The 72,089-nt window shown below is 34.8% G+C and overlaps 2 protein-coding genes across 2 annotated transcripts in view; one reads left to right on the top strand and one right to left on the bottom strand.

Moving 5' to 3' along the window:
* The window catches only part of PARPBP (PARP1 binding protein), a 77,966-nt gene extending 68,619 nt beyond the window's left edge, over positions 1–9,347 (bottom strand). Inside the window, exon 1 of the mRNA XM_012650271.1 lies at positions 9,191–9,347. Within this exon, the coding sequence (XP_012505725.1) occupies positions 9,191–9,343 (153 nt within the window). The 5' untranslated portion in view covers positions 9,344–9,347. The remainder of the gene's footprint in view (positions 1–9,190) is intronic.
* Positions 9,348–13,340: 3,993 nt separating this feature from the next.
* Positions 13,341–60,525, top strand: NUP37 (nucleoporin 37kDa). Its single transcript, XM_012650270.1, has 10 exons — positions 13,341–13,417; positions 14,618–14,838; positions 22,827–22,951; positions 33,301–33,373; positions 35,232–35,326; positions 50,137–50,227; positions 57,564–57,745; positions 58,256–58,306; positions 59,678–59,771; positions 60,268–60,525. Exons 2-10 carry the CDS (start codon positions 14,683–14,685, stop codon positions 60,379–60,381), a joined length of 981 nt encoding a protein of 326 aa, XP_012505724.1. The 5' UTR covers positions 13,341–13,417; positions 14,618–14,682; the 3' UTR covers positions 60,382–60,525.
* The last annotated feature ends 11,564 nt before the right edge of the window (positions 60,526–72,089 follow it).

The following is a 72,089-nucleotide window of genomic DNA, read 5'->3' as shown; positions in this document are numbered from 1 at the left end:
GAAAAATAATTCTAAAATTCATAGGGAACCACAAAAGACTCCCAATAGGCAAAGCAATTTTGAGCAAAAAGGACAAAGCTGGAGGTATTATACTACCAGACTTCAAAATATATTACAAAACTACAGTAACCAAAATAGCATGGTACTGCCATAAAAACAGATACATAGACCAATGGAACAGAATAGAGTGACCAGAAATAAATTCACACCATTTATGGCCAACTGAATTTGACGAAGATGCCACATAATGGGGAAAGAACAGTCTCTTCAATAAATGGTACTGGGACAACTGGATATCCACATGCAAAAGAATGAAATAAGACCCTTATCTCATTCGCTATACAAAAATCAACTCAAAATGGATTAAAGACTTAAATTGAAGACCTGAAACTGTAAAAGTAATGGAAGAAAACATAAAAGAAAAGCTCTATGACATTGGTCTGGACAATGATTTTTTGGATATAAACCCAAAAGCACAAACAACAAAAGCAAATACAAATAGGATTACATCAAATTAAAAAGCTTCCGCACAGCCAAAAAAATAATCAACAGAGTGAAGAGACAACCTATGGAATTAGAGAAAATATTTACCAAGGATACATCTCATAAAGGGTTAACATGCAAAATATACAAGGAACTCAAACAACTCAACAGTAACAAAACAAATAACCCCATTAAAAAATAGGCAAAGGAGCCAGGAGTAGTGGTGCACACCTATAGTCCCAGCTACTTGGGAGGCTGAGGTAGGAGGGTCACTTGAGCCTAGGAGTTCAAGTCCAGCCTGGGGAAAAAAAAATAAAATAAATTTTAAAATGTAACAAATTTTTTTTAAAAAAAGGAGCAAAGGGTCTGAATAGACATTTCCCAAAAGATGTACAAATTGCTTAGAGGTATATGAAAAAATGCTCAACATCACTAATCATCAGAGAAATGCAAACTAAAACCACAATGAGTAATCACCTCACAGATCTTACAATGGCTGTTATCAAAAGGAGGAAAGATAACAAGTGTTTAAGAAGATGTGGAGAAAAGAGAACCCTTGCATACTGTTGGCAGAAATGTAAACTAGTATAGCCATTATGGAAAACACTATGAAGGTTTCTCAAAAAATTAAAAATAGAACTACCATATGATCCAGCAATCTCAATACTGGATACATATCCACATGAAATGAAATCAGTATGTGAAAGAGATACCTGCATTTCCATGTTCATTGCAATATTATTCACAACAGCCAAGATATGGAATCAACCTAAGTGTCCACAGCGGAAGAATGGATTAAGAAAATGTGGTATATATACATAATGGAAACGATGAAGCCTTAAAAAAGGAAATCCTGTCATTTGGAACAACATGGATAAACCTGGAGGACATATGTTAAGTGAAATAAGCCAGGCACTGAAAGAAAAATATCACATGATCTTATATGTGAGCATAAAAAAGTTGAACTTACAGAAGTAAAGAACAGAATGGTAGTTGCTGGGGGTTGGGGGGCAGACAGCAGAGACGGGGAGATGTTGGTCAAAGGATACAAAATTTCAGTTAAATAGGAGGAATATAATTTCAAGAGATCTATTGTACCACACAGTGACTTTAGTTATTAATAGTAACAATGGGTTGTATCCTTGAAAATTGCTAAGAGAATAGATTTTAAGCATTCTCACCACAAAAATGATAAGTACATGAGGTAATGCATGTTAATTAGTTCACGTTAGCCATTTCCCAATGTATACATATTTCAAAACATGTTGTACATGATGAAAACAATTTTTTATTTGTCAATTTAAAAAATTAAATTTTTAAAAAATTAAGTGATTTGTCTAAGGCCACTCAGAGAAAAGGTTGAACTGGGCTGTGAACCCAAGCAGACTGACTCTAGAATGACTATTTTTCCATGTCAATAAATGTACATATACCCAAACTTTTTAATGATTGCACATTATTCCACTGGTGGTTTACCATGCTACATTGACCCAACTTCCGGGTGATGTACATTTAGATTGTTTCTAGTTTATTTCATTATTAAAAATGATTCTACTATTAAAAAAAGAGGGTATCTAAATGGTCAAATAAGCATTTTTTAAAATGTTTAAATGCTGTAGTTATCAGAAAAATTAAAATGAAATACCATTTTTTCTCTTTTCCAATAAAGTTTGAGAACACCTAATATGGGGAGAGAGAAATAAGAAAATGATACTGTTGACTTAAACGTAAATTCGAACAGCCACATGTGACATAAAGATGTGTCTGTCTATCATGAAACCACTGAAATAAGGGGCCTAGGGAATCTCTTGCTCAGTACACAGACATTTCATTTCAAGGCAGAACTGTATGTAACACCAAAAAACTTCAAACAATCTAAAGATCCATTAATAAATAAAATGTAACAGTGATATAAAGGGACATGTACAATTGTTAAAATGAATAAATTAGATAAACTTTTCTATCAGCACCTGAAAATATCTTGGAAACAATGTTGGATGAGAAAAACAAGATACGGAAAGAACTTACACCATCTGTTATAATTTTAAAATAGACACACCAACAGGGCAACTTGGCTGCCTCAATATGCAGAGAAAGCACCACCTCCCTCCCCATCGCCACTCCCCCCATAAAGAATACCTGAAATTATAAGAGAAAATAGGAAAACTTTTTTAAGCATGACTAAATGGTCTATAAAGAGAAGTGGAACTACAAAAGGTCAAAATCAATGAGAAAGTGCCAATACAATACGGTAAGCAAAAGGTGGGGCTTGTGTTTCCTTAAAGGCAAACTCCACATCTTCTATCACTCTCTGGCTCTAGAACTTGTTTTTTATAAAAACTCTGAGCACAAAGTTTAGAAGCCAAGGCAAAGCCCAAAAAAGGTGGGAAACTGAATCAGAGACCTTCCTCACCCACCCTGCCATATAAAAACAAAGCCTTCTAAAGGCCAACCCTCTTAATATGTCCATTAGAAAAATGATGTGCTCAGCAGAAGGTGACGGTGGAGAGACCTGCCAGTGAAGTGATTCTTGAAGTCACTTTAGTATTATGCTTACTCCTCTGGGTAATCTTCACTTAGACTTTTGCCTAGTAATTTCTACTGAGGAAGGGTAAAGCAATCATCTATTTTGGCAGGAAATTGAAGTTTTATTCCCTGGAGAGAGTAAAACAGAATCTCTGAAGAGTACAGTTGAGAGCAGAAGTGCCATATGAAAACCATAAGAATCACATGACATTCACACCCAACACATTGGCAAGCTTGACTTTATACCATTCACGCAGGAGGAAAGACAACTCTTTTCTGAAGAATCTATCTATCCAAAAGGAACATCATCAACCTATCAACACCAAAGTTTCCCCAACAAATGGCCCAGCCAAGTAAGGTTGACAAGCCCCATCCCTGCATATCCAGTAGGCATTTAGTGATCCATTTAAATATAAGTGAATGACCAAGAATCATCATGAGGAAAGTCTTCAAACATTCTGTTAAATTAGTAGTATAGGGACAGCATTGTTTCCATTAATTTCTTATCACAAACATATACTATTTCATCTACATTATGGATTTAAAATAAATTTTGTAGGATTGTCTGGGAATCTAATTATCACTATGTCATTGTCTGCTGAGTAGACTAAATTCAAAATTTCAAATAACATAAAATTAACTTTTGTAATACAAATCATTTATACTCGGAACTAAGGAGTAACAATTTCATGACTTTGAGCTTAAAAACAACCTATCTTCTCTGAGTTCTCCATGTATTTCCTTTACTTCTTTTTTTTAGTTTTAGAGATAAGTGCTATTATTTTTTAGGTAATTCAGGATTTTCCCTAAATTCTCATGAGTAATCACATACATCTTACAAGTTCACCTATATTCTCACTGCTGATTTGGGAAACTGACATTAGGTGGAATAACAGAGGAAAAAAGGTAAAGATAAAATCCCTGCTTATAGCGACAGTCATATACTAGACTATGTTACCAAAGAATACTACAGTCTCTGGAGAAACATTTCTACTTGAATTCTACCATTGTTTCAAAGTAAATCCCCTCCCTGGTCCCCTTTCACCACCACTACTACAACCTAAAAAATCAGGTTCCCTTTCCTGATTTTATTTTTTTCAGTGGCAATGACAAAACTATTCTCCAGTCCACTCAAATGATCTAGAGCATCTTTTCTAATTCTTACATTTTTTATTCACTGTGTTTCATCAACCAGTCTTACCAACTTTTCCTTGGAATACTTCTCAGATCCCTCCTTTCCTGTTCATTCTGACTGCTTTAACAGTCAGAACATTATGAGCTCATGCCTGGATCTGCAACAGCCTCTTAACTGGTCTCCTGATCTCCTGACTCTTTTCCCTAAATTTACATACCTATAGATTTATATTCTTAATATATTATTTCATCATGCCATTTTCTGGGTAATAACTTCTATAGTCTTTTGCATTACTCATAGCATTAAAGCCCAAAAGTCATCCCTCAGAGAAATGCTGGTCCCTAATGAAGTTCCTTTCAACTGAATTCCTAACTGTTCTTTATTGGATGACAAACAACCCTGAGCAACATGGGTATGCCCTACATTCATCATCCTGCAATTTTTGCCAACTAGGGACTTGGCCTACTCTTCTCATTGAATGGAGTTTATTGTTCCTTTTTCCCCCCAACTTATCTAATATATTCTGAATTGGCTGAAAGAGCATTAAGTGAAATAGAACCAAAAACATATCTTCTATGAGAAAAAGGAAATACAACATTGCATAAAGGAAGATAAGAAAAATACTATCATGTTAGATTGAAATTAGAGGCATAAGTGTTAACTTGTGAAAAATGTAATTCCTAGTTCTGTCAGCCGAAAAAGCCTCGAAGCCGTAACACCCCAGTAACACTGAGTATGATTAGAGCACAGACATCTTATTTTCTAAATGCCATTCTCCACTAAAGAAACCAAGCCTCTTTGAAAAAATACCTGGTTCTAGGACCGGAACAGGAAAAAACAAGAAAAGCCTAGAACATCTTGTGCCATGAAGTAAAAAATACTCAAAAAGTAACAGATACATGTCAAAAGGACACAGAAGTGAGCCAAAGGTGCTCCCATCAGCCAATTCTGTGACAATTTAAGCAGCAAAATGAATGACTATCATGGGTTATAAACCATTAAATAAAAAAGAATTTTGTGTGGCCCATGCTGATGGTATTAATTAATCAGTTAAGGTAAAAGAAAAGCTATTTATAGTAGAAAGCCAGCTAACTATGGAGAAGGCATGGTACAGTTCAAAAATCACCATTTTGTAACTCACAGTAACAATGGATGCAGGCAAAAATCATCAACAGGTACTAAAACTGGTATGTATAAGTTTTTTAGGGAACAGAATACTTACAAAGTCACAAAATTTCTCCATGCGAATTACTTATTAACACATTAACTGCCACATGAGTTGTATTTATTATTCACGCTAGTTTTGACCCCAGGGCCTCGTAAAGCAAAACCCTGAAGTTGGTTTGTGAAAATCTTACTTGTTGATGTTCTTATTGTTACAAGTAATATTGACAATTTAATTCTAAAAACATGGATTGTGTTGCATATAACTCACGTACAGAAAACAATAAAAAATAACAAATTTTTCATTAAATCAGAAAGGATCATTTTGTTTTTGAAGTTTTTATTCTATTTTCATAATAAAACGCCATGGCCCCAAGGAAAAAAAATTTTTTCTAGCATGGCAGTCAATGTGTTAGTTACAAAAGGAATAAAGCACTTTTATATTGAAGAAATCTGGTGGACAAATCAACTGTCCTTAATCAAGGGAAAGCCAACATAACCCATAATGGGACAAAATTATATCATGTTCCTCCCAATGCAACACACTCAAAGGATGCAATATCATTTATGTTGTTTCTGTCAAAAATGCTTACTATGCACAAGGAATCAATGAAACAACCCATATTAAGGGACATTCTACAAAATAAGTGACTCCTGAAAATGTCAATCATGAAAGACAGAAAGGTTGATCCATATTAAAGGAGACTAAAGAGATGCCAACTAACTACAATTCATGATCTTGGATTAGAAAAAAATTATTATAAGGGACATAGTTAGACAACTGGTGAAACTTGACTATAGATAATATTTTAAATAGAATATCAATGTTAAATTGATCTTAACAATTGTACTATGATTATATAATAGAGTAGCATTGGATATAAGAGATATAAGCTGAGGTGTTTAGGAATAAAGCCTCAAGACGTCTGCTACTTACTATCAATGGTTCATACAGAATAATAATATGTATGTATGTGTACAATATTTATGTATATATTTATAATTGTATATATTTACATATGTGTATATATGCATGCATAAATATTAAAAAATGATATGAAAATGCGGCAAAATGTTAATAATTGGTGAATCTAAATGAAGGGCATATAGGAATTTTTTTTTTTTTTTTTTGAGACAGAGTCTCACTCTGTTGCCCAGGCTAGAGTGTTGTGGCATCAGCCTAGCTCACAGCAACCTCAAACTCCTGGGCTCAAGCGATCCTTCTGCCTCAGCCTCCCGAGAAGCTGGGACAACAGGCATGTGCCACCACGCCTGGCTAATTTTTTTTTTATATATATATATTTTTAGTTGTCCAGCTAATTTCTTGCTATTTTTAGTAGAGACGGGGGTCTCGCTCTTGCTCAGGCTGGTCTCGAACTCCTGAGGTCAAACAATCCGCCTGCCTCAGCCTCCCAGAGTGCTAGGATTACAGGCATGAGCCACCGCGCCTGGCCCATACAGGAATTTCATGTACTATTCTGGTAACTTTTCTGTAAGTTTAACATTTTTTCAAAATAAGTCAAAAAAGTGCTATTTCCATTTTTTCAACATACCTATGTAAAACTAATTTTTAACAATGACTATGGTTAAAAACAAGGGACAAATTAGACATGTAATCACCACCACCTCTCTTCAGCTACACTGGCCCTTTTGCATTTCTCAAACTCTGTGTGTACTCTCCTGCCACAGGATCTCTGCATATGTTGTACCTACCCTTATTCTTCCCCTCACTCCTTTGTCTAGTTAAAGCCTCTCCTTCCTTTAGGACTTGGCTTGATCTCTCTCACCGGGTCAACTACGTGGTCTCAGAGCATCATATATTTCTCACAGCTATTATTTTATCTTTATTCATATGTTTTGCTACTTAATAGTCTGCCTCATCTACTAGGTAATAAGCTTCACAAAGGCAGGAACTAAGTAGGGTTTTCCTCACCATTTTAACCCCAACACTTATCACAACACCTGGCACACAGTAGAAGCTCAAAAGAAGAAAAAAAGAAATCTGTGAAGGGGAAGAAACTCACATTTATTTATATAAACAGCTGTACTGGCCTCTTTGCTGTTGCTTAAACATGCCAGACATATTCCCACCTCAGGGCCCTTGCATCTGCTGTTCCCTTTGCCTGGTAATCCCTTCCCACAAAAATCCCCATGGCGAGTTCCTTCCCCTTTCAAATCTTTGCTCAAATGGCACTTTCTAGATGAGGCCTTCCCTGACCACCCTATTTCCAATTACAACAACCCTTCTACTCCAATCTCTGTACACTCCTTAGTTGTATCTGTTTTATTTTTCTCTATAACATTTATTATGACTTGAAACACTAAATATATTATTTATTACAGTACTGTCTCACTCCTCTAGAAGATTAACTCCCTAAGGGCAGGGACTTTCTTCATTTCTGTACTCCCAATATCTAGAATGATGTCTATCACACAGTAAAAACTCAATAAATATTTGTTAAAAGAATGACTACATAAAATTTTCTCAAATTTTGTCTACATTCCAAATTTATTAATAAGTATATATTGTCTTAAATATGCAAAACTGCCAACTATCCTTGCAAAGGAAAGATTATCCCTATTTTAAGATTATATACTTCCTAATTTTTAGGTATTAAAATATTCTTCCTTTTTCAAAATGATGGTCATAATACATAGTAACTATTCTTTTCTCAGTGGCCTTATTTGCCAAAATGAGAAATAGTCAAATCTATCAGTGTCTAATATTTTTTAGAAATTTTGCTGGTCTATGAAATTTAAAAGTCTTGAAACTACTCACATACAGGGCTAAAATATCGCCTTATTTGCCAAAACGAGAAATAGTCAAATCTATCAGTGTCTAATATTTTTTAGAAATTTTGCTGGTCTACGAAATTTAAAAGTCTTGAAACTACTCACATATAGGGCTAAAATATCGTGACCAGCCTGGACAACAGAATGAGATCTGTCTCTAAAAAGCAAAAAAAGAAAAGATTAAATAACTCATCAGATTGTCATTTCACTAACTAGCCCAACAGATCCACTGACACCAATTCTACCCTTCAAAAATGCCCTTCTCTGGTCAAGCCAGTATCTTTATCAACTTCAAACCATGATTTGAATCCCCCTGGACTCTCCTTCTGAACTGATTTTCCCCTTCCCTCATCCCTACTCTAAATCTTTCTCTTCCTTTATCTAAAATCCATCTAAAATCAAGAGATGTTCCGTTACCACTCTAGCCTACATTCATCATTCTCTAACCTGAAAACCTCTAGGCCTTCAGCTAAGGCTCATTCCAAACACTCGTTGGCCCAAGCTATCTACACTAGAGTCACTTTGGGAGATTTTTAAAAGGCAGTTTCCAGCATCTCAGTGGAGATTAGGAGAATCAGAATTTCTGGTATTGGGGCACAGGAGCCAATATTTTTAAAGAAGTCCTCCCAAATATTTCCGATGTACAGCCTAACTTAAGGAATAATTAATCCACACCATAGTCTGAAACTAGACATGAAATACTTTGTGGTTTTATTTAAATGACCATTCCTTATGTGTGCCTTCTACAACTTCTTTTAAGGAACAAAGGAAGTCTTATTACATAAAAATAACTTTAACCATAATAATAATAGATTCATGTTATCTTAAAACTTTCCATTAAACATCAAACGTGCATGTCCCATGTTCAATTATACATATGAAGACCTTAATTTTCAATAAATCATTTCAAATCCAATTGTAATATTTTGAACAGAAATGCAGAGACATTTGTGAAAATAGTATATTACCATAAGAGGGCATATATTGCAAAGAAATTAATGTGCTTAAGCTTAAGTTTATTCAAATAGGCAGTAACAAAAATCAATTAAAAAAAAAAAAACCAAGTTAACCTGAATATAGTTTACTAACCTGTTTGTTGTTCTCTGCCATGGAAAGCTGCAATGCCAAGAGCATGGAGTCTGCACCACATAGAGTAGTTCTCTCAGAGTTACAAAGAGCATGCCAATTCCTTCTAAACTCTTTAATCATATCCAGGACAGATTTCTGATTAAGCACAGCCATTCTGCTAAAGTAGGACAGAATATAGTGCTTAAAGTGCCTTATTTTAACTGGAAATTAACATTTAACATGTGTAAGCAAGTACAGTTAGAGAAAATTACATAGTGAACAAGAGGTCGTTTCATATTTACCAAGATTGCTTTTAATTAAATTTAGAAAAACAGAATAATATAATTTCTTCCCATATTTTCCTCTTTTAGTTTTTTTAAGCCAAATCTTTTGAAATATCATCCAAGTTTGAATTCTGAAAATTCACACAAAACAGACATGTAAATTCTGCAAACTTATAATTACAGACACAGACATAGCTAAATAAAGCTATATTTTAAAAATATTTGTTTAGAGATAGATAGTAATATCTGTGATAGACTACAAAAACAGAAAATGAAAAAAAAAGAAAAAAAATAGCCAATTTCCTCCTATCCCTACGTTATCCCCAAAGAGGTGATCTATTTTTCCACCCCTTCGAATCTGGGCCAATTATTGTGACTTGATTTGACTAACAGAATGCAGCAAGACTGACATTATGGGAATTCTAAGCCTAAGCCTTAAGAGGCCTGTGCAGAAGAGTTGATATAGCAGACCTGATTGCTATCCTTTGTGAAGCTGGAATCTGAGCACTTAGATTTCAAGAGGGTTTCCAATAAGAGTAGCTTACTGTGCTGAACTGTACATACAATATATTAATAGTTTATGCTGAACACTTGCTTTCCTTCCAAGTCTAGAATTTTGGTACATGCCAGACAGAGGATGCCTATGTGCTTAGCCCCCAGTTAAAATACTGGGCACTGAGTCTTTAACAAGCTTCCCTGGTAAACAACATTTCACGTGTTGTAACAACCTGCTACTGGAGGAATTAAGCATGTCCTGTGTGACTCTACTAGGAGAGGACCTTTGGAAACTTGTACCTGGTCTCCCCTGAACTTCACCCGATATGCCTTTTCCCTTTGCTGACTTTGCTTTGCAACCTTTTGCTAAAATAAGTTATAGCTATAACTACAACTATACGCTGAGTCCTCTGAATCCTCCTAGCAAATCATCCAATCTGATGGTGGTCTCAGGAGCCTCCCAACGAAAGGCCTGGCAGCCTCAGCTCTCACTTTATTGCTGCTCTGTGACTGCCGTATGAAGATGTCCAAACTAGTCTGCTTGGAAGGTACTCCATGTGACAACCAATACCCACTCACAGACATGTGAGTCTACCTTAGGATGTCTAGCCCCAGTCAACCTCCCAGCTGAAATGCAGCCACACAAGTGATCCCAGGCAAGACTAGCAGAATCACCTAGCCAATCCCAAACCAAATTGTTGGTTCACAGAATCATAAGCAAATAAAATGATTATTATTTTAAAGCCACTAAGTTTTAAGATGGTTTGTTATACAACAATAAACAATATAATAGCTAATATTTAGGAGCTTAATTGCTGCCAGATACTTTTCGAAAGCTTAATATTATCTCATTCAGTTATTTTAAGTGTCCTAAGAGATAGGTCTATTATTATCCTCATTTTACTTAAAGTAATGCTCCATGTCACTCAGATGAACAGACATAACCCCAACATGTCTAATTCCATAATCTGTGCTCTTAAATCACTATATCACATAACTTCTCCTGATGCAGACAAAAGCCTTTCAAAATAATTTGATGTGATGCCAATGTTTTACATACTCAAGCTTATATAAGGCAGCCAACTCCTTTGTGTGACTATACAGACACACCAGCTAAAAGTTTTTTTTTTTTTTTCCTATTTTAAGTACCCAAGTCTCCAACATATTCACATGCCCATCATCTTGCTTTAGGTATTTTTCTATACTAATCCCATTTACTGACTCCTTCTGTTATCCTTTTCTTCTATTTTTATGTGGCATAAACAGAATCCCAGATGTTTACTAGGCATCTTGAGTTTGTATGATCAAGAAAAAGGGCATATGCCATTTGCAAAATAACTTTAAATTATAGACATAATCTGTGTTGCAATTGAAAGATACAAGTAGAAGACTGTAGATTAAAATATCTACATAAATATAAAGCTTCATAAATAGCTAAGAGTTATATTTCTCTTTAAAATATCACCCTCATCTAAGAAAAAAAAGTGAAGAAGTGTCCACCTCAGTGATATGATCAGTTTGCCTGCAATAAATTTTTAACCACAAATTACTTACTGGTATTATTTAAATGGCAGTATTATGAGTTTAGATTGCTAGGAATGAAGACTCCTCTGGAATTAGACCATTCTGAAATCTGGCTCCACCACTTACTAGCTGTTAGATCTTAGTCAAGTTACATCATCTCTCCCTGCCTCAGCTTCCTCATACTGAAAATGAAAATAATAGTAGTTCCTATTTCACATGGTTTTGTGAAAATTAAATGACGTAAATACAAGTAAAGCTTTAGAACAGTGCCTGGCACATATAAAAGTACATTAGCTGTTATCATGCATTATGAGTTTCTAAGTGGTTTTGAGTTAAAATTGAAAGAGCATTACTATTGGAAACAGAAAACTAACAGTCTCTTCCTGGGGTCAGCAAACTTTTTGGAAAGTAAGTATTTGAGGCATGCAGACTACACAGTCTCTATCACAACTACTCACCGTGACCTTTTAGTATGAAAATAGCCACGGACAATACATAAACAAATGAGCACAGCTGTGCTCCAGTAACTTGATTTATGGACACTGAAATTTGAACTCCATATAATTTTCACACATCACAGAATATTATTGTTCCTTTCATTTTCTTCCAACCACTTAAACTTCTAAAATCCATTCTCAGCTCAGGAGATGGCTGCACAAAAACAGGCAGTGCAGATGGTTTGCCAAACCCTGGTCTAGTACCAGCTCTACCAGTAGCTAGCTGGCTGTGTGAGGCTGAGGAGGTGGTATCATCACACAGAAAACTAGAATAACACACACCTGCCCTTCTCACCTTCTAGCCAGCTGTGAGGAGTCAGTGAGATAATGAATATACAAGCACTCTGAATGGAAGGCTGCACTATACAAAAAACGGTGGCAAAAGGCAACAGCAATAATAAACACTTGTTTTAAAATATTTGGTTCCCAAAGTGCCCTGGAGCAAAAACTGTGAGACAGAAAATTGTCACTGGGGAGACAATGTGAGATGGTTGAAAGAACACTTCTGAGCAAGATACCACAGGGTTCACTTCCAGCCTCCCCCATTTATTAGCTGTTTGTCCTTCGGTATTTAAAAATCTCTGATAAGTTTCTTCACCTGTAAAACGGGAACGATAATTCCTACCTCACAGAATTATGAGATGTTAGTGAAACAAGTACATAACCCACCTAGCGCCGGACTCTTAGTAGATGCTCAATCTAAAAATGGCAGTCGATGCTGCTATCATTGTCAGAGTGCAGGTCCTAAAGGTTCCTTGGAAGGATTTATTATAATAATAGGGGGGTGGAAAGTTGAGGAACTTAAGTCCGCATTCGTCGTGGAACTAGAACCCTAGTTTCCTGCCCAACTAATGGACTTCAAGTAGGCATCTATGGGCCTCAAGCTTCCAATGTGCAGACAAAATCCCTCAGGACCTCCCAGCTACATCATTAGATACTGTGAACTCCATTCAACGACCCCAGACCCAACCAAGCTCCAGCGCGAAGCCACTGCACAAGTAACACCCCAGGAGGTCACATGGCACTTTGCAGTCTCCAAAACGCCCTCACAAGCCACAGCTTAAATCATCACTTGAAAGTGCGACAGGCGGGCGAGGTAGAGGTGAGACTCACCTGGCTCTGAGGTGATCTGCGAGATGCAAACACGACCGAAGGATACCCCTCCGAGTTGCTTTCTCAAAGCAGCCCTAGTCGCTGCGGGTTACTTTTCAAATCTCGCGGGAAGGGCCGAGAGCCAATCGCTGCGCTCGCCCTCTGACCCGGAAGCAGAGCGGGCGCGCGCTGCGGCAGCCTTCCGCGAAGATCAACTTCCCTCTGGTCGCCTCTCGGCGCTGTCTGGTTCGTATAGCGCGGGGAGCCCAAAGGGCCGCGTCGCTTTGCTCCGGGCCGCCCCACGCTCCCACCCTATCTCGGGGAATTCCTCCCTCTTCCTTTCGACCTTGGGCTCGGTGAGATGGGAACGGGGTCTCTCGGGACTCGCCTGGCCTGGGGAGAGGCTTTGGGGCTCACTGCAGTGACTTCTCTTTCCCTCCCTCCTCTGCTCTTCCAGTTTTAGAGGGGCAAGTCCTGCCTGCCTTTTACGGTGAGGTCCTGAAAATGTAGTGACACCGTGCACTGCTTTAATGAGCGGTAGGTGAGGAGCTGAGACCGAGTTTCCGAACCTCTAATCTCTTGCACTTCCCATGCCGCCTTGCCACCTGCTGGTCACCCACCCTTAGCAAGTGTCCAGTCCCAGATGCCCATTCCTAAGGTTACTAGTTTATAAGCTTGCTGAGGTGGGACTCATCTGATTCGCAGTAGATACTCACCAGGTGCTTGATGTGTTTCTGAGCCCAACTGTTTTTAAGAAAACACTTGAGTCTAGTTTAAATAAAAAAAAAAAAAAACCTCTTTAAAATCTATCATTCTCATGGGGGAATGATACTTCCAGAATGCACACTTGGCCCTGATAGGTTGAGGTTTTCTGTCTGGTTTTATGAATAGTGTCTTTATATCACAGGTTGGCACTCCTTCCTCAAGATACTATATTTTGTATCTACTTATATGGTACCACTTTTAACGCTGAATCATAACTGTCCCTCCTAGTTATGATCTCCTCCACGCCAGGAGGTTGTGTTTTTCTTTTCCAACACTGGTGCCCCGTATATAATGAAGTCTTTCAAATCCTGACACTGCTTATGAGGCAAGTTAGTTAACCTACTAAAGCCTCAAGTTCTTCATCTGTAAAATGAGGACCATATGTTGTACCTGCCTTTAGATTTGCACACATATTAGGTGTGATGATGTCAGTAAAATGCTTAACATGGCACTTCTACAGATAGTGCTCCATAAATGTTAACTGTCATTAATTTTTATGAATATATTTGCTGTTAAAGTGATTCCATCTTTAAGTACTCACTGTAGATAATATGACCAAAATTTTATCGTGTTATATTCTGCTGGTATCACTTACAAATGTGGAAAAGAGGAAAGCTGTGGAGCAAGAGTTCAACCATTAATAATTAGATTGAATTTTTTCCCTACAGTTTCTGCTTCTTGATAAGTACTTTAAATGTTTCTTTTGAAATGTCTGTGGCATTGCAATGCCACAACCTTATTTCGATGCATTTGCTGAATAACTAACACTCTATCTGTGCTGTAATCCACAGTTTCGTGACCTTGTCCAGTAGAAGGTTATTTTATTTTTACAACTGCTTGAGTTTTGACATACAAGATGAAGCAAGATGCCACAAGAAATGCTGCCTACACTGTGGATTGTGAAGATTATGTGCATGTCGTAGAATTTAATCCCTTTGAGAGTGGGGATTCAGGAAATCTGATTGCATATGGTGGCAATAATTATGTGGTGATTGGCACGTGTACATTTCAGGTTAGTCTACAACACTGCAGTGAATGACAATGAAGTTATTTCTCTGATAAGAAAACTTATATAAACCAAAGCTAAACTTTGAAAGTAAACTGAATTTGAATGTAAAGAAAAAAACAAAAACCAGAGGTAAGAAGAACCACACAGAAAGACATTCTCAATAATATATGCCGGAGATTCGTGCAGCTATTATATCAATGGTGAAAAAGGACAGTATGAGACTCCTCTTTTGCCTCATGATTAGTAGTGGAATATTCTGTTAATTGAAGGCCATGATTAACTGAACATTGCTATGTACAGGAGAAACCCCAATTAAATGAGATCCAATTAATTACAATTTTTCTACATTCTGTCTTGACACAGAAAACAAGCTAATACTGAGAGCCTAAAAAAACAATCCTTCAAGAGATTTTATAGCTTTCATGATATTCAGCTTCCCTAATATGCTCCCATACTTTTTATACATCCAGAGTTAGAGTGTATATATATATATACATATATATATAAAATTATATATATTATATATATAATTTATATATATATGTATGAAGTTTAGGATCATATTAATTGGGCAGGCAGTTCAGCATAGCCATTAAGAGCGTGAATTCTAACATCAAAATGCTTAGATATTTACTCCTCCCTGGCTTTACCTCTTACTAGCTATCTGACCTGGAGCAAGTACTTTGCCTCTCTTCTATAAAAATGAGGAAAATAATGCTTAATAGGGTTTTATGAGAATATCATGAGTTAGTATGTATAAAGTTTCTAGAAGGCATCTGGCACATTGTAATCTGCATGTATGTTTTAGTTGTCATTGTTAGGGGCAGTGACGACACTCCCAGATTTATATACCATATTTAATCATCAAAATAAAATTACTTTGTGGTAAACACCATGTTTTCTCATAGGAAAGCTAGTTCTACGTGTAAGAGACTTTGAACAATGAAAGTTCAGCCCTAGGAACTCTGGTTACTCCTTTGTTTACCAGGATATTATTAATAGAACTGTATTTCTCAATTTATAATTAGTAAATGAGGTAATCTGGCAGTCACCAATTCTGAAAAATTTATAATTATATTATTAAAGTGATATATAATTATAAACATTTCCTCTTTTACTCATGAGGCCATTCCACATTTTACATTGTTTTGACATAAAAATGCAGTTTAGCATTTTACAGCACAATAAATGTATAAAGTCATACAAAATTGAGATGTATTCATATTTATCCTAAGAGGGAGTATAAATTAAAAGTTTTAGTTTGTTGGTGTCTCAGTAGAAGATGAGAACTCCTAGGCTATCCCGCATTGTCTCTGAGTAGAGGTAGGAATTTCTAGCTTTTAGGCTAAATATGGCCCTCAGCCTGACTTCGGCTGTACTTCCACATTAGGACCATTAAAAGTCATATTAGATTAAGACAGTGTAACATACTCTTGAAAAGACAGAAGAAACCATTTCTCTATGCAGGCCATCAGCCTATAAAAGAATAAAACAGCCCCCTACAAGTGAAACTAACTTTGTACTTCATTACTTTTAAAATTAATAGTCGTGAATATAAAATTGCATTCAAAAACACTGAAAAAATATATTTATTTCTAGTTTATGATCAATTAAGAAATGTTGAGGGAGAAAGTCAAGAAGGGAGAACAAATTAGGAAAAGAGAAAGGCAAAGACGACAGGTGGTAGAGAAAATGGAAGACAGAAGGAAAATGACAAAATGAGAAAAAACTAGTAAAAACATTTGTATTTCCGTTATGATTTATGGTCACATGTATCATCTCAGTTGATTCTCAGACCTACGAGATTGGCAGTGTAGGTCTTATTCCCAAATTACCTAAGGAAATTAGTATTTATTATATATTCACAAGTAGTGACTATAAATCATTCTGTGCCAGGTGTTGGAAATATAGTTAAGACTGTTTCTGAATAAATTATTGCTTTCCTTTGAAGTTATTATTTAGGTAAATACTATTAAACATTATTCATATTCTCATACTAGAACCTTCAAGTTGCATAGCACCTAATTTCATGCCTCTAGTCTTCAGAGAAAACTAAGTAAAGGTGAATTAAATTGAAAGATTTCCACATTCATGTCCGAAAAGCAATCCTTATTTTAAGACCATTAAGAAAACACTGCAGATATAGCGAATTTGAATTTCAATAGCATTTTTCAGACTCTCATGCTTTCCTTTTGAATACGATGGAAATATGAACTGAATGATAATACTATTAATTGCGTCATGTATTTGTGAAATATTCATGAAGTGCATACCAGATGCCAGGAAGTTTAAAAAGCGAGGACCCTGCCCTCAAGGAAATATTTAAATGTAAAGCAGTGCAATAAGAAAACTGCTATAAAAGCCCTATGTTTAAAAAGCACAGGAGTGTGAACATTTGTAAGTCTACTCAGAGTCTTTATTAAATGAATTGAGGCCTCTGGTGGAACTTGGATGAGAACGTTGATTTAGGCAAGCACATTTGATTTATGTGGAACATGAAATTGAGAAGGATACCTTAGCACTTGGCAAACTTCACTTAACAAGTATTTATTGAGCACTTTTTATATGCCAGACTGTGTTCGGAAACAAACATTGTTTAATAGATTGGATTAATGGGCCAAGTTGAACAAGCTAAAATTTAATAAAGATAAAGTCTTAAAATGATAGACTGCTAGAGCTAGAAGGGAGAACTGTGACTTAAGGGATTTTAGTCACCTGAACATGCACCATGAGTCAGTGCAATGATTAAACTGCCAAAGGGAGCTAATTCAATGCTGCCAAATGGAAATATAATGTGAGCCACAAATAAAACATGTTGTAGTAGCCACCTTACAAAAAGTAAAAAACAGGTGAAATTAATTTTAATATCAGTTTTTTTTACCCAGTATATCCAAAATATTTTACATGCAGTCAATATAAATCATTGAGAAATTTTATATTCTTTTCATAATAAGTCTTTGAAATCTGGTATGTATTTTATGCTTTATAAAATATATACACATCAGATTGAACTAACCACATTTCAAGTGCTTAATGAAAGCCCTGTGTATCTAGTGGCTACTATATTAGCACAGTTCTCTCTGTATCTTCCTCTGTAAATTGCCAATCTTTATAATAATAATAATAATCTTTAGTTCTTAGCAGTATATTATAATTTATAGGAAATAATGTGTTTGAAGACAAAATTCAGAGTAGTATTGAAATGTTTAAAACTGTCAGAACGGTAAATGGATTTTATGTTGTCACCTCTATTTGATTAGAGTTGTTGCTTATAGTGCTTTAAGACTGATGCTAAATCTGCTTCTTAGAGTATGTTCACCTAGGGGAGCTCAGCTATGGCCAGATATTTGCCATCACTAAATAGACTCACTATGTATGGTTTCAGAGGTGGAACTTGGAGCAATGAGTGGACTTTACATGGAAACAGATTGTGGCTTAATGTTAAGGAAAACTCTTCTAATAATTACAGCTAGCCTCCACTGAATAAGCTCCCTGAAGAAGTAGCTATTCCCTCTCACCAGAAGTGTTCACAGACGGGTTACGTAAACTCTTTTCCAGATGTTCTACTAGAGATTCAAGCATTAGATGAAAACACTGAAATAGATAAACTTCAGTCTTTTCTAACTGAAATTCTGTGTTTGGACGTAAAATGGGTGTGGTGGGAGGACCTACCAGTTTCAAACCCTTAGAATAGCGCTTCCATCAACTTGGCTTTGCCCCAACCTCAAATATACCGAAGCCTTGTATAATCATTGTATTATAGCAAGTTTTCCAAAGTGCCTTAATTTCCTGACTATACAATACTGCCTACACCCCAAACTAAATCCGAAATAACATTCATCTCTGCCTGTGTACCACACGCACACCCTGGCCTTTTAGTTGGCTCAATGGTGGACAGTGCTGCCAGGAAAAAAGGTTTCACTGGTAATACAAAAAGCTCATGCTTATACAGTCCCTGGGATTTCTTTATCCTCTTGACCACCCAATAATTCTATATATAATTTGGTAACAAATGATAGGACCTAATTGTCAACAATATTGTTACAGTAGCAAAATAGTGTGTATATTCATGTAAAGCTTCATTTTTAGAGGATTGATTTGTCAAGTGTGGAAAAATAGATGTAACCCAAACTATGAAGTCAGCTATGATTAGGCTCCTAAACTTATTTTAAAATTGCTTAAAGGCTGCTGCCTTGGCATATCTGGCTGTTAGCTCTACAGTTATAATACACACAATTTATGAAGTGATACAATTTGATAGTATTTTTCTTTCCTTCTTCCATTTATGGAAAAAGTTTTTGCTCTTAATGCTAAGTTCACCTGAAATTTAAAGTTATTTTCAAAGGGTATCTGAATTATGTAGAGAAAGACATGTATAGCATATCTGTGAAATGACTTTACTAGGATCCTAAAGGCTATCCTGGAAAAATCAACATATCCACTTGGATTCCATTAAAGTATACATTATAAAACTTTGCATTTAGATTCAGGGTGAATGGAATCCTTAGAACAGGCATTCAGGTAATTCCTATCAATTTAGACGTATGTATTCCATCAAATATCAAGTTTTACCTGCTCTGTATTTTTTTCCCTGATGATATTTTATAATCCCATAAGCTTTTATAAAAGGTAGCTATAGTTACTTAATACAGAAGATTCCTTGGACAAATCTATCATGAAAAATTTTGCTTTAGTCTCTAGACCCAGTTCAGATATCTATTTAAATAACAGAACAATGATTTACTTATTTTTATAATTGCAATATTTTATGCTTATAATACATATTATCTGTGGTATTTTTAGTATTTATATACCACAGCTTACTTATCTGTTCTTGTATTGTTGGCTATTTGAGTTATTTTTAGTTTTTTAACTATTGAAAACATTGCCAATATGCATATTCTTATGTTTTCTGTTTGTATTTTTGTACTCCCTCCTTTCATTTTCTTCCTCCGTGTTAGTTTGGAAGCTTTATATGCTATTTCCCTTTTTTTAATGGTCACCAAAGACATTTGAACATGCATGCTTAGACAAAGTCAAAATTAATATTTTTGCCTTCTTCATGAAGAGTAGAATCTTAAATATTTGAACTTTTGTCTTTCCTCTAGACTTACTATTGTCCAAGATTTTAATTCTCTTTCTTTTCATTTTAACCCCCACTTAGATAGTTTTGTTTTATGTGACTAATATTTGTTTACATTTACCCACCTGTTTGCTTTTGATCTTTTTAACTCACTGTTTCTTAAACCTCAAGCCTCCATTTTCTTCACCCAAAAGCCCATCATTTACTATAGGAGTTGCCAAAGTTTTTTAAAGGGCCAGATAGTAAATATTTTAGGCTTTGCCAAGCACTTAAGGTCTCTTGCATATTATTCTTTGTTTTTTGTTGTTGTTTTGTTTTGTTTTTTTACAACTCCTTAAAAATGTAAAAATGATTCTTAGCTTGTGGACTATACAAAACCAGGCCATGGGCCAGATTGGGCCTCTGAGCCATGTTTTGCCAAGTATTACGGAGATGCTAACTCTTGTTTTTTTGTGTTTTTCTAAAGATATTTTTAATATACCCTCACTGTTGAAAATCAGTTTTGTGTGTCTGCAAGTCCACAGTTTTTTCTGTCAGCATTTTGAAAATATTATTCTACTGTCTTCCTGCTTTCGCTGGTTCTTCTGAGAAGTGAATTGTTGGACTAATTATTACCCTTGTGTAAGAAATCTTTTTTATACAAGACTAGTCTTTTCTGGCTGCAGTTGCTAAGATTTCTCTCTTTATGTGTGTGTGTGTGTTTGTTGTCTGTGTGTTTTCTGAAGTTTCACTACATAATATCTAGGTATAGATTTCTTTTGATTTAAGCTGCCTGTGATTTATTGTCCTTTCTAAATATGGCTGTTGATGCATGTCATCAGGTATGGAGAACCCTTTGCCATTATCTCTTCAAATACTGCCTCTTCCCCCATTCCCTCTATTCTCTCCTGATACAACCCAGATAAGATAGATGGTGGAACTTCTCAGTGAATTATACGTCTCTTAACCTCTCTTTTTTTCTTCTCTTTACTGCATTCTGAGTAATTTTTTCAAATCTGTCTTCCAGCTGCATCTAAGCATTGATTTTTTATTTCAGTTGTGGTATCTTCATCTCTAAAAGTTTTGTTTGTTTGTTTGTTCATGAGACAGGGTCTTGCTCTGCCACCTGGGCTAGAGTGCAGTATAGTGGTATCATTATAGCTCACTGCAGCCTCAGACTCCTGGCTCAAGCAATCCTCCTGCCTCAGCCTCCAGAGTAGCTGAGACTACAGGAGTGCACCACCATGCCCAGCTAATTTTTCTATTTTTTGTGGAGTCAGGGCCTCATTCTTGCTCAGGCTGGTCTCAAACTCCTGGCCTCAAGCAATCCTCCTGCCTCCGCCTCCCAGAGTGCCAGGATTATAAGCATGAACCACGAGACCCAGCCTCCTTTTTGATTATTAACTGACAAATAATAATTGTATGTATTTATGGGATACAGTGTGATATTTTGATGCATGTATACAATGTGGAATGGTTAAATCAAGCAAATTAACATGCCTATCACCTCACTTATCAATTTTGTGGTGAAACATTTGAAATTTACTCTTAGTAATTTTGAAATATAAATTATTGTTAACTGTAGTCACCATAGTTGTACAATAGATCTCAAAAACTTATTCTTCCTGTCTCACTGAAACTTTCTACCCTTTGATCAACGTCTCCCCTTTCCCCATCCTCCCCTCCCTCCTGCTGTAGCCACCATTCTAATCTATGCTTTTATGCATTCTGTGGGAACTTTTGGAAGCCTAGGTAGAGATATTATAGCTCATCCAGGGATACTTTGCCTTTTTCTTTTTCAGGTGCTTGAGGCCACTACCAACATAAGATCACTTTGAAATAAGTTCTTTGTCATTTTCTAGACCACATTGTTAATGTGAATTCAAGCCCCAAACTCATGCTAGGGCCAGCTAATGGTTGAGATTTCTCACAAGTTTCTTTTTCTCTTTCTTGGCCATTACCCATGGTAGATATTTTGCATGGCAGGGTTTTTTATTTTTGTTTTTTCCTATTTCCCACTTAAGGGCCCTGGATCTATACAGAGATCTCTCTCTGGACTCCTTCCTTGTATAGGTATAAGCTTTGTCTCCTGTCCCTTGTAAACTGGAACTTTAAGTCACTGGATGTGGGCAAATGCCCTTACAACAGCTGCATGCCTTATACTCACTTATTTCTCTGGATTTTCATTTTTCTAATATGTTTGTATTGAGAGAGCTTTTTGGGTTATTGTCCCCATTGTCAGAGATAGATGGCTTGACTTTTAAAATTCATTTTTTTCCTCACCTTCCTGTGAAACTGAAATCATTTTAGTAGGACTGAACCAGGTAAATAAGCTGACTTTATTAAGCATTATACCCAGAATCAAATGTCCAAGACTAAATTAACCAGATTATTTTTTACGTATTCACTATTCATAGACTGTAATAGTGCAGATGAATTATTTGTAGCATCTTACACATATATATTAATAGTACCACATATAATACTACTTGAAAACCATTGACACTGTTATAATTAATAACTTAGAGGCATCATAAGGTCCCAAAGTATCTTCCACATAATCAAAATTTTATGTTCAGTGTATTTATTTGTGTTTTCAGCTGATAATCCATGTATGGTAGTTCATTTACCTGGACTATTCTGATTCTTAGAGCATTTTTATTCTATCTCTTATGAAATGTCTTCTAAAATAAAGTATAATATGTTTATCATTTGGTTTTAGTTTTCTTAGAGTTATTTCATGAGGCTTAGACGTCTTCATATTTTTCTTTATTCAATGAACTAATTAAATGTCAACTTATATAATTTATTTTTGAACTTTTCAAAAGCATGTACATGACCTCTTGGTAAATTCTTCATTGTAGTGAAATATAGAGTATTGTATTGTTTGTTCTCATAGCTTATTGAAACATTTACTGTATCTGCTTAGGAGGAAGAAGCAGACATTGAAGGACTTCATTATAAAACACTACGAACATTTCACCATGGAGTCAGGGTTGATGGCATAGCTTGGAGTCCAGAGACTAGACTTGATTCGTTGCCTCCGGTAATCAAGTAAGTATAAAAGAATCAAATGCAGTATTTATTAATGTACATTGATTGTGTTAAATGATCTGAAGTTTTTGACAATAGGGACTTTTTGCTCCCATTTTCATGTTCCACAACCCCAGATATTAGATATTTTGACATTTGCAATTGAGGCTTATCATCTTGAATTTGTGGTTTAAATATGCAACCATGACAGTGATGCCATGACCGTGTGTTTGTGCCAAACTACAAAGCTCTTTACCTGAGATTCATCTGAATCAAAGTCTTTACAGGTTCTTTACTGCATTTACCACTTTGTGGAAAGTATAGCTCTGTTAAAATAACTAAATACGGTTGAGACATTAATGAGCCTCCCTGTCCCATACATAGGCCAAGATTACATTTTCATGTCTAACAGTACATAAATGTGTAGTTCCAGTCCTTGGGCTTCAGTTTTTATGAAGGCATTTAAAAAGATTGATGACATTTTGAAAAATATTATTTCTGTTTTCTTTTTTATGTGCTTTAATTATTCTTGCAAGCAAAAAATCCTAATAATACCTGCTGAGGTCTTCATTAGAAGGGCAAGAATGTGTCAGGTTATTTAAAGTATGATTACGCAACACTAATCTGGCTTCGTACAAATGTCAAATCTAAAAGATATATCTTCTTTTAGTAAACAGTACTTAGCAACCATAAATTGGCTATTATTTAGCCAACTTAATTTTTTTTTTTTTTTTTTTTTTTTTTTTTGACAGAGTCTCACTCTGTTGCCCTGGCTAGAGTGAGTGCCATGGCGTTAGCCTAGCTCACAGCAGCCTCAAACTCCCGGGCTCAAGTGATCCTACTGCCTCAGCCTCCCGAGTAGCTGGGACAACAGGCATGCGCCACCGTGCCCGGCTAATTATTTTTTCTATATATTTTTAGTTGTCCGATTAATTTCTTTCTATTTTTAGTAGAGACGGGGTCTCGCTCTTGCTCAGGCTGGTCTCGAACTCCTAAGCTCAAACAATCCGCCCGCCTCGGCCTCCCAGAGTGCTAGGATTACAGGCGTGAGCCACCGCGCCCGGCCGCCAACTTAATTTTTTTAATTAATAAATAATTTAGGTACAGTGAAATTCTCAGCTCTGAAGGGTATAGTTTTATGAGTTTTGACAAATGCATACACTTGTATAACCCACACCCTATTAATGCACAGTGTTTCTGTCACCTCAGAAAGTTTCTTCATATTCCTTCTCATTTAATCCCTGTACCCCACTCCCTGCTGAAGCAGCCAGTGATCTGATTTTTATTACCAGAAGTTAGTTTTGCCTATTCTAGAACTTCATATAAATGGGATCATACAAAATCTGTTTTTTGTGTCTGGCTTTATGGTTTTGAGATTTATCTATGTTGTCGTATTTCTTTTTATTTTTGAGTGATATTTCATTACCTGTGTATTACATCCATTCTCCATTAAGTAGATACCAAGACAGTTTCCAGTTTTTAGCTACTATGACTAAAACTGCTATGAGCATCACTGTGTACAGCTTTTGGTGGATATATGGTTTCATTTCTCTTAGGAATAGAATCGCTGAGTCACAGGGTAGATACATGTTTAACATTTTAAAAAAGTGCCAGTTTCTAAAGTGGCTCTACCATTTTGTGTTCCCACTAATAATCGAAGAGTGGTCTTCCTATTCCCCAACATTTATTATTATCAATCTTTTTGATTTTAGCTATTTTAGTTGATAACACAATGACATTTCCCTCTAAACTAATAATGTTGAGCACTTTTTTGTATATTTGTTTCCTCTGAAAGAAGTCTTTACCTACAACAAGGTTGTGAAGCTACTCTGTTTTTATCTTAGACGTATTTACAGGTTTTTAGCTAACTTAATTTTGAATCATCTGCATGACAACTCTTCTCAACATACATGTGTCATTGCCAACAAACTGGTGTGCTTTTCATTTCCATTTATGTTAAAAGAAAGTGTTCACAGTATCTGGCCCTAAACAAGAGCAAGTCTCTTTGCATTCATTCTTTAGCAGATTTTGAAAGCTGTGGAAATGGTCTTCTTCTCCAGTTTTGAGTTAACTTTTGTGATGCTTACTTTAACCTAAATATTCTGCTGCTGTATTCTTTACCCTCCTTATTGCTTGGTGCTTGTTTTCCTGTCCTCCTTTTAATGGATTTTTTATGTTTCATCATTTTTGGTTGTTTTCTGTTTGTTTTTTTACCTTGCTTTTTGGTAAACTGCCTCAAATCCTTTCTGGAACTATACAAATATAAATTCAGAAGATGTTAACCAGCCATTAATTTTAAAGAATATGTTTAGAGCAAACTGACTACATAATTTATTTTTTTCAAATAAATTATATATTTGTATTATAAAAATCATAATATTTAATATATAAAATTTAGAAAATAAAAAGGATAAGAATGCCATCTGTATACCCAAAACCCTTTCCACTTTTTTAATTCATAATTGTACCAATTGTGATAAAACTATATATGTAATTTTCTATACTTCTTTTTTTTTACTTTACATTTTTTATAGTATTCTAAAATAAAAAGTAATTTTTCATGACTACGTAGTGGTCTGTCAAGATGACTAAGGTATAACTTAGGATCTCTCTTACAATCATAAACTTTTACCCTACATTTAGAAAGAAATCCCTACTGATGGTTTATCATTAGCATGTAGCTGCCTTAAGTTCTGTTCTCTCCCTGCCTTCCTACTCTTTCCATCCCAACTTTTCTTTTAGAGGCTAGAGAATACATTCATTCCTCTGAGGTTTTCTGGTTTAATTAAAGGTTGACTTAAATACCCCTAAAGCATCAAGGAGTCAAAGAAAATAGGACAACACAAGACTGGCCATAGAGTTTTGTGTGTTTGATTTTCTTTTTATTTTAATCCTAGATTAAATTATTTCATTAATTTTCTTATTAAGTATTCTTTGATCACTAACTCCTCTGTTTGCTGACATTTTTACTGAACTTAGCCTTTTTCTGCTAGTAATATCTCTTTACAAACCCTTTTGCTTGAGATATTTCTTTTAAAAATATTGCAAAATAGCCCGTATCTTTTTTAGAGATGACATTTTGAACAGATATGTATGATTTATTATATAGCTTTGAGGAAATCTGTAGGAAGCCCTCAACATTAGTGTTGTTATTGTAGCAAATTTTTTCTAAAGTTTCTTATAAGTGGAGAAATAATGAATACCCCAAAAAACAATGGGACAAATACAAAGGAGGAGAATAAGGTAGAATAAGCTTTGTTTTTTTTAGTTTTTCTTATGCTTTATTTGCATGTGTAACATAGCATACATGCCCAAAAGTGCATAGAGTATATGTGTGCATTTTAACATGGTTTTAGAACAAGCACCCTTGTAATCATCACACAGGTCAAGATATAGAACATTGCCAACACTTGAGGTCCCCTGTGTGCCTCTCCCTAATTAACCTTCTTTCTTCGCCTTAAAGGTTTTCATTCTCATAATTATTCTGATAATCATTTCCTTGACTTTCTTTGTAGTTGTATTAGCTATTTATGCATCCCTGAGCAATATAGTTTAGTTTTGCCTACTTAGGAACTTTTTATGAATAGAATAATGCCATATATGTTCCTTTTTTGTCCTGCTTTGTTCGCTTCACATTATGTATATGAGATTCATCCTTGTTTCTACTTGTAGATCTAGTTAATCATTTCTGTTACTGTGTAGTATTTCATTGCACATATATCGTACATTTTCCATTCATTGTTTACAGTTTGGGGTTGATATGGGTAATACTGCTTTGAACATTCCTGTACATCTGTCCTAGTGTACACGTGTGCACATTTCTTTAAATATATACTCAGGAATTGATAATGCCAAACCGTTTTCCAAAGTGGTTATGACCTTAACATACCCAAAACATACTTATTCCATAACATACCAAAAACATACAGGTTCTATAATAGCTGACACATATTTCTTTAATCTTTCTTAGACCTTCTCTTTCCTTTCCCCCCTTCTTTTCTTGTCTCTTCTAGCTGCAAAACAAATATGAAGAAGGGATAGGGCCATGGACTGACAAGACAGTACCAAAAGGAAGTTGACTAGCCTAGACTGGGGATATTGGACTGAATTGGACAAGGCCTTGATATCAGAACTTGGGGTTTAGCAACCTGTGATACCATGTGTGTGCCAAGGCAGCACAGGAGATTTTTTTTTTTTTTTTTTTTTTTTTTATTTTTGATGAAACATGTTAGTTGCCATCAGGACCGTAAAGTGGACCTGGTAGGGTTTTGGCCCTCCCCTTTTTTTGGCCTGACCTATAATTTCCCAAATCAAAGTTCCTGTTTTCATAATTCATTGTTAATTAAATATGAGTAAATGAAAGTAAAGATAGTAATGTACATTTGCATTTTATTTTTTTCTTTTTCTGTACATTTTACTGTAAGAAGTAAAAATTTGCATTTTATAATGGGATTAATGGAGTACTTTCATTTATGAACTGAAAGGGCATTAGAAGTGAACTAATCCATTCCCTTTCACTTTATAGAAGAAACTGAGACCTAGAGCAGTCAAATGCCATCTTCAAGTTGCATAGATAGGAAGAGGTAGAGGTAAGACTAGGCTGAACTAGTTAATCAAATGAAAGTCTACTTGGTAAAATATGGCAGATTTTTAGGGGATAATTTGATACTCAACATTTATTAAGCTATTTAATGAAATATTCATGTATTCATATACGAAGTAGAATGGTATATTAGTTTCCTAGGGCTGTAATACAAGTTACCATAAATGTGGTGACTTAATACAACAGAAATTTATTCTCACAGTTCTGGAGGGCAAAAGTTTGAAATCATGGTTATCAGCTGGATTGGTTTCTTCCTGAGGCTCTGAGGGAGAATCCATTCCATGCCTTTCTTTTAGATTCTAATGATAGTTGGGAATCCTTGATGTTCTTTGCCTTGTCGATGCTTCACTTCAGTCTCTGCCTCTGTCTTCACATCTCCTTCTCCTCTGTTTCTCCTTTTTTGTGTCTTATATAGACATTCATCATTAAATTTAGGGCCCACTATAAATCCAGGATGATCATCTCAGGATCCTTAATTCAGTCACGTTTGAAAACCATTTTCAACTGAGATCATATTCATAGGTACCAGGAGTTAGGACTTAGACATGTCTCTTTGAGGCCGCTATTCAACCTACTACAGATGATACGGCATTCTTATGCACTGTGTAAATACTTAGAAATGCACAATAAACTATGCACTAATGTAATGCATAATATACCTTTCATATGAACGCTTTAAGAATCTCCCTAGACAACCGAGGAGGCAAAAGATTTACAAGCTGAGAACTACAAAACGTTACAGAAAGAAGTTAAGGAAGACACAAATAAATGGAAAGAAATCCTGTGTTCATGGATTAGAAGACTTAATATTATTAATAAAATGTCCATACTACCCAAAGCAATCTATAGATTCAAGGCAATCCCTATGAATCTCAGTGGCATTTTTTCAGAAATAGAAAAAAATTCCTAAAATTTATATAACATCTCAAAGAATGCCAAATAGCTAAAACAATCTTGAGGAGAAAGCTGGAGTCTTCATACTTCTTTATGTCAAAACATATTGCAATGCTAAAATAATGAAAACAGTATGGTACTGGCATAAAGACAGACATATAGACCAATGTAACAGCACAGAGAACCCAGAAATAAACCTTCATATACACGGTCAAATGATCTTTGACAAAGGTACCAAGGCTACACAATGGGGAAAGGATAATCACTTCAACAAATGAGGTTGAGAAAACTGAATATCTACATGCAAAAGAATAAAATTGTAACTTTCACCATATACGAAAATTAACTCAATAGAACCTAAACATAAGACCGAAAACTATAAAACTCCTAAAAGAAAACATCTGGGAAGAGCCTCATGACATTCCATTTGGCAATGATTTCTTAGATAATGACAACGAAAGCAAAGATAGACAAATGAGAATACATCAAACTTTAAACCTAGCGCACAGCAAAAGAAATCAACAGAGTCAAAAGGCAACCTACAGAATGGGAGAAATTCATTTGCAAACCATATGGCTGATAAGGGGTTAATATCCAGAATATATGAAGAACTCCTACAACTAACAGCAAACAATAAACAACCCAATTAAAAAATGATCAAAGGACTTTAATAACTGTTTCCACCAAGATATATAATTGGTCAATAGGCATATGAAAAGATGCTCAACATCACTAATCATTCAAGAAATGCAAATTAAAACCACAATGAGATATCACCTTATGCCCATTAGGATGGCCACTATCAAAAAAGCAACAAATAACAGGTGTTGGCCAGGATGTGGAGAAATTGGAACCCTTGTGTACTGTTGGGCATGTAAAATGGTACAGCTGCTATAGGAAAACACTATGAAGGTTCCTCAGAAAATTAAAAGTAGCATTACCTAATTGCTCTGGCTAGAACTTCAGTACTATATTGAATATAAGTGGCAAGAATGAGCATCCTTGTCTTGTTCCTGATCTTAGAGGAAAGGCTATCCACCATTGAGTGTGATGTTAGCTGTGCGTTTCTCAACATAGTATTAGAAGTCCTACTCAGAGCAATTGGATATGAAAAAGAAATAAAAGGTATACAATTAGGAAAGGAAGTGAAATTGTCTCTGTTTCCTGATGATTTGATCTTGTACAAAAAACCCTAAAAACTCCACCTAAAAAAGTGTTAGAACTGATCAATGAATTCAGTAAAGTTGCAGGATAAAATCAACATACAAAAATCAGTTGCCTTTCTGATACACTAACAATGAATGAATTGAAAAAAAAATTGAGATAATTCCCATATACAATAGCATAAAAATGCTTAGGAATAAATTTAACCAAGGGGTGAAAGATCTGTACGCAGAAAACTATGAAACATTAATGAAAGGAATTGAAGTTGACACAAATAAATGGGAAGATATATTCTGTGTTCACGGATCAGATGAATTAATGCTGTTAAAATATCTACCCAAAGTAATCTACAGGTTCAGTGAAGTGCCTATCAGAATTTCAATGTCATTCTTCACAGAAATAGAAAAAAATAAATCTAAAAGTTGTATGGAACCACAAAAGACCCTTAGTAGCCGAAGCAATTTTGAGTAAAAAAAACAAAGCTAGAGGTATCACAGTAGCTGACTTAAAAATATATTACAAAACTACAGTAATCAAGACAGCATGGTGCTGACCTAAAAACAAACACATCAACCAGTAGAATAGGATGGAGATCCCAGAAATAAATCCACACATTTATGGTCAATTTATTTTCAACATAGGTGCCAAGAACGCAAAATGGGGAAAGGACAATCTCTTTGATAAATGGTGTTGGGAAACTAGATATCCACATGGAAAAGAATGAAATTAGACCATTATCTTACCCCACATACAGAATCAACTGAAAAATGGATTAAAGACAGACATAAGACCTGAAACTGTAAAACAGCTAACAGAAAACAGAGAAAAATTTCCACAGCATTGGTCTGGGCAGTGGTTTTTTGGATATGACCCTAAAAGTACAGAGAACAAAAGCAAAATAGACAAGTGGGATTGTACCAAACTAAAAAGCTTCTGCATAGCAAAGGAAACAATTAACAAGGTGAAGAGACAACCCACAGATTGGGAGAAAATATTTGAAAATCGTACATCTGGTAAGGGGCTTTTACCTATATATCAATATCCGTATCTCTATATATGGGACTCAAACTACTCAATAACAAGAAAACAACCCTATTTAAAAATAGGCAAAGAACCTGAATAGACATCTCAAAAAAAAAAAAAAAAAACTCATGTAAATAGCTAACAGATATATGAAAAAAATGCTAAACATCACTAATTATGAGAGAAATACAAATTAAAACCCCAATGAGATATCACCTCATGCCTGTTAGAATGGCTGTTATCATAAAGATGAAAAATAAGCATTAGGATGGGGAGAAAAAGGAACCCTTGTACACTGTTGGTGGGAATGTAAATTATAAATTAGTATGGCCATTTTGGTAAACAGTATGGAAGCTCCTTAGAAACTCAAAATAGAACTGCTATATGATCCAGTGATCCTACTCTGGGTATATATCCAAAGGAATTGAGATCAGTATATGGAAGAGACATGTGTAGTCCCATGTTCACTACTGCATTACGCACAATAGCCAAGTACGGAATCAACTGAAGTGACCATCAACAGATAAGTGGATAAAGAAACTATGGTATATACGTACAATGGGATATTACTCAACCTTAAAATGAAAGAAGTCCTGTTATATGCTACAACATTGATGAACCTTAAGGACTTCATTTTAAGTGAAATAAGTCAGTAACAAAAAGATAAATACTGCTTGATTTCACTTACATGATGTATCTAAAGCAGAAATTAGAATGGTAGTTTCCAGAGACTGGGAGGAGTGTAAAGAGGGGAGTCCTTGGTCAACGGATATACAGTTTCAGTTTTGCAAGATGAAAAAGTTCTAGAGATATGTTTCACAACAGTGTGCGTATAGTTAATACTGCTAAACTCTACACTTAAAAATGACTAACATGGTTGATTTTGTTAATGTGTTTTTGACCACAATAAAAAAATAAGTTAACGTGGCAATTACCAAAAAGAAGAAAAAAAAATCCTGAATATATTTTTTAAAGAAAGAATTTCTATAGGAAATTTCCATTATTAAAATTTGTTTCCATTTCTAAAACATACAATGAAATTATTAAAAACTACTAATCTGTCTCTAAATTACTCAGTGTTATATCCACAAAATGTAGATATTTCCGAAGACCCCCGCCCTTCTCTCTCTCTCTCTCTCTCTCTCTCTCTCTCTCTCTCTGTCTCACACACACACAGACACAAATACATACCTCTCCCTTCTGTGCTGTGTGTCTTCCCCTCTGAACCCAAGGAAAGACAGAATATAGGAAAATTTGAACTCTGGTTATGAATAGTTCAAAACAGCATAGTCCCAATTGTGAGGGGGAGAAGAACTACTTTATTTCACTACCACTTTTACTTTCACCTCTGAGAAAACCTTGGACAAATAGGAGTTCCCTGGTGGCCTTGATCTGTTTCCTTTCATGGCTCTTGACAAATCACTGGAAGGGAGGTGTGGTAGCAGAGATTAACCAATACTTTAGAGTCTATTGATTAACAGCCTTGCTTTTAGGGAGGTCCTTAAATTTATTAGTTGAGAAAAAACGGTCAACTTTAGTCAGAGCTAAAGAAAAAATTTAGATTTGTAGAATGCTATTCTTACCAAAGAAGAATTGAAATAAACTTTGTTTTTCAATACATAAGTATAATTTCTATTGCTTCCTTAGCCGTTTTCTAACATGCTGAGAATCTGGAAAATTTAGGATTAAAGGTGAGCTAGTTAAAAATAGTTGTTTGGTGTTTAGATTTTTTTTTTTAATTTAACATCTATTGATGAACTACTGTAGAAACATGTCTTAAATGTTTAGGATTAGGACAAGTGATAGTCCAGATTTTAGTAGGTATAAATATACCAACTTTTATAGCTATAAAAAATATCTTATTTCATCTAATTTAATTTATTTGGAGGAATAGAAAAAGAGGATTGTGGGTAACTGAAGAAAGCAAAGACTAATGTAGATAAGTAACAATATTTTTAATATCTCATGTTGACCTGGCTAAAATAAAGGTACTTTTAAAAATCTATCCTTTTAGGCCGGGCGCGGTGGCTCACGCCTGTAATCCTAGCACTCTGGGAGGCCGAGGCGGGTGGATTGTTTGAGCTCAGGAGTTCAAAACCAGCCTGAGCAAGAGCGAGACCCCGTCTCTACTAAAAATAGAAAGAAATTAATCGGACAACTAAAAATATATAGAAAAAATTAGCCGGGCATGGTGGTGCATGCCTGTAGTCCCAGCTACTTGGGAGGCTGAGGCAGAAGGATTGCTTGAGCCCAGGAGTTTGAGGTTGCAGTGAGCTAGGATGACGCCACGGCACTCTAGCCCGGGCAACACAGTGAGACTCCGTCTCAAAAAAAAAAAAAAAAAAAATCTATCCTTGTATACTTTTAAGAAAACATTTAAAATTAAATTCATGTGCTGATTTAGTATAAAATTCTACACTTTTATTATTGAAGAGACAAATCCAGAATATACTAACATTTTGCGTGTTCTCACAATAAAATATTTGATATGCCTCCTACTTTGAGTAATGGCTATTTAATATTCTTTATGATAGAGTCACAACATTCTCCTTTCACCCTCCAAAAAAAGCATGATTATGAGTCATGATAAAAGCTTTGGTGATTTGGAGGAACAGAAGGGGGCGCAGGGAGAAGTTTCAGTTACAGAGGCTAAAAATGGGCTTGTTTTTGGTTTTTTTCCTTCCAGATTTTGTACTTCAGCTGCTGATTTGAAAATTAGATTATTTACTTCAGATCTTCAAGATAAAAATGAATATAAGGTATATTGACAAGTATAATTTATAAATCTTTAGAGTTTATTTTAAAACATGTAGTTATTATTTTTTGCTTTTTTAATTGAATTTTTCCTGATTTAAAATGACTTTTTATGGTCATCATTAAAATAATGTAATTTAGGATCTCATTTATTCTATTATAGGCTATAGTAATTAGGTTCTTAGTAATGACTACAGATTATAAATCTGATACCACTTACTAAATTAAAATGTTAAGTACGAACAGCAAATAAGAGAGAATAGAAATTCACAGTTGGATATAATAGGAGTATAATAGACATGAACGCACATGGAGTAGTCGAAATTCAAGAGAAAAAAGATCAGTACAGCATAGCACAGGCAGAATTACAAAGTAACTAGGAGCACAGACACAGGACCCCTTGCATTTTGTCTAGTGCTATTGCTCGGTAATGATGTGACCTTGGCCAAATAACCTAATCTATCTCCTTGTGCTGATTTCCTTACCTATAAAATAGAGATAATTATGACATGTGCCTCATAGGATTATGAGCATTGACTGAGCTAATTCATATAAAACACTTAGAGCAAAACTTGTCATAGTAAACCCTATATATGTATTTTCTATTACTATAATAAATATCCCTCAGGTTGGTTTGAAATTGCATTATGTTTTCTTATAAGAATGGTATTGCCTTCGTGACTTTCTAATAAATCAAAAATATAAATAATTTTATAAATCAAGGGTAAACTGTAAACCTTTTTAGTCATTTCAAAAATAGTAAAAATTATGCTCTAAGCTCTATGCTCTAAGCCTATGTACAGTAGGCTTAATATACTGTACATATTTGTTAATTTAAGGCTATATCATGAATAACCAAGTGTATAAATGGCATATAAAATTTTGACCTATCAAAACTTAATATGCTAGTTATAATAGACATTAAACATTTAATGTTAATTTAGTTTGTCTTGTAGACCAGGGCAAAAGCTTTGGAGAATGATTTAGGGGACCTGATTTTGCTAAACTTACATAAGAATGTTTAAACCAAATCCATTTCTTTTTTTATATTAATTTTCTACATAGTGAAAAGTACCATATAGACCCACTTTATTCACCTCAGAACTGAGATAAAATTTGAGTTTTTAGAAGGAAGGAAGGAAGAAAAGAAGAACGATATCCATATAAGTATCTGACAGGCCTATTTAGGATTTCAACTGTAAAGATTTAGACAAATTTAACTTTGCCTGCTCACATAGTCCTCTACCTTGCAACTTCTCAATTATTCTTTCTACGTCCGGAAGAGGATTTCTGTGTTAACTGTGACTATAGGCTCTGTGCTGATTGTGACTAGCTGTCTCCAGTGCTGACAGTCACGTTGAACAAGTAAAGAAAGGAGGTAAAATCCATCCTGTGTGTGTGTGTTAAGTAGTAGTGAGCATGCAGAACAGCAGGGATAAGGTAAAAAATCCAGAAACATTCTATCTCCGTACCCCTAAAAAGTTTCTCTAGCTTCAATTTTTATTTAAGTTTTATGTAATAAGTGAGAAAGGAGGTGATATGAGAACAGATACAGTAAAAAAGTATGTGTGTTTCTGTAAGAAATATATACTTTTCTAGTATATATTTTCTAGTATATATAGTCTTTCTTTTCTAGAAAGACTAAGCTAATAGCAGTGTGTTGAATGATCAACTTCTTTCCAAGATAAACCTTCCAGAAAAAGTGAACATATAAATCATGCTTTAAAAATAGCAAATTGCTTGAGAAATATTTATAGAAAAGAAGCATGCAGTGAAAGCTTTTGAAGCACTGAAGCAAAAATATTATGTAGGAATATTATAATTATTTTCTTGTTTTCTTATTAATTTTTCACCTCCTATCAGATTTTAGAGGGCCATTCAGATTTCATTAATGGTTTGGTGTTTGATCCCAAAGAAGGCCAAGAAATTGCAAGTGTGAGTGATGATCATACCTGCAGGTATGTTGTTTATTTTACAAACCACGTTTTTTAATTTTCATTTTATTTTAATGAGAATTTCATTTTTTAAATTAGAGAAAATGTAACTTTTATATAAATTCCACGAAATGTTCCACAAAAAGAAGCATTCTTTATTTAAATTGTTGATATGGCACAAACATGAGTTTTGAAACCAGTCAGTTGAGCTCTCATCCCAGCTAATGGAAATTTCTCGTGCTGATTTATGGATGTCTTCTTTGCCTCTTATTTTAGATTTGCATACTTATTAAATCTAAATCTATATCGGATCAAATTCTCCTTTATTGGTCAAGATCAGTAGGATAATAAAATATTGTGAAGTTAACTTCACAGATCCTGTGGGATAAGTTAGTGTTTAATAATGAACTATGAATCTCATCTGCCACATAAGACTCATAGAAAATTTAGTGTTTTGACAAGTTCAGCAGTCTCTATTTGAGGTTTTCTATAGATACAATACATTTTAGTATCATGTTCTTCTACCTCACCCCCTAGTTCAGAATAGATGAGGTAGCTATAGGATTTTAATAGTACCTAAAGCTGGAAAATACCATAAGTAAAGAACAAGATGAAAAGCAAGAGTAGCAGGTGGAAATAAGCTAAGGATTCAGGAGTGAAATGAGTGAATCAGTCATTAAAGGGGTGTAAATTGCTTCATTTGCTTTAACAGTACTGTGAACAAAGAAAAAAATGCTGCTCAGCTGTTTTGCATAGCTTTAATGTTTGATAAAGCTATGTGAAAATCATTAGTATTTATTAATACTTATATACATATAAAGGTATTAAATATGTATCACTTCACATTTGAAGTAAAGCTGCTAGCTACTTTTTAAATTTTTAATCTTCTTAATATAGCTCATCTTTTTAAAGTTATAGAGTCATAGGCCATTATTCTTTATGTACTGCCTGTTAAAATTTTCATGGCAAAGACATGAAAGATTAACATGACATTAAGATTCTAGGGCCCCAAGTATTACAAAACCAAGTTTATACAGCAACCTGAAGAGTAAATGGAACCATTTTTAAGGTAAAAATTAGATCACTAGAAACAAATGATGGCATTTCAGTTCTTTAAAACATGGACTTTCCTAATCACAAGCATTTGTGGTGAAACCTGCAAAAGGGAAAAATGATTGTCTTTGCAAGGTAAGAAACAGCCTCTGAATAGCGAACAACAGCTAGAGAGACCTAGAATTGCATTCCATACTCTATGTTTCTTTTTCTTGTAGTAGACTTAGAGATTTTATTATAGACTAGTAAAATTCTCCAAAAATTTTGGAGATTGACATAGTGTTGCCAACTTTTTATTTTGTCAAGTATGAGAATTTTAAAAGTTTACCACCTTCTACTATTACCATTTTATAAAAGAAATGACTTTATTATTCTAAAAATTAGAAAGGGCTTAACTTCAGAGTAAGTCCTTTAATTTGAACAAATTTAACTTTTTGGAAAACTTACTACATTTCCCCTAAGTATCTCATTTTGCTAGACTGTGGTTGCTGGTATTATTGTTTAGCAAATATTTATTCTCCTTTCTTCCTCCCATGGAAGGAGATTTCCCCCCTAATTTGGCTTAGTTTTGTGACTTGTTTAGACCAATGTAATGTTAGCCTAAACTTCTTCTCGTGTGACACAAGCAGAAGTTTTAAATGTTGTACCTGGTTTGACTTGACCTCCTGTGTTCTGTCATCTGCTATAAGGTGAACATGTCCTAGATAGCTACTGATCCCAGAATGAGAAACACAGGGAACAGATATGAACCCATCTGGCATTATGAAACGTACCTTCCCATAGACCCATGAGCAAGAAATGTACGCTATTTTTGTAAGCCACTGAGATTTGGGGGTTGATGTACAACATCATTATAGCAATAGCTGGGGAGCTAAATTTCTAGAATTCATAAGCTTAATTCACCAACCAGAAGTAAACAACTCCGATTGGCTATTAAAACCAAACCTCTTAGGCCAGAAGCTAAGCAATATAGATAAGATTTAAAAAACAAAAGTGAAAACAGAAGATACAAGTAAAACAAGAAGTTTAAAGTAAGGAGGAGTAGTGAGTTTATATACTCTCATAGCAAGAAAGGAAAGAAGGAATTCTGAGGGAACAGACTACAGTAGAAATATATTTCAGTATAACCGTTCTCATTAACTTGAAGGAGAGAATTGCCAAGCTACAAATAGATACCAGCCAAATGGCAACTGTGCAATTTAGGCAGAGGAAAGAGCCATTTACATCCCAGAAATGACTCTTACTTATCACTATACTAAAGTAATGCCAAACACAGACTGGGTCTACATGTTGGTGGTAAAGGTTCATTAATGAAATCCTTGTCTTATCCTAGTCAAAGTCTATGTCATCTCGGGAATAGTTTTATATGCATATGGTACCATACTTTAAAAAGAATGCTAAATAGAATAGATAGAAGATAAATAAGGAAAGAGAGAACTTGAACAACATTATAAACCAACTAGACCTAACACATATATAAAACACTCCAAACATTGGCACAATACATGTTTTTCACAAGTGCACATGGAACATTCTCCAGAATAAACCATATGTTAGGCCTCAAAACATTTAATTCTTAATAAATTTTTAAAAATTAAAATCATAGTATCTTTTTAGACTACAATGAAATAAAACTAGAAACAGAAGAAATACTGGAAAATCTCCAAATATATGGAAATTAAGTATTGCACTCTTAAACAGCCAAGAAATCACAAGGGAGATTAGAAAATAGTTTGTGATGAATAAGAACAAAACACAACATACAAAAGCTATGGGATGCAGCAAAAGCAATGCTCTGAGGGCAATTTGTAGCTATGAACACCTACATTAAAAAAGAAGGGTCTCAAATCAGTAACCTAACTTTGTACCTTAAGGAACTAAATAAATAAACAAACAAACCCAAAGCTAGCAAAAAGAAGAAAATAACAAAGATTACAAGGGAGATTTAAAAAAACAGAGAATAAAAAACAAAAGAGAATCAATGAAGCCAAAAGTTTATTCTTTTAAAAGATCAAAAAGTTAACAAGGCCTTTAGTTAAAAGAAGAAAAAAAGCAGAATATTCCAACTAGTAAAATCAGAAAAAGCCAGGGACATTACCAACCTTAGAGAAATGAAAATGATTCTACTAGAATACTATGAACAATTATATACCAACAAATTAGATAATGTAAATGAAATGGACAAATTACCAGAAACACAAAAACTGCCGAAACTGACTCAGGAAGAAATCAAAAATCTTCATAGACCTATAACATGTAAAGAGATTGAATCAGTAATCAAAAACCTCCCAACAAAGAAAAACCCAGAACAAGATGCTTCCACCAAACATTTAAAGACGAAGTAACATCAATCTTTCTCAATTACTTCTAAAAAATAGAGAAGAACACTTTTTAACTCGTTCTGTGAGGCCCTGATACCAAAGCCAGACAAAGACATCACAAGAATACTGTAGACCAATATCCCTGAGAAATATAGATTCAAAAGTCCTCACCAACATCTAGCTAAAACTAGAACACTCTTAGAAAGAAACATAAGAGCAAATTTTCATGACTTTGAATTTGTCAGTGGTTTCCTAGATATGACACCAAAAGCACAAATAACAACAGAAAAAATAAACTGGACTTCATCAAAATTAAAAGCTTTGGGCCATCAAAGGACACTGTCAAGAGAGTGAAAAGACAGCTCTCAGATGGGAGAAAATATTTGCAAATCATGTATCCGATAAGAGTCTTACATCCACAATGTATGAACTCTTTTAACTCAACAACAAAAAGACACAGTTACAAAATGGGCAAAAGACTCGAATAGACAATTCCACAGAGAAGATATGCAAATGGAAAATAAGCACATGAAAAGATGCTGAATGTCATTAGTCTTTGGAGAAATGTAAATCAGACCCACAATGAGACACCACTTCACACACACTACTATAGCTATTATCAAAAAACAAAAATCGCAAAATAAGTGCTCATAAGAATGTGAAGAAAGAAATTGGAGCCCTTAAACTTTGTAGATAGGAACATAAAATGGTGCAACCACTGTGGAAAACAGTTTGGCAGTTCCTCAAAAAATTAAATATGAAATTACCATGTGACCCATCAATTTCTCTCCCCAGTACATACCCAAAAAAATTAGAAACAAGTGTTCAAACAAAAACTTGTAAAAGGAATATTCCCAGCGCTATTCACAGTAGCTAAAAGGTGTATATAACATAAATGTCTATCAATGGATAAATGGATAAATGAAGTGTGTCCATACATTGGAATTTTATTCAGCCATAAAAAGTAATGAAGTTTTCACATATCCTATAACATTTATGAACCTTGAAAACAATGTTAAGTCAAATAAGCCAGACCAAAAGGCCACATATTCTATGATTCTATTTATATGAAATCTCCAGAATAAGCAAATCCATAGAGACAGAAAGCAAGATTAGTGGTTGCCAAGAGCTAGGGGAAGGAGAGAATGGGAGTGACTGCTTACTGGGTGTGGTAGGGTTACCTTCTGGAATGATGAAAATGTTCTGGAACTAGATAGTGGTGATGATTGCACAACACTATGAATGTACTAAATGCTCCTGAATTGTATTCCTTAACATGATTAAAATAGTGAATTTTATGGTCTACCACAATTTTAAAAAATGCTAAGTTTTAATATGTAAAACATTATAGCAGCTATAGCATATGCAAAAGAATATTTACATTATTATATATACATATAACACAAGAGATTATATCATAGGAGCAGTACTACAAGATGTATTCTTAACAGTCTGTGCTATATAGAGCAAAAGGAATATCTCTCCCTGACCCAATGCCTATTTAGAAAAAGAAATTGTAAAATAACTTCAGTGTTTTGATCTATGCATATTTTCTGATGTTCAACTTTGTTGTTTCCAAGAGAAACACAATATTATAATCAGCTAGCAGATTTGTGGCCTTAGAAACAAACACCTTTTCAAAACAATCTGTCCCTGAATAGGTTCATGAAATTTATGTATTTTATTGAAAAATGCCAAATTCTGAATCAAACAGAATAAAGATTCACACTGTGAACCAAAGTGCTACTCATAATGTGAAATGTTATTATAGAAGATGATAGATTAACTTTTAACTAAGATTCCATCTAGTTTCAGCATTCTATGATCTATGCAAATTTATAAGAAAATGAGTTCTCATTTAAGTCAGCAGTTATCGGTCCCAATACCACCTTTTGTAACAAACGTATTATAATGCTTATCATACATTCTTAAATGAAATTCAGAAAGTATAGGCTTCAAAATATACAATTACAATAAGGTACATTATTATAGTACCTTAATTGTATTATACATTTCTATAAAAGGAAAACAAATTGTTACAGAATAACAGAGCAGTGTGTATATGCTCAGATACAACTACATATGAAAACATAGTGAAATAGGTTTTGTCCCTCTTTATAATGAATAAGATTAGATATCAGAAAAATAAGATAACAGGAAAATGTAAGGCAGAGGCAAGGCTTCCAAGATGCACAGTTCCAGGGATTTAATGGTTTGCATAGAGTACAATGTAAATAGTGCCATCTGGAGTTCTACATAATATCCCTGAGCAAATCAATAGTTTTAGAATAAAATCTCATATTAGTAGTAATAGAACAAAATTAAATATGATAAGAGAAAGAGGGAAAATAGGGATCCCTGTTAAAATAGGGATAACATGGCAAGACAAATTATAGAATGTCAAATTGAAAAAATAAGGAAGGAAAATATTCTTGCAAATCAACCATTTTTTATATATATAGTGTCAAAATAATTCACTGTTTTGCCATGGAATGAAGTATTGACAAAGATTGCAGAAGATGTCTCCTCTCTTGAAGTGTTCCCACCTTTTGATGAGCCCATGTAGTTTGCTCTGTCATTCAGAAGTCATGTAGAATGACTAACATAACTGGCTTTTATCCACTAAATGGTTGTGGCACCCGCATCATTAGGACAACCAAAAATGCCCACTTAAGTGTTGGAACTTTCCCTTGTTAAGAATCAGTGATTTAGATAATGATACGTGACTAGGCACTATTCTGAGCATTTTGTATGAATCAACTCATTTAATCCTCAGAGACCTTACGTGGTAGGTTCTCTTTTTAGTCCCCTTTTACAGTACTCTTATTCCCTTTTTAAGTGCTAAAGTATATTGTTGCTACTTTAAGTTTCTTTAAGAAGTTTTAGCGTTGTTATGTTATTGAAAAAGATATTTGTATTACCTGTTTTCATCAAAAGTATTATGTAGGGCTTAATAAAATTGATAGACTTGTACTTAGAGTCATGTTTATATTAATAGAAGTGTCATCATCTTCTGCTGGTGAAGAATTTATGGCTTTTTAAAGATACCCTTACTAAAACACCCTAGTACCAGTTCTTAAAATGAAGATGCCATGTTCTTTCTTCATACTCCATTAGCCCAGTTATTCAGGTGGGGAAGAAAAATAAATGCAAGCTGCCACAGAGAGTTGCATGGTATCAGTAATGCCTGAGTAACAGAGGGTTCGAATGCTCCTGAGAGACAGACTTTTCTAGAGGATGGGGAGAGTAATTTTGGAAGTAGATTGCTTTGGACAAAATACTAATTAGGTATTTTGTGGTGTCAGTCTTCCTTTATTGCCTCAGAGGTCATCACAGGAGTTAAAAGAATGCCCTTCCAGTAGGTACTCAGTGAGTGAGTGGCTGAAGGGGTGAATTCAACTATTGTATCTGTCACTGTATCTTTATTAAAAAAAAAATAAAGGTGCCATTACCAAAAGAAAAAGCATCTGACAGATGTGTTTAATCAAAGAAATTCCCAAGTAAATCATGGGGTTGCTTACCATTCAGCCTCGTGTTCTACGCCATTTTCTTTATGGTCCCTCATCATCTCTACCACATACAAACATACACACACAATATACACAAACGTATATATACATATACATACATAAATAATTATGTATACACACATACATACACAGGATTATATAAATACTGCTATTTGTCTCTGTATGTTATGTGTGTGTTTATATATTCATATGCACAGGAAAATACAAATACTGATGTTCATAGTTATCACCCAGCATCATCAAAAGAAGGCAAAAATTATTTTAATATTTGAAAGGTAAAGAGGCATATATTCATTTAGAAAGATTTATTATCTCCTACCTCCAAAAGAAGGTAAAAGTGATGTTTAAGTATTTAATGGGTTAAGCTTATTATTTTAAAAACACACTAATACAGAACATCTTATTCCCAGTCAGTGCCAAATAACAGATGTTCTTTTATATTAGAAACAGTACCATGCTGTAAGAACAAGTCAGATCAACAAGTATTCGTTAAACGTGTTTAGCATAGCCAATATTTAATACTTTGGGGGATACAAAAGAAATAGAAGACCCAGTACCCACTGTAACTACAACAGATATCAAAAATCCCTTTTTTTCTCCTCCTCACACCTCAATAATCTTTTGAAATATTAAATAAAAGTTTATGGTAAAGGAAAATTGACTTTTAGAAACCAGGGAATTCTTAGTTTAAGACTAATCTAATAGAGGCATATAATGTGCCATTCACTGTCTGTATAAACATGAAATATTTGTAGTTGTCATGTTATAGCTGGGATCATTTTTTAAAAGAATGGAAGAAGGGGTGAGATATTAAAAATAAAGAATAAGATTTTCTTTTTTAGAAATGTAACCAAATCACTGGATAAGGGAATACCAAATTACCTAAGTGATTCACTAAGCCAATAGTATAGTTTTTTGAATAATGTTACAAGAGGAAAAAGGACGTTTATTAAATATCTTCAGTGTACCACAGGTTAGCTTAGTTTTTTTTTCCATATTACCACTGTTTATGTACAATTGAGAGTCTTTAAGATCCATAGTTAAGGGGAAGTGTTCCTCCTCCTCCTCCCACACCCCAAATTGGATCACAAAATGTGTGATATATTTAAAAACAGTCCTTGTGGGAAACAGAACAAAGAGGACTGAGACCCTTCTGAAGGTAGGCCGATAAAACATTCCTTGGGAGGTAATCCACATTTAGGAGCACGTAAGACGTGCCTAAATAATTCCAAGTACAAACTAAAATCAGGATAATTTATATTATTCATTATAATGTTATGGTTAAATAATTCAGGAAATAAAGTTCCCTGCTTGTCTTCTAAAATTACCTGTCATTTTTTGTAACATTTTGAATCAAGATCAATTATTGCATAATTCTAACAAAAGCCTTGAGAATAGAATAAAATTGACAGATTGTGTTGAGCTTGGTAATACCTTACCTGCAGGAATGAAACATAAGGATTCTGTCTTTATTTTTTTTCTTTTATTTCAGAATATTACAGAGGTACAAACATTCTGGTTACATGAATTACTTTTGTATAGTTTGAGTCAAAGTTATAAGTGCGTCCATCACCCAGATAGTGTGCACTGTACCCATTAGGTGTGAATTTACCCATCATTTCTGTGTCTTTAAAAGAACTCTTCAAAAATTATGCTAAAACCTATTGATCACATTTGCAGACTTTTTAAAATTCAATGCAATGAAATAGTATGTTAATGAAAAGTTGCAATAGAGTAAACGTCAATAACATGATGAAAAAATTTTCTAAAATTTTGCATGATAGTGTACTGGTAACACCACTCTCTAGTATTCAACACTTTCTTCTTTCCTGTGTGCCCTTATAGATCAGTGACTACAGTAACTTAAGCTTGCTTTATGTGGCCCTCGTGTGGTTACATTAGGTGAATTGTATAAATGGGAATTATGTCCGTAAACATTTTTTAGGTTGATTTTGAAGGTCCATTGATGTGAATGGTAAGGAATACTTTCCCTCATTTATAGCTTTAGTATTCAGCATATAGTCAAATTTTTAACTTGTAAAGTTTATCAAAATTTTTCTTGGAAAAAATGAAATGCTAATATTTCCTGGGTAGTATTACTGGTGTTTGTGTTATGTTTATGTTAGTTAAAGCCCTTCTAATTTGAATTCCTTAAAGATTAAATCATTATATATGATTTGTTTGAAAACTACCATATGGTATTTCTTTGCAGTTGAAATTTTAATTTTGAGGTTTATTTCTAAGTGTGACAATTTCTCACAATTCCCATCCTTCAAAAATTTAAATATCTATATAAGTTAAATGAGATGTTAACAATTCTCCTCTGGGGTAGTCTCAGATAGTTTTTCACCTTTGTGATAATAAACTTGTTTCTGCTGAATTTGTTTATAATTTCAAGGAATCAAAATGAAGCAACAGTGTATAAGTTTATAAGATTTTTTTACCTTCTGCAAGGCTTCATGAAGATGTACAATAGATTATATTTTGTGTGGTATAGTTGTTTTATTAGTGTTAGGTTTGAAAAGGACTACCTTCTCCTTTCCCTCTCCCCCCACAAAGTACACAAAGCCTGTGATTATCAACTCTATTTTTGACTCATTTTTAATTATTGGAGGGTAAAATAATAAGTATATGCAATTATCTCATTTTTAGCCTTTTAATTCTTCTTACTCTGGTCAGTAAAACTTCTAAAAATCCGTTTCATTTATCATTCATACTGCTAGTACATTAAAGCTACTGCTACTAATATTTGTTTGCTCAGTAGTCTCGAGTATTAAAAAAAGATTAGTCTAATCTTATTTTCTGAATGTATTTGAAACATTGATGCATACTGAAAATACCCTTTACAAAATTGGTTCTTAAAACTATCATGTCATTTTGTTGTCTCTACTTTTAAGGCTTTTTTGTAGTAGTCAAAGTCCTCCATGTTCTGAGCCGTAAACAAAGTTTATTCACCACTCTAACCTACCATATCTACTATCAAGATTTGTCAACTTAATCCCTAGATTTGTGTTTTCAGTGGTTGCCTACCTCTGGACTTCTTTTGCACTTAAAACCAGATATTTTAGCACTAAATTATTCTATAATTTGTTTCACTTTCCTTTCCAATTGTGTGCTCACTTACTAAAGAAATACACCATGACTTACCCTTCTTTGAATCATCCCTAGCATGATGAGTAACTTAGTGATTATTTGGAAATGAGAGTGAAAATTCTCATTTTGCTATCACAAATTCAGTGAAAACTAATGTTTCTTGTCTAAGAACATTGGAGGTCCCTTTCCTGCTCCCAGCAACGTTGTAAAGTGCCTTCTCATTCTTATAACATTTCTGTATTACTTTTGTTCTTGTTTTCATATTTAATTAATCAAAATACACCGATTCATGTGATCCAGTCATTTCTTTTAGAAAGATTGTGGTTTGTATTTTTTGCTTTACCAATTAGAGAGGACCAAATGGATACAGATGTGTCATTTAATGTTATCCATTCCTTCTTTTGTCTGTGTTGTCGAAAACATTTGGTAGCAGAAATTGCATTCTACAATGAACTCCCAAGCAGACAATGAGCTGCCAATTAAAAATGGAGAACAAACAAATAAAAAGAACAGAGTATTACCCAGGAAATTTCCTTTTGAATTCTCAGAACATCTCCCTCTACTAATTGTCAGTTTAAAAGACCTTCGAGAATATCTAGGATATCCCCAATATGCCAACACTCAATTTATGGGACCTTTTTATTAATAAATGGGATAATAACATTTAAATACCATATGGTAGGGATACTTAATGTTCTGCTGGAAAGCACTCAGCCTGAAATGAGGCAATAATTTTAGCAATAAACTACTAAAAGTAAAATAAATATAATTCATAATCTTAGATCTAGATAGGTCTTCATCCCTTTATTTTACAGCTAGATCTAAGAGTTCTATTTAGGACCACAATGTTGGGAGGGGTGGGGATGTTCATTATAATTATAGTTAAAATTGGGTCAAAAGTGTCATTCTATTTCATTTGAGAAGTGATGCTATACTTACCCAGTGCCCTTTGATTGGCTTTGATTTCCCTGTATTGGCTTCTTAATGTCAGCAGATTAACTTCACTTTAAAAGCTTTTCCTTTGAAATTTCCCTTGCAGATATTTAAATATGTGCATATGTACATTTCATATAGCTCCTGGTTTTAGCCAAGGTTATTAACCTGATAACATTTATGCCATACGTTTATGCTTTTATAAATGGTCTGTAATCTTTTTATGTGTTTTATTATGTTTATTACAAAGACTGTGACCTGAAAACTTTTCTTTTTCTACAATGCACAGAAAAGTATGCTTTTGTGGTTGCAATTGACTTTTAGGTAATTTTCTTTATTATAAACACCTACCTTATTTTAATATACAACATATATATGAAAAATCATTTGCCAATCTTAATTTTAGGACAAGGCTTTTTTCCTTAAGTTATGAGTCCATTGATTGGCATTGGACCTCTTTCTGTACATGAACCACAACCATAATACATTGTCTGCAAGGAAAACAGCAGTCTAAAGCAGCCTTAATTCAGAATATATGTAGGTTTTTATGATTTTTATTGTTTAATCTTTTATAATGGTCACACATACCTAATTTAAGAGCTTTTTTTTCTTTTAGAAACTTACCTTTAGTTAGTTGCCATCAACTTAGCTTCATTGAAATAGCTCTTTCACATTCATATTTTGTCAGTTTATATAATATTAAATATGCAATTAATACTTGGGTTTACATCACATACAAAGAGCCCATGTTTCCTCTTGGTAAACATACTACAAATGCACATGTGAGCATATCAGGAAATAATCTTCTCATTCTTGTCAGTTCTACAGAGGGAAAAAGGAAGAATCTGTCAGAGGATCAGAGAGCTACTGTACATTGTTTTTACTACATTTTAAAACTTATACAAATTAATCCATACATAGATATATGAAAATAACAAAATGCAAGAAAAAGAGGTGATTTGGGAAGTCTACCTCACAAAGTAAGACCATCTGAAAAGCTGGATCTTTTGCCATTCAGATGATTGTTTTAAGATTGTCTTTGTCAGAAAGTTAAGAGAAAGTTTTAGCTTTCTCCATTGGTAATTAAAAAGAAATATGAGAGGAGAAAAGGAAATATGAGGTGCAGCCAATTTGGAAAACTGTCTAACATTACCTACATGCTAAAGTTGAACGTATTTGTAAGCTGTGATCCAGCAAGTCCATGCCTAGGTACATACCCAGTAGATAGAGGTGGATGGGTGTGTGTATGTATTATATAATGGGGAAATGGAATAATATGTGGGTATCTATATTCACTAAAAGACATGTGCAAGAAGATTTATAGCAGCATTATTGGTAATGATCAAAAATTGGAAACAACCTGAATATCTGTCAGCAGTAAAATGAATAAATATGTTACAGTGTACTTAATTAATGGAATACTAAATAAGGCAATGAGAATGAACAAATTACAACATGCAGCAATGTTGGTATATCTCACAAAACCTAACGATGAGTAAAAACAGCCAGGCCAAGAAGATACATAACATATGAAAATGAACATCACTTTTTGATGTTCAAAAACAGGCACAAGTAGCTATGGTGTTAGAAGTCAGGACAGTGGGTACCTTTTGTGAGAGAGCAAGGAAATATGACAGGAAGGGAGCACAAGATGACTTCTGGAGTTTTGGAAATACTCTTGTTTCTTGATTTGGGTGCTGTTCTCTGAGTTTATTCTCTCTGAATTGTGCATTTGAGATATGCGTACTTTTATTATGTATGGTATACTTCAAAAAAATTTATCAAAAAATAAATGTGACTTTATCTGATGTAACTATTATTAACTAGATGAGCCATCTAGTAAAAACACAAAAAAGTGAGTTGAGCTCCACAAAAGGATTCGAGAAGGACTTAATTATGGAATCTATCAAAAAGGGAAGTAAGACTTAACAACTTAAATTGTACCATCTGTAGCTAATTTAGTTAGGATAACTCATTTCAGCCCAATTTGTTTTATTTGCATACTTGATCCTTGGATTATGCAACCACTGAGAATTATTGAATAAGCATATAATTATAAACCATAAATCATTTTATCCTAGTCCCTTGAAAAGTAATCTGTATCAACCTCCTTTTTAAATCAGTTTTTTAAAAAAATGTCAGGTTCTATTCAGGATAAAATACTGTTTAAAAATTAGATGTAATTACACTTCATTAATTGACCTTTCTTTATATAATACCCTTATCCATCGGTCCCACCTCTTTTGTCTCCATCATTTGAAAGGAAAAAAATAATGAAAATATTCTGGTATATATTATATTCACTCATTTTACATAATAGCCAACAAAAATCAAATACACACTAAAATAAGATCAAAAGAGTGGAGATTTTAAACCATCCTCTCATGGAACTCATCGAATTTTCAAGACAAATTCCCATTATTTCAATAGTGGTAAAGTAAATGCTAGCCCAGCACTTTATCATGTAAAAATCAATAGAGAAAAAGGATTCAGTTGCCATAATTAATAATCTCATTCAATGTAGGGAGTGAAACACAATTGCATAAACTCCTGGTAAATGTGATCCCCTTTTTAATTAAATTATAGTTGTCTCCTTGTATAGTAAATATAGATGAAATGTATTGATTTGGCAGGAAAAAAGAGTATGCTTCTAAATTATTTGATCAAATAGATAATCATTTTGAAAAACAGTTGTGTTAGTTTATATGTAACTATGATGTTTCAAGGTATGGGGACACTGTAATTTCTACAAAGAAGAAAAATATTTGAAGTAATGTGGTTTGGCACAAAACAGTAGCATTGTCCAATAAATGTCTACTTTCTTTGAAATAAATTTTCCTAGACATTGAAAATATATTTCTGAAGTTTCTTGAAATTTTTTTTTTGGTCCCTAATGAGTTATGAACTATAAAGCCTAGAAGAAAAAGTTCAAGGCATTCTAATGAATGTGTTCAATTCTTAAGGACCATAATTCTGTGGGCACTTCGCCAACCACCCACTGACTTCTGTCTCTTGCTGTGCTAACTCTGTGCCACACACTCGGTGCCAGTACAATATAGCAGTGGCTGAGTGTGAAAAATGAACTGAAAACAAGCAGTCTGGGTGGGGGATAGCAATTCTCACAGAAAAGTGCCAAGACTGAGATTTCTGAGTCTTGATCCCCCTTTGGGGCTGAGGAAGCAATTGAGATGGAGAGCCATGTCAGTGAGTAACCTGGTCCTTGTTACTGCGGATTTGTGACTATTGTGGAGAGCAAGAGGAAGAAGAACCAAGTGCCTGTTCTTTCAACCCACCTTTAATCTGGTAGTCATGCCCACGTTTGGGAGAGAAAACTGGAGAAGTAAGCCAAATCAGAAAAGGTATGAATAGGAAGAAGCCACTGGGAGGGAAATCCAAAGGTAGAAGGAATAATAAATATGGAAAAGGGCTACGTCACTAAATTTACATCACTTCATATTAGCTTCTTTATATGTTATTTTGAAAATGGGGGCACTGTTCGTGTGTGTGTGTGTATGTGTGTGTGTGTGTGTTTATAAGCACTCTTGGCAGGAATTATTATTAATTGAAATGACCATTGAAGTAGGAATGCAATCTGATTAGTGACCTAGAAATATAAATAATTTAATTTGATTACTGTGTGACAGCGTTGCTATGTTAGATTAGTTAGAGAGAAAATGTGTTACTCTTTTTTTCCATGATCGAGTATGGTAAAACTTAAATTCTCCATACTACTTTCACATTTTCTAAAATCAGTGTTATAATTGTCTTTAAAAAATATACATTAAGTAAAAATGTCTGTCTTATAATCTGTAGTTAATAGCTTTGAATAAATTCATGGAAATTTCATGTTTTTAGTAGTGATATATCAAGAATATTTAACATTATACTCCTATTCTTTTATTAGGATTTGGAACTTGGAAGGAGTGCAGACAGCTCATTTTGTTCTTCATTCCCCTGGCATGAGTGTGTGCTGGCATCCTGAGGAAACTTTTAAGGTTATTATTTATAATAGCTTTATTTTATCAAACTAAAAAGATATATTCAGATATAATACATACACACATAGAGGAGAAAAATCAATGACTTTCCACCTCAGAGATACTAATTGTTATAAATGCATTTCAATTAGTCTAGAAATCTGTACTTTAAACATTTCTCTATAATTGTTAAAGTTTTTATTTGACAGTCATCATCCATAAATGGCATTTATTCAGAGTATACTTTTCCTGACCTCTGATAGACTACAGTCTAAAGTGTTATGCTCAATCTAGTAGCAGTATGCAGTTTAAAAAGAAAGTTACATCCACACTTGTGAGCCATAATGTATAAATTTGTCTTAGCTGTAGTAGTGTTCAATTCCTATTGAAGGTGGAGCTTTATAAAATATTAATTCCAAAAAAACACTATAAGGTTTTATCATCAATTGCCCTTAATTCTTACTTCATTGGGAAGATAGGAGTCTTTCAACAAGAGTTCTCTCATTTGCAGGTTTCTTGTCTTGAACATCACTGTATTTATTTTATCTTTCCCTAGAATCTGAGAAGTTACCACATTCATCTTTCTTAAAGTTAATGCTTCAGCTGTTCTCTGGAGCTCATGCCAGTTCTTTAGGGCACCCTTCTTTCACAGCGCTCTAATGTCTTCATACTTTTTCTCTGTTGACTCTATTCTGTCCCCAAGTTTGTACAAAAAGTTAAGTTTGATTAATCATAGCAAAAACACATAGTGCTTATTTATGCCAGTCCCATTGTCAGCATTTCACATGTATTAGCTCATTTAGTCTTCATGGCAACCTTCTGAGATAGATATTGTGATCATCTCCATTTTACAGATAAGGAAACCAAAGCTCAGAGAAGTTAATTAAGTTACCCAAGGTCACACAGCTAGTAGGTAGAAGAATTGGCATTTGAACCCAAGCAGCCTGGCACCACAGTTCTTGCTCTCAGCAATTACATTCTTCCACCTCTCCTTTAAATTTTAAACTGTCTTCTTCATACCTTTTATTTCTAAATGTTTGAATCCATTACCTATACCTTTTAACTCCAATCCCTCTTTCCCTAGCCCTTGTTCTAACTCTGTAATCTCATTCAGTCTCCACTACTTTCTCAGAAGGTACCAGTAATATTTTCAACATCCAGTGGCCTTTTCCTTCTTGAAACTCTGCTCGCTTGATTTAAAAGCTTCATTATCCTAGTCCTCTTGAGCAACTTTGTGTGTATCTTCCCTTTTTATTTTTAGTCTGCCAACTTTTCTTTCACCACATATTTGCGAATTTCTTCAAGGGTTAATTCTCACCTACACTGTACCCTTTATTGTAACAGAGGTTAAGAAGAATAAATAAGGCCCCTGCCCTTAAGTTATATACTGCCTTATAAGGAAGAAAAGCATGTAAATACAGCAACACAAATAATAAGTTTTAGAATAAAAAAATCTACTAAGTAGAATGATGACATAAAAAAGGATTAATCAAATCTTCTCACAGCTTTTACGGAGGAGATAATCCCCAGACTCTATGTAAGTGTGTTCTGTGAACCTGAGATTTTGTGGAAATTTGTTTCAGGCCTATTGGGTCTTTCATCAGTAGAATTATACTCTGTATATGTGCATGAGTAAAATGTTCTAATTTATTTATATTAAACTTGCAGGTATTATTTCTAAATTGAGGTCCTAAATTTTGTTTTATGCCTACATTTCTTCTCTAGATCAGTGAGTCTACTTGAACTATAACAACACATTCTACCAAAATGTTAAAATCCCCACATATAACTACAATAAACTGCTTTTTAAAAACTGACCTAGATGAAAAATGAAAACATTTTTACAACCTCTATCCTGAAACTTGTATCAAATGCTTAATTTGTTGCTATTATTTCAAATCCCTTTTTTTAACGCTTTGACTTAATTTCTATTTTTCTCCTATATATCATTAAAATTCCAACCTATCCCCCTTTTTATAAAGTTTTCATGACTTCAGAATGTCTGGAAGTCCTTATCGTAAATCACATAAACTCACAATCCTAAAATCATTTCTAAATTTCTTCTTTCCATGAGCTGGGCATGGTGGAGCAGTGAGCTATGATTGTGTCACTGCACTCCAGCCTGGGTGACAAAGCGAGACCCTGACCCCCACCAAAAAAAAAGAAGAAATGAAAGTAATTCCTTCTTTCCTTTAAACACAAACTATTCCAAGTCTCTTAATTTTTCCTTCACTGTCACTAACTCTAGTCATTCTTCTCTTCATTAAGATACATTCTTCCCCTTTCTGTTCTCACAGAACACCTAGCTTCTTTCTAAAGTCTTTGCCTCTTCCACTCTTTGATCCTTCTTGCCTACTAGACTAATATTCTTAAAATACCAGTTTCATCATGTCACTACTAAACTCAGAAACCCAAAATACAGAAAAGTGGCACAGAGAGGTGGTTACCAATATAGACGTTTGAGTTATTAATAATTGCCTAGAGTCAGATCCCAGTTTCACCTCTTACTAGCTGTGTGATCTCTGGCAAGTTACTTAAACTCCCTCACTCACTACCTTCACGTCCTCATCTTACAAAATAGACACTTATGAAGATTAAATTAACAATTGTATGAAGATACAATTAACAATTGTAAAGTCCTTTAAGAAGTACATAGTAAACAATCAGTTTTAGCTGCTTCTCAGTGCTGATACCATTATTACAACTAGAACGATCTTGTAGTTCTCAGTGGTCTGCCGTATCAGATCAAGCCTAGAATTTTTGTTCTCTTCTGCTTGATCTTAATAAAAATGAAGCAGCTAGAGAAGGAAGGGAGAAAATTCTTATGGAAATCCCAAGAAATATAATCTACACAAAAGAGCCATATAATCTGGAAAGCATAAAACAAATGCTAGCATTTAACAGTAAAAGATACAAAAGTCAGGAGACCTCTAGAAACTAAGCTCTCAAGTCTAGTAAGCCTCAATAAGAGCTAGGATTTCAGTGTGTAGTAATAACAGAACCAAGGGTTTAGGATGTGTCAGGATCAAAGAAGTGGGACTGAGGACATCTCAAAATCTGACCCTAAGAGTAAAGAGATTAGAGAGCAACTAAATGAAATGAGGTTTAACAACCAGCATTTGTTGAATGCTTTTCTATTTGCCGAGAACTGTTCTGAGTACATTATATGTATTCTCTCATTGAATCCTCACAAAACACTCTGAGGTCAGTAGCATTATTCTGCCCATTTTGTAGATGAGAGAACTGAAACACCAGAAGGTTAAGTAATTTGCCCACAGTCACATAGTTACAGATTTGAACTCAGTCTGCTGCAAGTATTACAGTGTTCTATGCTAGTTAAGGTATTCCCTCCTTGAAAATTCAGCACTTATTACTGTCGACTGTTCTGAGAAGTCCTAAAGGAAAAATTCCCCCTGTAACATTTTTAGATTCAGCAATTCCCAAACTTATTTAACTTTTTTACCCGATCTGCTCTTTCACCCAAAAATAATTGAGCACAATTTTAGAAGCGGTAAATAACAACGAAAAAATTTTGTTAGAACTGACTTTGCAATCTAACTTCAACCTATGAACATGGCTAATGCTTTTTTGAGTGCCTACTCTGTGCCAAAACAGTTCTAAGTGCTTTATATATATTAACTCGTGCCATCCTCCCAATCGTCCTATGAAATAGATACTGATACTAGCCTCGTTTTAGTGACGAGAACCCAAAGCACAGAAAGGTAAGTAATTTGCCCAAGATCACATAGCTCCTGAAGGCAGAGCTGGGACCCACCCAGGCAATCTGGTTATAGAGGCTACATACTTACCCACCGTGCCTTACTGCCACTCCTACCTTAGGACCTGGGCTCAGATAGACTTGGCCCTTCCATAGTCCATAAGTTATTCCTGAAATCCTCAAGATTTTTAGAGTCAGACTAAAAATCCCAAATATTTTTACTAGGTCCTGGTAAGTCTTCCTTGGTCTCTTCCCATTTCTGATCCTTCCCCACCCCAGACTATAGCACACCAAACCACTCACCAGCCTTCAGCAGTCTAGCCTTATAGGAAGAAATACATGTGCTCTATAATTAGACCTGGGCCAAAGTCCAGGCTTCATCATGAGCCAGGAGTGAGACTTTGAATAAGTTACTTTAATCACTCTAAGCCTCAATTTCCTCATCTGTAAAATGGGATTAATGATAGTAATTTCCTTGCATAGTAGTTTTGAGGAATAAATAAAACAGGGCATGTAAAGCTTTTACTTCAGTGCTGTACTGTTTTTGTTGTGTATATGTCATTGATCTCATTGCAGGTATTGTTAGTAGAGGTAGTAGTAGTAATATTTAAACATTTACCTGTTCCTAAAGAACAATTTTGAATTTCACCTGTTCTATTAAGAATACCATAATTCCAAAGATTACCTATATTCTGAAATCATTCCTTTTTGAACTCCAGAGTATTTTTCCGTAAATTATTGCCAGATTTTTTCATAATTCTCTTTTCTAGATGGAAAGTTTCTTGAAATCAACAATTATGTCTTTTAATCTTTGACTTCTGTCGGAATTAACATAATGTTTTGCATGTATATGTTTATAGTCAATCCTCATTATTCACAGATTTGGTATTTGTGAATCACCTAAAATTTATTTATAACTCCAAAATCAAAACTCACAGCACTTTCTTAGTCACAGACATGCACAGAGCAACAAAAAATTTGAGTCACCTACTGTGGGCATTCCCAGCTAAGGTCAAACAAGATAACACTCTGGCTTCTTGTTTTACATCTCATACTGTAAATAAGTGTCCTTCTTATGGTCTATTTAGTGCCATGTTTTTCACATTTTTGTGCTTTTTGTTGGTGATTTTGCTGGTGATTTTAATGGCCCCCAAGCATAGTAGTGAAGTGCCGTCTAGTATTCCTAAGGGTGAGAAGGCTGTGATATGCCTTAGGAAGAAAATATATGTGTTAGATAAGTTTTGTTCAGGCATGCGGTATAGTGCTTTTGGTTGTGAGGTCTATGTTAATGAATATATATATATTAAATATGGTGCCTTTAAACAGAAGCACAATTTTTTAAAGTTATATATTGATCAGTCATCAAAAATGTGACCAGAGGCTGCCAGGAACCTAACTTTGTATTTCCCCTAGGAACAGTGGTTCAATATCCACTAATTCATTGTTCACAGTAACTTTATAATACCTAACTACCATTAATAATGAGAATTGACTATATATGTATGTATAATATAATTTGTATATTATATATATAGATGCTCAATAAAAGACTCTTAGATGAGTAATAGAATGATGTCTAAAAACCCTAAGCCAGAGATGACCTGTTAGAAATAGTAACAATATTTTTATGTTTTATAAAAGTACTTTTTACAAAAATACTTTCCTAAAGTATAATCACATTTTAGCCATATAGTAACTTTTGAATCTGATACAATTATCCCCCATTTTACAGATAAGAAAAAGGCAGACTCCAAGTCACTCAACAGATTAAGTGATAAATTCCAGGATTTTTGATGCCAAGTCCCACATTGTTGCCAGTCTACCACTGCTACTTTATACCTTCAGGAATATTTTTAAGTTAATATAACCAGAATTAAAAGAACATTCTTAAAAAGTAAGAATTTACAGAAGAGGTAGAGAATTTTTCAGAGTATTGGGCATCAGCTACTCATGCACTTAGATATCCATAGCAATCTCTTTATCTTTTCTACCACAAATGGGTATCCTAATATCATACTTCCTTGAGTCAAAAAAACAAGTTTTTTTCACATTTTATTATTTTGTAAAATGGGAATTTATCTTATAATTAATTTGTGCATTTGAGAAAGTATTTCATAGGTAGATTAAAAACAAACTTGTCGAGCATCTTAAATCTATATTATCTTGGAATAAAGGAAATATTGAAGAAATAGTAACTACTACTTCTTGAGTGAGCAGCTACTATGTGTCAAGCATTGTATTGGGTACTTTATGTACATTACTCATTTAATCATCACAACAAGTCTATAGCTATTATTATCCTCACATATCCATTTTGGAAATGAAGAAACTGCTAGTCACATGGCAGAGTCATTCAGCTTTTAAATGGAAGAAGCATCCTTGCTACCCAGGCCTGTCTGTGCTCTTTAATTATACCAAGCTGCCTTCTCTTCTGCAAACAAATTGCCTAAGGATGTGTAACACATAACTCTATCTCTGTTGAGAGATACATACTTAACTATCCTTTCTAGACCAGCTGTCCCCAACCTTTTTGGCACCAGGGACGGGTTTCATGGAAGACAATTTTTCCGCGGATTGGGTTGGGGGGGGCATTATGATTTTGGGATGATTCAAGCGCATTACATTTATTGTGCAGTCAAACCTCTCTGCTGATGATAATCTGTATTTGCAGCCACTCCTTAGTGCTAGCATCACCACCTCAGATCATCAGGCATTAGATTCTCATAAGGTGCACGCAATCTAGATCCCTCACATGCACAGTTTACAGTAGGGTTTAACGCTCTTCTGAGAATCTAATGCCGCTGCTGATCTGACAGGAGGTGGAGCTTATGCGGTGATGTGAGCAATGGGGAGCAGCTGTAAATACATACGAAGCTTCACTGGCTCACCCTCTGTGCACCTCCTGCTGTGCAGCCTGATTCCTAACAGGCCACGGACCACCAGTCCAGGGGTTGGGGACTGCAGTTCTAGACAACGTAACTAACATAACTTAAAGGTAACTTTTTTCAGAATGAGTTTTTAGATCTCTTCTTCCTAATGACTATACATCATCATTTAAAATTGTATCTAACCTTCTTGAGTCTTTCTTTTGTCAATTTTTTCTAAGGTTTCTTATATTTGATAAATATGAGATTTTTAAATAGCCACCTCTTATTTCCTTTACATTTCATCTTCCATTTGTAATATAGGTTGAATATCCCTTATCTGAAATGCTTAGGGCCAGAAGTATTTCAGATTTTCGATTGTTTTGTATTTGGGAATATGTGCATATACATAATGAAATATCTTGGGGATAGGACCCAAGTCTAAAAGCCAAATTCATTTATGTTTTATATACATTATATACATGGCCTGAAGATAGTTTTATAGAATATGTTTAATAATTTTGTGCATGAAACAAAGTTTATGTTAAATACTTACATGTCGAATTCTTTCTTCACTTGTGGTATCATGTCAGTGCTCATCAAAAAGTTTCAAATTTTGGAGCATTTCAGATTTCAGATTTTCAGATTAAAGTTGTTCAACGTGTATATGAAAATGTTTATATTTCACTGTGTAATATTGAATCTCTGCTTACTGCTCAGATTTAGCTAGTGAGATAAGTGGTTGAGTTTCCTTTATTTTCCTATCTTACAGCTAATGGTTGCAGAGAAGAATGGAACAATCCGGTTTTACAATCTTTTGGCTCAACAGGCTATTTTGTCTCTTGAATCAGAACAGATGCCGTTAATGTCAGCACATTGGTGCTTAAAAAACACCTTCAAAGTTGGAGCTGTTGCAGGAAATGATTGGTTAATTTGGGATATTACTCGGTCCAGGTACTTCCTTAATATATTTGTCTGTGGCTTACAAAAAAATCAGTTACTATTGCTAAATGACCCACTGGGCCATCCTTTTATACCTGGGCCACACTGTAGAGTGAAAACAAATCTATCCTATAGAAGGGCCAGAGTTACGGGTTTTTACATATCAGAGCTATGTGCCAGATCTATGGGCTTTTACATAACATAATCATGGTTTGCAGATTTACTTTCAGAGTAACCCAGAAAGGACAATGCAGAGGAGGAAATCTTTGATCTGAGCAATGTGTTTACTTATGTTGGAAAAGAAGAAAAACACCTACCCTGTGGAATGATGATGCCCTGTTCTAAGTCATGTCTTTATCATATTTCATCTATTTTAACTGAGTGCTTACTTGGAATTTTGTTACAGTTTAAGTACATTGGGCATTCTGTACTTTAAAAAGAAAATACCTTGTAAACCTTAATTTAAGTTCTTCTACTTGAGTCTAACACATAATTCATAGAATGCAAAATACTATCTTTTAGTTATCCTCAAGAAAAGAGACCTGTTCACATGGATCGAGCCTGCCTATTCAGGTAGTATACCATTTTTGTTGGAGTTGTAATTGGATTTTTGTCTTTTTGCTATGCCACCATTGAAATACTTTCCCAGTCCTCTCCGTTGCAATGGATTTTTTTCCCTGATTATTTTATCAGTGGTTATTTTGCTTTCCCAACAAAGTCTGCTTTTTTCTTTTAGTCTAGGCAAGGGATTGATTTGTTTTCCAAATGTTTTCTTTCAAAAATGTTATAACACACAAAACAACTTATTGCCACTCCATCAGTACTATTCTAACAATTTGGAGTATATTATGCTTCCTTATTGTTCTTTGCTAATAAAAATGTAAATGTAGTTGAACCCATGTTCATGCATATAAACCTGTGCTTTAAGTGAAAACATGCTAGATAGCATATATCTATGACATGCTTTTTTCACTTTAATTAACATATATGTCTACCTTGCTTTTCATTCATTTTTCATAGTATTCCATTGTATAGTATAGTTATTAGCTGCTTTCTGCTTTAAGTAGCAGCAAAACCAAATAACAGAGACTAAAACTCATGAAATATTTATTTTATATTTCATCAAATCTAAAATATACCCAATAGAATTATAGGACTTGGGAATGTCATTATTAAGAATAAAATATATTCAACTAAATACAAGAATGCCATAGGTTATAAGATGCATCCTCACTTCAGAGATGTGAAAGATATACATTTTAAAATCAGTGATCTGTGTTACTCAAGAAGCTTGGAGGAGGCAGTCTCAGGGCTCATTTCACAGCCCATCAATGTCATCAAAAGCTCAGACCCTTCTCATCCTTTCCCTCTGCCATTCTCAAAGGCAAGGCCATGGGCTTGTTGCTTCACAGTCATAAGATGGCTACCAGAGTTCCATCTATACCAGAGTTATAGTCTCATGCTCCATTGTCTAAAGTAAGAGGAGAGGAAGGCACACTTTCCTTTTATTAAGGATTGCTATGACTGCCTTAAACCAACTGTGTCTCATCTTCTGGGGTTGGACATACTGTGTCCTGAACAAAGTAGTGGTTCACATAGCTTGCATAAAAGGGCAGAATGGCTATTTTATCTGTCTGATGCCTTGTTTTTGTCTCCTACCACACAGTTAGGCCTTTGGTTATAAGAAAGAGACTTTGTTAACCTTGTGTAACTTTGAAACTTAATGAAGTGACACACACAATAAGCACTTAATAAATATTCACAGAGTAAGAAAATACTTACAGCTAACTAACCTGGAATTCCCAGTCTAATTGTAAAGCCATGTTAACAAATTCAGAATTATTAAAATTATTGCTTTTGTGCAAAAATAAATAGCCTGTTTCAGAAAAGCTTGTAGTTATCAGTAGGATCCTATACTCATTTTTATGCTTTCTTATTTCTTAGGTGGTCCACAATTAATGAAAACTTGTTTGCAACCACTGGTTATCCTGGCAAAATGGCAAGCCAGTTTCAAATCCATCATTTAGGACACCCTCAGGTAATGTAGAAATGTTTTGTTGCATATGTATTTTTCTTAGTTTGTGTTTTTTACTTTTCCATCCATAACCCCCAAATTTGTAACTAAAGATATTTATGTCTGTTATCTGCTTAAACTGAAAGAGAAGCCTTTTTTTTTATATTTAAATCACTAGTGGCCACAGATTTTTTTTTTTTTTTGCCAATATTCATGTAAGAAGCTTCTTATTTCTTCTATTGCTTTTATATTTGCTCCTTTCTTTAAATATATTAATTTAATTTTGATTGCTTGGTTGGTATGGACTGTAAAAAAGTTTGGGTCTGGGCTGTAGAAGTTATTCACAGAAGGATTGTATTCTTTATTCCAGCCTGCTACAAATAAGTAATATATATTTCACCTCTGTTGTTTCTGCTATAAGCAAAGATAATTTTATCAGTGCATTTCTTATTTTTGAAAGTGATTTGTAAATTTTGGGGATTCATTGTGCTTCTTTAATTCTTTACACACTTTATTACAGCCCATCCTCGTTGGTTCTGTAGCCATTGGATCTGGCCTTTCCTGGCATCGAACTCTCCCGCTGTGTGCAATTGGAGGAGACCACAAACTGTTATTTTGGGTGACTGAAATGTAAAATAAATTTTCTCTGTAGTTTAGATTCATAAACTTTGTATTTTTAGTACATATTTTGGAGAATTCCTTATTTTTATATCAAATATACTGTAAACTCAAGAAATATCTCAGTTGTTGCTTTTGTTAAATAAAATATTGATGGTTTAAAAAATTATTTTCCTATCCATTCTCTCTGTGTATGTGTAGATATATACATACACATATGTATATATTTTCATCATCTTATAAAACTGTGTAATTGAGTCAGATGCACTGCTCCAGGGAATAAATAACTAACGAAAAATAATGCTTTTGATTTTATTAAAGGATTAGTCAAGATGTATCCTATCTTCTACACTTTGAGTGTATGCTGTTTTCCTAATTCTCAGGAATACAAACATTTACAAAAGGAAAGAAAATCTCTGAGGGCATTCTGGAAGAGGTTGAATGTATATATGTGTATGTGTACATTTTTTAGCAGTCTGTATGTGTAGGGATGCCGTAACTTCCACAGTAATGATAAGGAATTATTGAATTTAATATAAAAAATGGTTTGCAATTTCTTAAAAATATGACTGTGTTACTTAACCCTTTAGACTAGATGCAAATTCCTTCGGACTAGATGTTTTATCATTCTTAGAACACCAGGCATAAAGCTTCCCTTGAAAAATAACCTACATGCTTTTAACAGCCTCCCCCTAGTATGGATCTTCACTGTTCTTACCAAGAAACCTAAATGTTTTTGAGATGGCACCTAGTGGCAATAGAACCGTGTTCACCCTCTCAAAGATCACTAAAACCAGCATTATGTAAGACAGCCATGTCATGTTTTTGTGACACATCATGATACATTCACAAGAGTATAAGATCATGATTCTGCTTGTCAGGTATAGAGTTAAATAAATTTCTACAAACTGTCCATTCCTGCTAGTTAATACCCTCTCTGAAGCTTCTTTTCCTCTTGCAAAATAGAGATAGAGAATTCATGCTATGAGAATTAAATAAAGGTGAATGAAGATACCTAGTGTGTGTCTGCTGCAGAGTTCAGAGATTTGTAAATATTATTGATTTATCTCATAGATGTATAGTTCTTATTTTTGAGGATTTAGAAGTTTAATTAATACCAGCAAATATTTTTTACTCAAGTTTTCTATTCATAAAGTGTCTTATCATAATTATCTTATAGAATCAAGAAAATTATCTTTAAGAGATACGGAAATGTTCCAGGTAATTAACACATTGACTTGCCACATTAGAAAAAGTTTCTTACCTGGTGCCACAGTGTTTTATGATAACAAAACAATCCTTTCTAATTTGTTATTTTTTGTTTTCTGTGCATGAGTTACATGCAATGCAATCCAAGTTTTTAGAATTAAATTGTCAATATTAATTGTAACAATAAGAACATCAACAAGTAAGATTTTCAGGAACCAACTGCAGGGTTTTGCTTCACAAGGCCCTGGGCTCAAAACTAGCCTGAGTTAAATACAACTCATATGGTAGTCAATGTGTTTAAAAAAAAAAAAAAAGTGAAATTTTTTAATCATGTAGTTGTTTTGGGGTCAACTGTTTACATGCTTTAAAGTATAGATGAAAAAATTGCATAGCAATTTTCAAGCCAGTTATGTATTACAGTGAAATATTATTACCAAATAATATAAATTGTTTACTGCTTTACAAGCATATTTTGAACTTACAAAGGAAAAAGCAAAGGGCAAAGAGTTTTTATGTGATTCTCTTTAACAGTCTCTGTGATGGGACAAAGATCCCTAAAAGCGTCAGGATAGGCTAAAGTCATAGTATTAATAGCGACTCTTATATTAATAAGAATTTGTCATTTCAGGATACATCCAAAAAAAATAAAGAAGTCATCCCTTGGGCTAGTATATTTGAAAATTGCTGTCTTATACTTAGAAAAATTGATGTAGGAATTGGCAGGTTATATTTAGGGATGGAGTTTCAGGAGATGAGCATGTTGGGCTTGGGTATCTAGGAAATGGATTCTCTGGAGTAAGGACTTATCCAAAATTTAAAAGTTGTCTGATGAAATTACCCAATAGAACTTTTATATATTATTAGGGGAGGCTGTCTTGGGAAAAGAGAACTGATGGTGGTCATGTAAATACAATTATGCCAAAAAGAGGAAGGAAGTGTTAACCTTAAAGGAAAGAAAATGGTGGTTCCATTTGTGCATTAATATAGTGACCATCAAATAAGACATTCTCAAGAAATAAGAGGGTTGCCTTTACCTCTTAGTTACAGGAGTGGAATGTACTTTATTCTGCCTAAGCATTGAGAACTCTAACCTCTTTCTTTCCTTCCTTAGGTCTTAAATATAGGCTATAGGACCATTTTCCATCCTATATTTTGTTAAAGTTTATTGTGTTCAATTACTTTGAAATGGTATAATGATATTCTTTTTCTTTAGTAAACTTTGTTCTTTGAAATGTGTTTAAATAAGACTAAGACAGGAGGAAATGCTTATGAGGAATTATTGGTCATCACTTGTAATTCCTGATAAGATCTGATACTGTGTGTATGTCCCAGTTTTAGTTTTTACATATTTGTTTATGAATATGTCTAAGAATGTTTTTCTTGTGTTGAAATCAAGCTTTCCTCAGAATTGCTTTACCACAACATCATGGAGAGGAAAAAAAGTTGTACTTACGTTCTAAAACTTGTATTATTTAGGACTGTTGAAGCAAGAATCAGGATATCACAAATCTGCAAGATGTCAGAGCTAAATCCTACTCTTTCAAAATGATGGGATCATAGTCCCATTTTATTTTTATGATTTGGCTTGTATGTTGTGAATATTTCAGTGTCTTTCCCATGCCAAAACACAAAATCACACACCCATGCACTCCAATTTGTTTCTTTGGTAATTTGTGACTACATATTGACGCTGACCTAGAAATGTTTCTGTTGCTGTTTTAAATCTCATGTCAGTGAAGAAGAAATAGAAATCTGGTTTGCACATTTGTGTCTGGTTTTTTCTAATTGTCCAAAATCTGACATTGTCCCAGAAATGCTGATTGGGAAGTTCTTAGTATTGTGCCCAAGACTAATTTTAATAGTTCTTAGCAGAGGAAAAGTAGTTGCTCCTCCCATGTTTTTCTATAACTCAAAAAGTTAAACTCAATTTAACCCAACTTTATACCATACTAGTAGTAGCCTTTAGCTCTGAGCCCAAAAAAAATTTGCCAAGTAAAAATGATCATTCTTATGATCCATTTGCACATATTCCTCATGAGACTTTGGTCAAGTCCTCAGAAGCAGCATTCTGTTCTAATATATCTTTATCAAACTGTGTGCTCAGTAACAAGGACAGGAGAGAACACTCTGTTTCTCTAATCTCAACACCTTGCTAATTCAAAAACATTTATTTTAACAGGCGTTTGAAAAGAATTTCAAAACAGCTAACATTCATTTCTAATTATACGTTTAAAGAAATAATGCCCTTTAAAATGTAAGTAGAAGTTTTCCTTTTATTTATTAACATGGTTTTAATTTGTGGTAACCATTTGTTATCTAAACACAATAACACAACAAAATAATTAGGATATCAGCTTTAAAAATCTCATTTCACAAAAGGAAAAAGGAATACACGTGATATATCCATTACTCAAACTCAAGCAGTTTCTTTTGTATGCATGGACATGGACTTCATGGAAAATCAAAAGCATTTCATCTACTTTCTGGCCTTTTCAGCTGTTCTTTGAACTACCCTAGTAAAAACAATTGTTGCCTTATGTAGGATCAAGTGACATTTGTCTGAAAATTTCCTTGGATCAGTTTATTTTTGTTTAGCTTAGATCGTTGTTATACAGCTATTTGCCTTTTCAGCCAATTTTTAACAGTATACTCTTACCCTGGGACTTGTAACACTTTAAGTAAGCTCACAAAGTCCACATGAACAATGGTAACCAAAAGGAGAGGCCACCAGGTTTCTCAGTCTTTGCAAGCAATTTGATTTAAAGATTTTTGATATACATTTTTACCAACTGCATTTATAATGCTGTATTGAGTTGAGTTTTTATTTCTTTGTGGTAAAAGACAATAAACGCTGCTGGTATCTTTGCTTCTAATGATAAACACAAAACTTTGATCTTTCTTACAAACACAGCTGTTGTCCTATCATTGGGCCAAATCCAGACAAGATTAGGCTCTGGTCAAAATTAAGGTTAATCTTTGCAACGATCTCAAGTAAGAGCTTTCTAATACTGTTTTAGGAAATCTCTATTTTTGAGACAGTGTATGAAGGAAGTAAGTCCCAGATAATTAACCTCTAAGCCAGAGGCAACTAGCAATAAATCATACCACAGTGATAAAGAAGGTGGAAAGTGTCTAACCAAGTAAGTTCATTTTGGTTCATTTTTACTGAGACTATAACAGTAAGAAATTACTTTATTAGTTGATATTAAGTTTAAATCAGACCAACATAAGTTTCTTTTTAGTGAACTTCTTTCTACTATCTTTTCCTAATTTAATGATTCTTTGGTTAATTGCTAGTTCTTTCTTCCACTAATACTAATGAAAGCTAGGTGTTTATTTATTACAGATAGAATAACTCATATATTTTATTGTAATTATTGTGTAATAGTTCATTTTTGTTTCCAGCCTACAAAATTTTTTTTTCATTAAGATTTGGACTCTCTGGAATTTTAAATACTTTGCCAAATGTTCTGTAGGGCTGATTCTCCTGAGATTTGGACACTTAGTGCCTCAAGCTGTGTTGTGAACAGCTAATGATGCATTTCTCCAAATTGCCTGTTCCAAGAGAACATCTGTGTGAGTAGCACTTACCTGAAATCTGTGAAACTCTAATATTAGATTTACCTAATAAAATTTCCCTGACACTTGATTTTGAGCAAGTATAGGACCTAGTCATATATACAGCTGTTTGAGAAGTCTCACCCCATCCTGGATTTACCCCACAAATACATTAAACCCCAAGCCAATTCTGGAATTCTGCCAGAGTTTGTGACCTATTTCTTTCCCCATATTTCCACCCACCTGCCCAATAACTAAGATGTGTTCACATGTGTATATAACTTTTGCAAAACCCTGGGTCATTGCTCCCCAACCTATTGATGGCAAGTACGTGGGAGAATATAAAATTATTACAAGGGTTTCTCAAAGTTATATTCATATTACCACTATAGAAATCCTCTTTTTTCTTAGAAACCATGAGCTTGTAGGATCCTGGGATAATGTAGACAGCCACGAAATCAAACTTGCTCATATATTTCTAACACATTGGCTTCAGGTGTCCTGCCATCTGCCACTTCCTCCCCCACAACACTATAACAGGTAGTAAGGGAAAGGACCCTGCCAGGGAACCCTTCACACCCATTCAGAGATAATGGCTTTTGGAGATCTCATTCAGAAATCTTAGAGGTTAAAAAAGTTTCCAGATATATAGAGGTGTGTTTCTCATCTTGATATCTATTGTGTCTGCAGTCCCCAATCCCTGGGCCACAGACCTTACCGGTCCGTGGTCTGTTATGAACCAGGTTACACAGCAGGTGGTGAGTGGCAGGCAGAAGCTTCATCTGTATTTACCGCCACTCCCCATCACCTGCATCACCACCTGAGCTCCTCCTCACCCCAACCCCAGTCCAGGGAAAAATTGTCTTCCATGAAACTGGTCCCTGATGCCAAAAGGTTGGAGACCGCTATGTGTGACTCCAGGTTTGGCTCTGGAGTTGGGAAGAAAGCCAGAATACTTTAACCATTTCTTCCTATGTAATATATAGGAGGCAAGACTTTCCAAGGCAAGATAATGTTACAGGAAACTAATAGAACCTAGGCTGGAAAATAAAAGGGAGAGAAATACTTTCTTTGAATGCAATTTTGGTGTTTTAAGATGGATTTCTCAATATAGCTCACCCATTTTCATTTAATATTCCTATTTTAAATCTCCCTCAACAATGTATATGTAGTTGCTCAATGGATATTAGATGTCCAGCTGCAATCACCTTGGGTTCCTCAAAATTTTTTTATATTAAAAGAGCTTCTTATACTGGAAAACATGTGAACCACTCTCCTGCATTGACTGGCTCATAACTTCTGGCCCAATCATTTTTTAAAAGGTAAAATAGCAAAAGCTCTAACATGATCATTTTGGATTCTAGACACAGGCTTCAGGAAGAAATGTTGATGTTGAACTTCCAGAGTAGTTTCAAGTGATTTTATGTGATTGTGATTCAAAATAACCTGACCACTTTAAGAAGTCCAGGTGCTGAGTCATTTACTGAAACAGCCAGGGAGGTTAATTAGAAGCAGCTGATAGTGGCATCATTTGCTGCTTTTTTTTTTTTAATAAATGGAAAGGGTGATTCTATGAAGAGGACGGAGTGCTATCAAAGGTGTGCAAAGCTAAGCAAACACTCACATCTGAGGTTTACCCCATTTCTACTGCACCCACCAAAGGGGAAAAGTCTGACTTAGTGAATCCAAGACAAAGTACCATAGCTCCATAAAAATGGTAATGGTTTCTCCTAAGAGAAATGACTGGGGTGACATTTTTCCTCCTATGCATTTTTCCTTACTTCTAAGTTTCTGTGATAAATATTTATCTTTTATAATAAATTCTTGATAATAACTGTCTTCCATGTGCATGGCTCTGTCCTAGCTTTAAGGGAATATAAGGAAATGGAAACCGGCCTCTGACAAATTACAAAGAGGTTGGCACTATCCCATGGTTACAGAAAGGTAAAGGTAGTGAATCTTAGGTAAGCATGTCTTAGATATCATGAGTGGTGCAGGCAAGGAGTGTTACAATCTAATGCAGGAAAGTTAAAAAGACACTTGAATTTCTAGAGCACACCCTGCTGAGGAACTTGGGGCAACAGTTCCTCTGAAGGAGAGTGCAGTGTTTCAGGGGTTGTGTTAAAAAGGAGGCTTGATTGAGAGTCTTGATTAGGAATGATCAGATGCCTCTGCCACCCCACCCCACTTTTTGTCCTCCACCTGGCATGTATAGCCAGGCAGCTACTGCTTCCCCTCTGATCTCTTGTTGAGAAATAGAATCAATGAGACTCTAAACTCAGCAGTGAGGTGACTTGCTGAAACCAGCAGTATTACCTGAAAGTCCAAATGCTGAAAGGTGAGTGTTCTGTATTTTCTTAGATTCTGTATTTATCTATTTGGCATCCATTCATCATAGGGCCAATTATATTAGCTGTATTTTCTTATTTTCTGTATTCTTGATGCTCTGGCATTTGTGGCCTCATAAACCCAGGAGGAGCCTGTCTCCCCCAGAGTTAGTTAATTCTTAAAGATATTAATAGTAAACTACTTAGTAGTATGCCTTTCACATGCAATCCAACCAATCCTGATCCCGTATCTCCCAGTCACCTCCTTATCTAACTCTCATACATCAAGCCAATATTTCCCCTGCACTAAATCAACCCAGGGCCAAGTATCAGACTACTAGTAATAGCCCTTATGTCTGAAAGCCCCCCAGAATTAATGAAACTAGCCAATCCTGAACAGTTTACCCCTCCCTGCCTTGTCTTTCCAGCAGAAATTCCAATGACAGCTCTGGCCTAGGCTTTGCCCTCGCTCCTGCTTCTGTCTCCTGACCAAACTCTGGTGTTTCCACTGTAGCCTTGCATGTCATGTCCTGACTTCTTTTGGGAAATGTAAGTAATAAATTCTTTTAATGGCATTATCTTCTCTGTGTCATCACTCAGTCACCTACATAAATAAAAATCCTGTGGGAACAAATGGGACAGTGGAAACTTTTCCCAACCCCCTCGAAGAAAACACAATAATCATTAGGCTGTTTGCTGTTTTATTGGGGACTCCCTGACTGTAAATATCTTTCAGTCTTGTCTATTGAGGTAGTTAGCTTTCTAGAGAGAAATCTAGTCTCCTGCCTAGAGGACATAAGCTTACAATTCAGTTTTCTGAATAAAGTTAGGAGAGCCAGAACAAGTAAAAGGGGTAGCCTGAAGACAGTAAGTTCTTACACAATCGAAGTAACTAGTTTAGAATTCCTTCACTTAACCAAGTCTCAACAGACAATTTGTATCACTCCTGGGGGATGGGGTCGGGGAGGGGATAAAGGGAAGGGACATTTTATTTTCTCACTTTCATAAACCATCATGACTCTATTCAATCCTGAAGCAGAGCGGAGAGAAATACAAAAGAAAAATAGAGGTCCTTTTCTCATCATTTTCTCCACCTGAGAACTTACCCGTGATAAAATTAACAGCAATTTTCTAGTAATCTGCTATGAAAACAAAGCACTGAAAAATTGAAACATTCTTATTAAATGGATATGTAGCATATATAGGCTCTGCCCTTTGAAATCAGTATTCATTACAGTCTACTTATTTGCCTCCAAAATTCATGATGGTAAATGAAATCTGGTAATACTTTTCATTCTTACCAGTTCAGAAAGCCTGAAGGAAAGAGTGCATATTGCAAAGGATATCTGGCAGTTGGCCAAGTCTTCTAGCTATAGATTGTTTTTCATGGTCCCAGAAATCCAGCCAGTAAAATGTGACTGGCAGTGCTGTCAGGAGCTGTGGATGACTGTTGAACAGTAATCACTAACAGTCCTAGGAGGCAGACAGAAACTGCCACTCTTCTTGCTGTTAACTAGAAATCACATCTTCTAACATTGTATTTGTCTTTTTAAGAAACCAAACCACTTTCTGAAATTTTTTTGTCAGTTGGCCAACTTGTTGGCCAAGTTCATATTTCTATAATTCTATACTATATACAGTCATGCGTTGCTTAACGACAGGGATACATTCTGAGAAATGTGTCTTTTAGGCAGTTTTGTCATGTGAACACCATGGAGTCTACTTACATAAACCTTGATGGCATAGCCTACTCCACACCTGGGTTATATGGTATGGCCTGTTGCTCACAGGCTACAAACCTGTACAGCATGTTGCTGTACTGAATACTGTAGGCAATTGTAACACAATGATATTGGTGTATCTAAACATAGAAAAGGTATAATAAAAATACAGCATTATAATCTTATGGGACCACCGTCTTATATGTAGTCTGTCACTGATGGAAACATTGTTATGTGTGGCTCATGACTGTATATATAGGACCATATCATTTATGTGTGTGTATTTATATATACATATATATATGTATTTATAAATGCCTGCTACTAATACATAACCATAACCATGAAGTCACTGTTTGGGTTTTTTTTTACTTTTTTCTCCTGGCTGGGAGCCTCTCTTGGCTCTAGAGAGGAAGGCTAGGCTGGCTAGTTGGGGATTCTGCTCAGGGAGGATGATTAAGTGAGTACCCAAAGTTGTGAGTCCCACCTAAATCAAGGGTTCATGTAATATCAAGTAAAATGTGGAAGCACAAAGGTCATTAGGCCAAAATGTCATTTTACAGATACTTAGGTTTTACTATGGTCAAACATTGGGCTAGAGCCTTCATAGTGAACAAGACAGAGTCTCTGCCCTAAATCGATAATCTAGTAGGCATTCAAGCAAACAGGCAAGTACAATATGTGCCAAGATAAGGTTAACAGAAGATGCTATGGAGCTAGAAGATATGAGAATTGGTAGATGATTAGATGTAAAGGAGGATGGAATAAAGGGTGATTATTATAGCCATGGAACTTTCCCAGGCTTGCCTACCTGCCCTCAAATCACGTTCATTACCTTGTGCCAAACAGAATGACTGTCCTAAAATACAATTCTGATCATGTCACTCCCCTGCTTAAAGCTCTTCATTGGCTCCCATCATGCCTCTGTTCAAGATCTTCCCATCTCACCCAGAATGAAAACCAAAGTCTTTACAGTGGCCTACAAAGCTCTGCATGATCAGGCCCCCCACATAACTTTAGACATCATCTCCTTCAGTTCCCTGCCTTGCTCACTCTTCTTCAGCTACACTGGCTTCCAATGTGAGATCTGGGCTAGATATATAAATGTAAAAAACTCTAAAGTTTGGGAAAATGAGGAGGAACCAGCAAAGGAAACAGAAGAAATGGCCAGGGTGATAAAAAGAAAACCATGAAAGATTTACCTTTCTGAAAGACAAATTCAGAAAGTTCCAATCAGAATAAGGTGATCAACTTTGTCAAATGTTGCTTATGGGTCAAATTGGATAAGAAGTTAAGAATTGATCAAGGGATTTAGCATCACAGAAGTCACAGGTGGCCTTGAGATCACCAGTTCTTACAGAGAGTAATGGGGCCAATTACAGTAAGTTCAGGAGAGAATGGGAGGAGAGGAATCGAAGAAAATGGGGCTGGATAATCTTTTGAGGAGTTTCACTATAAGGGGAAAGGAGTAAATTCAAGAGATTTACTTTATGAAAGTAGGTGAAATAATAGCATGTTTGTATTTTGCTAGGAATGATCCAATAAAATGGGAAACTGATGATGCAGGAGAGAGTAAAGATAATCATTGGAGTGATGTTCTTGAGTAGGTGAGGGGGAATGGTGTCTAGTGCACAGGTAGAGGAATTGGACTTAGGAGTTAGGACAGTTTATCCGTAGTAACTGAAAGGAAGGCCTTCAATTAAGGACTTATACATGAGTAATAAATAGAGGTGGTGGTGGAAGCATGTGCAAGGACTAACCTCAAGAAAGCATGAATTTAAAGTGAAAGGGGTTGGTTGAGGCCAATCAGCATTGGTTGTATACCATTGGTAGCAGCTACAGAAAAAGAAGAACATTGGATTTACTAGATTTTTCCAGGTAAACATGACAAAGGGGGGAGGGGTAGCTTTATGGAGTGATTATGATGAATCACAGAATCTAAACTGGATAAGAACGGAAGTAAGGACATGAGGGAATTGAGGGACAGTGAAAAAGTAGATTCCTGATAGCTCAAAAAACTGTGAAAGTTGAGGTAACAAGGAGAGTGATCTGGAAAGACAGGGAGACGTTTGCCAGAGAGTGAATTTTTTTTAAGATTATGCAGAGGGTGAAAACATTAGTAATGACAAATTCCAGGGGTTGAAGACGGAAGAAAGGGTATGGCTGAAGTAGGAGGGCAGAGGACAAGATCACTGGAGGAGAATTGAAGAAACTGAGAGACCAGAGTACTAGAAAGATCATTTCTGCTGATATTTAAAAAGAAATGAGCAGTAGTAACCCAAGGGCCTATAGGCAGCTGTGACAAGGATGCCACTCTACGTCTCATAGCATGAACTTAGAACTGTGAGATGTTTTTAAGGAAAAAGGAAGGGCAATGGTCTGGAAGCAATGAGGAGCAAGGGAAACATCTACTACCTCCTAACCTAATAGTAAGGATGTGAGTGAGAAAAGAACCACAGGCTACACAGGACACAGTATCCTCAAGGAACAGTCAAGCTGAAGCTGGAAGAGGATAATGATCAAAGAAGAGATTGAGAAACGGGGATTTTGGAAACCCCAGATGAAAGGTTTGGGAGGTGGTAAGGGATCAGAAAAGGTGATCAATGTAGAAAGCCATATGAGTTTGGAAGTCTAAAGGATAAGGGATGCCTTGGAAGTCCAGGACTAACTGTGATGTCTTAAGGCACAGAGTGGTAGTAGAGGAAGAAAGGTTGGGGTTCTTGCCAGGAGCAAGCAGAGCTCTTGAAAGAATAAGTGGTGGTCTTCACTCTTATCAAAGGTGGTATGTAGACCAGGGGCGGTTGCTCTTATCTGGAGCATGTAGATCTCTGGGGCACAAACTTCAGTGCCTGTGCACATGCTGTTCCTCTTGTCAAGTGCCCTCCCTTTCTTCACCGTGCTAACTTTTA

Source organism: Propithecus coquereli, unplaced genomic scaffold (genome assembly GCF_000956105.1).
Source record: "Propithecus coquereli isolate 6110/MARCELLA unplaced genomic scaffold, Pcoq_1.0 Scaffold316, whole genome shotgun sequence".
Taxonomy (NCBI): domain Eukaryota; kingdom Metazoa; phylum Chordata; class Mammalia; order Primates; family Indriidae; genus Propithecus; species Propithecus coquereli.
Note: the sequence above shows the minus strand (reverse complement) of the source record. Positions and strands in the feature narration are given on the sequence as shown.

Excerpts from the sequence above, each read along its gene's own strand:
- NUP37 (XM_012650270.1), top strand. The coding sequence starts at position 14,683 with ATGAAGCAAGATGCCACAAGAAATGCTGCCTACACTGTGGATTGTGAA. Across the intron at positions 57,746-58,255 it reads TGGGATATTACTCGGTCCAG|TTATCCTCAAGAAAAGAGAC; the intron begins GTACTTCCTTAA and ends ACTATCTTTTAG. Across the intron at positions 59,772-60,267 it reads ATCATTTAGGACACCCTCAG|CCCATCCTCGTTGGTTCTGT; the intron begins GTAATGTAGAAA and ends ACTTTATTACAG.